Below are 72,089 nucleotides of genomic sequence, written 5' to 3'. Positions count from 1 at the left end.
GAGGTCACTTGGAGTAATGGAGAATTCAGACCAAACTGACTTAACGGTTTTTTGATGGCTGAGTGTCTGTGTAATGCTAAATGAAGCACTTACCACTTTTAAGTCTCAGTTTCTGCATCTGTAGGAGGGGAATGTTAACAGCCCCTCTGACTTAGGGCTGCAATGACAAGGTATTCAAAGCTTCCAATTCAATGCCTGCTCCCTAGTCGGGGGGACTCAATAAATATAAATTTCCTGCCTCAAGATTGAAAAGCCAAGTGGGGGAGCCATGGACTATATAGGGGAAGGTTGGTATGAAATTTTGTAAGTTGCTGCCTCTCACTCAGCTGGCACCAAGCCCTGCCCATCACACCTTGTGTCCTAATAGCAAGTCTCTGGCAAGACTGTTCTACCATTTATTTTACCACTATAAAGGCAATATGTGCTTTCTAAATAAACTTAGAAAGGAGTAAAAGGTAGAAAACAATCACCTGAAGTCTTCCCACTTGAATAAGGTGGTTGTTAACTTTTTCATATATATATGAATATATTTCATATATTTGCTTCCAGATTTTCCCTGTGCATAGATTTTGACAAAATTTTAAATACAATTGTAATCATGCTGTACATACAATTTTGCCTGCTGAATTTTTCATTTCAATGTAGCAGAAAAGCTGCTTCATGCCATCTCATAGTTTTCAGGGCCATCATTTTTAATGGCTGTATAACATTCCAGTTTGGCAAACTTTCAAAGCAATACACATGCTTTCTCCTTGCCTGTGCCAACATCTTGTATTGAATGACATCTTTCATTTCCAGGTGGCCCCAGATCACACAAAGACACACAAAGGAAAGGCTGGAGAAAGGATGCAGAAAGGGGAAGTGGAAAAAGGAATGAATGGTGAGAGAAAAACAGAGAAAGAGAAGGGAGAGAAAGACAAAGGGGAAGGAAATAAGGGAGGGATGAAATAAGAAAGAGAGAGAAGGTGACACAGAGGGGAAGAAACATAAAGGAGAAGGAAAGGGAAGGGGAAGAGAAGGAATGAAAATGAGAAGAACACAGAGAGGAAGGAAGGAGGAGTGGGGTGAGAAGAGGAAGAGGCAAATAATGGGTATTTTCAGATTTAACATGGTTTACCCTAGATTCTCAGGTGATAGATGCTTTCTAAGGAAGATAAAAATGTCCTTGGTTTCTTGTCGCATTGACGGCTTCTAACACCTTGCCGGTCTCTGACACTGTTGTTCTCAGTCATTCATAGTTAATGTCATGGCCACTGGACTTCTTGGCGCTCATTAATTCTTTATGCTAGCCACAAATGCATTTACCTGACATCCTCCTTTCTAAAAACTCATCATTACTCCACTAAGTGGATGAAGGTCTTTGGTGATTGACTCCCTGGGTTTCAAAAGGCTGAGTTCCTTATGAGGCACCCTTGAAATCTTCATCAAGGGATTTCATTTGGTTCCTCTTTGACTTCCTGTTTTCGGCTGGGATCAACTTTCTCTTCCCAGTATTTTGCTCCTGTCGCCAAACTTGAATTTCAAGACAATTTGGCACATGCTGGCATTTTACAATCTTTATAGATTCTGGGCCCATCTCCTGTTTTGAGGAAAATATGGTAGATGGGAGACTCTGAAAGCCCCTCATGGTTATCAGTTGACCAGTGCCACTGAAACAAGGGACCTGAGTCTAGCTCCCCTGAGGGACTGCCTGCATGTTGTGAGTCTGGGAACTGCCATCACCCACAGGAGGACTGCAAACATGAGGGGCAGGGGCAGGGCTTCCAGTGAAGGCTGGAGGTGGATGTGATCAGCTTGCCCACAATGCCAGCACATTTCATCATCCCAAGAAGCCAAATGCTCTCCCATGGTGCCTTGACAGGGAGCCCCTTCTACTTAGTGGGTCCACCAGGCCCTTTGTCTTCACAGCAGCCCAGGTCCAGGAAGCAGGCAGACCTCCTCACCCCTCACAATGGGGTGAGGGTGGGAGTGGGGTGTGGATGGACATGGGAGCTTCTCTGTTAGGGGGGAGGTATGCTCATAGCGTCTGGGGTTGAAACCTGACTCTCCCACTTAGGTGCTCTATGGTTGGAGTCAATACAATACTTTTTGGACTCAGTATGCTCATCTGTAAAAAGGGACTAAGAATTCCTGTCCTGCTTACTTAACAGAGTTGTTATTAGAATTATCAAGCAGATAACAGAGGATAAAGTACAATGGTAAGCAAAATGTCCGTCACAGGTCAAAGGAGAGGGAGAGAGAGTGCTGCAATGGTGGAAAGAACACTGCTTCCGAACCACGAGCCCTGAGTTCAAACAACACTGAACCCTGTGTACCACTTGCCTTCATCAAGTCCCCTCATTCTCTAAATAGGCTCACATGCCTGCTCATCCCTCCACACAGACTTTCTGTGATGATTAGATGAGACCATGGAAGTGAAGCTGGGACATGCTTTAAGACATTATTGATATCCCCGTGGTTGGTGGGGCACTGCTGTCAAGAGCAATGCTCACCCTTGGTATTAGGGAAGAATGTCTGTGCTTCTCTAAAATTCCTGTGTTGTGATGGAGCATGATAAAGATAACGTGAGAAAAAGAACATATATACATGATTTGGTCACCTTGCTGTAGAGTAGAAAACTGAAAGAACACTGTAAACCAACTATAATGTAAAAAAATAAAAATCATTAAAAATAAAATTCCTATGTTGAAGCCCTAGCCCCCAAAGGGATACTATTTGGAGATGGGCCTTTGGAACATCACTGGGATTAGATGAGGTCTTGAAGGTGGCACCCCCCAATGGGATTAGTATCTTTATAAGAAGATATACCAGAGTGTTTCTCTCTCTGTGCACACCATGAAGGACACAGGGAGAGGGTGGCTGACTGCAAGCCAGGAAGAGAGCCCTCACCAAAAACTTGACCATGCTGGTACCTAGACCTCAGACTTCAAGGCCTGAGAACTACAAGAAAGAAATTTCTGTGGCTTAAGCCCCCCAGTCTGTGGTTTACTGTTATGGCAGCTCCAGTAGACCAAGACACTCAGTGTTTGGCCAGGAAAATCCCTTCTCCCGCCCCAGAGTGTGGACTTGTTCCCATACCCCACCTCCATGGCTGGAAATCACCCAGTGCTGGGACAAGGGAGAGGGAAGTAAGGCATGTACCTTAGGGCAAAATTTAAGGTGGTGGCGAAAACTCCATCATCAAGATAAATATTTCCATGTAGTCTTAAAATATTAAATTTAATGCAAAAAAAAAAACAAAACAAAAACAACCCAGGATGAAAAAAATACCAGATTTTTAAGGAAAGGCATGATCAGTGGCAGGAGCATTCATGAGGTGTACTGGCCCCTCATCCTTGGCCTGTGCCTCCTCATTGACAAGCCCAATTTACTGTCTGCCACCTTGCTTCTCTAGACCCTGTTCAGTCACTCCATATTGAATATTAATTGCTGACAAAGAGTTTATTCTCCTATTAGAAATTAGCATTTGAACAAGTATCCTGAAAAGGCAATGTTCAAAGCCAAAAGGAAGAGCCTCTCATCGTGGATTCTTAATCTTTTACTCAAGAAGTATTTATTAAGTGTCCAAAAGCTGTGTGTCTTGGGCTGGCACTGAGAATATATAGATGAAGAGATACTGTCCCTGATCGGAGAGCTCATGCCTTGTGAGGAAGCCAGGTAATTACTGGAGAAAAGGGAAGGAGTTCTCAGGTCTTGCTTCTGGAATCAGCAAAGTCTTCACAGATGAAGAGATGCTTGAAGTCTCAAAAACTGTTAACTGCGCTATTCTGATTCTGAGTCATACAGGTGCGATGCAGCAAAATTGGAAAAGAGAAAAATACTAAAAAGTTAAAATACTGACTCTCACATCCCCAGGATGAAGACTGTTAACATTTAGGTTATTTCCAATTAATATCCATCTTTAGAGTTATATTTATGTTTGTAATGGGTCACAAAAAATAAGATGTGCTCAAATTCAGAACTTCTCAAACTTACTCTAAATGTCTTCACCTTGTTCTGGAGCCCCTATTCCAAGTGATAGAGTTAAAAACAAAAAAGAAAATAAGCATTTCCACATAAGCGATGATGACTTAAAATAGTTTTTTTGATAAATGTTCCATCAATTAAAATTTAAACATCCTAGTGGTAGTTTTCTTACCTCTCAAGTAGCAGCCCCCCTTCCATGATGCAAGCGCGCAGGAGGCAGTGTGTCTGTCTGCTGGGTCTGCCCTGGCCTCCCCTGCAAGGACAACAAATCCTTCTTGGTTACTGGGGATCCTGCTCTGGGGTTCACTGAGGCTGTCTGGTCTGGATGTGCTGATGGTACCACAACTAGGGGTCAGGAACTTGACCAGTGCTCAGGTGGCCATGTCCCCATCCCACATCTTGACCTCAAGCCTCTTCTGCTCGCTGGTCCTGTCAGCACAGCTATGTCCCCACACCTAAGTATGAAGCACCTTCTCTGACACAACCTAGTTTCATGCCAGGAGACAGTCTAGGGATGTGGACATGGGCCAGATCATACAGGGCCTTACGAGGAAGGAAAGGAATTTGGATTCTACCCTAAATGCAGATGACTCAAGGGCTGCAGTGCTCAGTATTAACAGATCATGTTCATTGTTCTGTGTGAATGGACCGGAAGGGACAGACATGGAGGCAGGGTAACAGCAGTCAAGGCCAGATATGACAGCCTGAACTTGGAGGCTAGAGATAAAGGTTGGAGTTTGAATATCAGTAAGCTGATGGGCTGGATAAGGGAAGAATGAAAGCTGATATTCAGGAGGACAAAGGGAAGGGTGGGTAGTTGTACTATTACTGAGGTGGAGGAATCATCAAGAGTTCTATATGGACAAAAGCTCCAGATGTTCCTGAGATCTCCAAGGAGAGAAGGTACGTGGATGGGTGAGTATATGGGCGTCATTAGCACATAGTGGGCATGGGAATGAATTCGATTGCATGGTGAGAAAGCTGTAGGGAAAGAAACTGGATTCATCAGGGGCCCTGTGTAGCCTCAACATTTAGAGCTCCAGTAGGAGAGGAAGAGATGGCAAAAGACTCTAATGAGGAAGGAGCAGTAAGCACAGGGAGGATGACTAAGGTAAGGCCCTTCTGGAAAGCACTACCAACTTCCAAAGCAGAGTCAGGGCTCCTCTCCTCCACACCATCCCCAACCTCAATCCTCTTTAGACACTCATCACATTGAATTAGTTATTGTTAACAGGTGTGCCTCCCTCTCCAGCCTGAGAGTGATCCTAGTTCATTCCCTGAAGGGGCAGTCCAGTGTCTGGTCTCGTGTAAGTTCTCAGGAAATGTTAAGAGAATTAAAAAGATTGATCACAATCCTGAGCAAGGAGACTGTGCTTGAAGAGATACTCGGGAAGATTAGGATGGGGCCATGACTCGTTTTGGCAAGAAACAAGCAGGCAGACATCATTATTATAGAGACGTGGACACTGCTGGCAACTCCAGCCCCAGGGCTGGCTCCTCTGAGCTCCACTGGAAAAGCTCTTTACATCAGAGAAAAGGGATGGGGCTGATAAGGGACAGAGGGTCACAAAGCAGTGTCCATATGAAGCTGCTCTTTCCTCCTCCACAGTGGAAAAGGCCATCGTCTGCTTGGCAATTGTAGCTCTACAATGCACGTGAATTCAAGCTTTGTTTTCCAACTAAATTGAACTCACTGACTACTTTCCTGAGGATTTTTTTTTCTTTACACAGTGTTAAAACTTCCCTCACTTGCTCTTTGATATTCTCCTAGATGCTCTTCTCACAGTCAGTAGCCAGAAACTTAAAACCAAATTTCACTTCCACACTGATGTGTTTTTTTCTCTGTGGTGCTTAGAGGTTACAGAAAGAACAGGTAGGGATGGAAATTCATTAAGAGTTCAGACCAGTGGGGATACATTCCTCCCCTTCGCTATCTCCTTTTCTATTTACTACCTTCTTGGTTGGATTTTTATATGCATCTTCCAGAAGAGGAAATGGAAGCCCAGAGAATTACGTATGTTGGCCAGCATCACACAGGAGGGGTGGAGCTGGGAATCAAAGAATTGGACATGACCGTAGCTGTGACTTTCTATCCTGGGATCTCGGTGACCCTGGAGTGGCGCTCAGTCCCTGGTACAGCCTCCTGATTGTGGCGGAGAAGGTGGCTCCCTTGGGGGTCAGTTCCACAGTGTTCTGGGAGTCATTTTGAAGCAAGGTCAGCCTAGAGCCCACTTCTCCCAGCCCTCTGCATGACCTGATAAATCCTTCTCTATATTAAATGTTATTCTATCTGAAATACACAGAGTTCCTGTTTGCTGTTTCCAACCCAACAGCTCTGTTTCCTAACCAGCCTTCTAACTTATAGCCAATAAGGATGGAAGCAAGCACTTAACACTGAATTGATTCCCATTCCCTATGTCTGCACCCCCAACTTCTTTTGGGCCCATGACCCAGGAGAGTCTTCCCTTGGAGTAGCTCCTCTCAAATGAAAAACCATGAAGGGTATGGGACTGGGTAATATATGCTGATGTAAGGGTCAAACAGGAACTCGGAGATGAAGGTGAACAAGACAGCCAGCCATTCTGTGTGGGACATTCTGTGCAGGCCTCCAAATTAAATGGAAACAGTGGGGATTAATGGAAGGTTCAGAGCAGGAATTGTGAAATGGCTTCTGGCAGCAGCCTCAGTGTGCTCTGCTCTCTGTCACAATGCCATCGTTTGGGATTTATGAATTTTGCTTGTACTAGGTTTATTTATTTATTTTTTTAAGCGCTACAGAATTCCAAAAGACAAGACAAAGCAGGGTTCAAGGTTTTCTGAAGAAGCAGTAACGGAGAGAAAGGGAAGGGTTCATAATGAATGACATGCTGTGGGTGCCAGGACTTACCTGGTGAAGGATCTGTTAATAAAGAGCTTCCTATCATTTGGTTGCAAGCTCCCGTCCCCATCATTTCTTCTGCTATTGCCCTTTGTCAGTCTCCCCTGCCACTGACACTGTTTCCTTGCTGTCTGACTCCTAATGAGAGCCTGCCTCTGCTCCCAGTCCTTTCCCAGCTGGAATAGCTTCTTCCCTGCTTTCTTCCTACCTGCAGAGTCCACACCTGGCAAGGCTTGCATCAAATCCTACAATCTTTTTTAAGCCTCTGATTTTCTGAGCTTCTCCTCGACTCTGGTCTCACCTTCTCAGAGCTGGCGACACCCTGGGCTTGGCCATCCTTGAGATAGTTTCATCCTGCCGAGTCATGGATCTAGGCTGAGTAATGCTTACCTTGCAGCTAAACACCTGGAAAGGAAACCAGCTCCCTGAGTACTTTTCACCTGCCCAAAGCTTTACAGGCTTAACTCCTTTAATCACCCTATTGACTCTCTGAAGGACACAAGAGCCCTTGGAGTTAAAGCAGCTTTTCCAAGGGCACCTGGCCATTCTGGGAATCACACTGGGTTTGGACATAGGTCTTTTTGACTCCCAGACCTTGGGGTGTCCAGTATTTCATACTGCCTCCATTGACATTAGGGTGCTTTTCCCAATGAGATGATAAACCTTCTGTGGTCAGGAATCAACTTCTTTCACACTGGTGTCCTGCCTCTGCTTGCAAGTGTCCTGCACACAATGATTGCTCAAGAAATATTACTTGGCTACTTGGGATTATAAGCCAACTACCTTATAGTCACACAGTGACTGAACCTTTGAATCTTTTTACAATACAATTACATTTGGTAATTAATTCCCTGTGATCAGGATGCTGATGCTGATGAAAAACTCCTCATCACACACATTAAAAAACCATCCAGAAACAACATCAAGGGTAAATGAATTGTCTGAAATCCCATAATAACAAATCCTGGGCCTCTGACACCTAAATTAGTTCTTGTATTAAAGTACCAGCAATGAGATATTTCTGAGACAACTGGGGAAATTTAACTACTGATTGTCTATTAGATGATACTGAGGAATTGCATCAGTTTCCTCTTTCTGCTATAGTAAATGAACACAAACTTAGTGGCATAAAACAACACTCATTTATTATCTTACACCTCTGCAAGTCTGAAGTCTGAAATAGCTTTTGCTGGCCTAAAAGCAAGGGGTGAGCAGGGCTGAACCCCATCTGGAGGCTCTAGGTAAGAACCTGCTTCCCTGATTTTTCCAGCTTCAGGGGGCCACCTGCAGTCTTTCATTCTCGTGCCCTTCCTCGACCTCCAAAGCCAGCAGTGTAGCAGCTCCAAAGCTCACCCTGTGTCCCTCCTCACATCACCATCTCTGTCCCTTCTGCCTCCCTCTTAGAGTTACCCTGGTGACTACATCAAACTAACCTGGATAGTTGAGGATACACTCCCCATCACTAGAGGCTTAACATCCTCCACCTGCAAAGTCCCTTTGACTATGTAAGGTAACGTGTCAACAGATTTCAAGGATTAAGCTATGGATGTCTTGAGGGGACCATTATTCATCTTACTACAGAAGTGATCATAATATTTGATAAATATGACCATGGTATAATGACTGTGTTTTTTAAATGTTCTCATGTGCTATAGGTGCTTACTAAAATATTTATGAGTAAAACAGCATGATGTCTTATATTTTCTTAAAAAGTTCCGGAAAAATAACTAGATGTGTGTGCAGGGAAAATGGATGAAATAAGGTTGTCAAAGTGTTTGTTAATTAGTTGATAATTATTGAAGCTGGGTGTTAGGTACCTGGGGGTATGTTTCACTCTTTGTTCCTACTTTTGTGTATGTTTGAAATTTTCCACAATATCTTTTTAAACTACAGACATGATTGAAGTTACCTGTCTAACATTCTCAAATACCATTCTCTTCCTCCCTTCCTCCCCAGAAGACACTGCCATTGTGAATTTGGTGTTTTTTATCCCCTTTCATAATTTTATAGTTTTGCTACACATACATGTCTTAAACAATATACAGAATTGGTTTGCGCATTTTTTTTCCAAATTTATATATTGCACATTTCAACAGTTTTTAGATTTATTCGTGTGGAAACATGGATAATTGTAGTTTATTCTTTTTTAAGTGTTATAAAGTATTCAACAGTATGGCTATATCTAAATTTATCCCTTATGTTGATGTGTATTAAAGTTGTTTTCAATTTTTAGTTACCACAAACAATGCTGCAATAGGCCTCCTTATAAATATCTCCTTGTGCACATGTGAGAAATTCCCCCTAGGATGCTAACTCGTGAAATTGCTAGTTTCTTGGGTATATGCATCTTCATCTTTACTAGATCTTGCTAAATATTTAATTATGGGGTGGTGCCAAGTTATACTCTTCAGCAGTATATGAGATTTCCCATTTCTATTCACATCTTTACCCACACTTAGCATTTTAAGACTTTGAATATTTTGCCAAATGAATGGTTGTGAAATAGAATCCACCATTTCAATTTGCAAATCCCTGATAACAAGTGAGGCTGAACATATTTTTTATCTATTTAGTACTCTTTCATTTTTCTCTTTTGTTAATTTTTCCTTAAACTGTGTCTAAAATTTATCTCTTCTGAGATTTTAATTTTTTTTCACACCTGCAGCATATAAAGGTTCCCAGGTTAGGGATCTAATTGGAGTTGCAGCTGCCAGCCTAAACCACAGCCACAACAACGAGGGATCCGAGCAGCATCTGCGACCTATACCATAGCACACGGCAATGCCCGATCCTTAACCCACTGAGCAAGGCCAAGGATCAAACCCATGTCCTCATGGATACTAGTTGGGTTCTTAACCCGCTGAGCCACAACAGGAACTCCCACAATATTTTCTAATAGCTCTTTAAAAATTTGTTGGCAAAGATACATTGTGTATATGTGTGTGTGTGTGTTATATATACATATATACATATATACACATATATGTATTTTTTCTTGCTTTCCATAAATTCTCTCTTGTTCTTTGCTTCTTTTCATAGTGGTCCATTTTTGCTTTATAGGGAAAATATACTCAAGCCTCTCTGGGCATACTAATATGAATGTTTTAAAAGCTTGCTTCTCTTCCTGAGTTCTCTCTGGACCTCCTGGATAATTGGTTGAGGGTGTCCACCTTCTTACTGTTAGGATGCCTTAGCTGTTTGGTTGTTCCCTTGTTCATCCTTCCATGTGTGTAAAAATGAGGGACCATGTTGAGCATCTGACCCAGACTTGTTAGGACTGCTCCCCCTCTGGGTCCCTGGCCTCAGTGGGAATTCTATCTGCCACTTCCTGTCCCAGAGGGGCTCCAAGGCTCTGCACAGAGAGCACTCCCCTCCCCTACCTTCCCACAGCCTTTCTGACTTGGGTCTCCTTTCTCCCCGGTTTATCAGTTAACATCAGATTCCATCCCCCTAACAGTTCTTCAGAAATTTATCAAAATCCTCTATGGATCTACCTCCCCCCTTTCCTATTCTCAACACTTGGAAAAGTGTGTTTCATTCTAAGCTTCCTAAGCCTGATGGGATTTAGGAAGGGGGTGGCTGAGGGGTTGCACTCACTCCACCATCTTGAACGAGAATATCAGTTGAACAGCAGCTGATGTTTTGAGAAATTCATTGGCTGCCACGTGGAGAAGGCTTGAGTAGGGGAGGCCAAATAAGAACTGAGGGAGTAAGAGAAAAAGAGAGAGAGAGAAAGGAAGAGAGGGAGGGAGAGAAGCAGAGATGAGGATATATTTTGGAAATAGGATGGACAGAGGTCTCCTTTCCCTTCTTGTGAATACTTCTGGACTTGAGATCCTGGGATAAGAGGGTCCCAGATGTTGAATCTAGGTAAGGAGCATGGCATGGTGAATAGAGCACTGGGTTAGGACAAAGGCAGGCCTGAATCTGAATTATGGGAGTGATTTGTATAGACTACGTCTTAGCCTCAGTGTCCTCATCTATAAAATGGGCCTGCTAATACTACTTCTGTTAGTGAGGCAACAGAATTCCCTTGGACTTCCTTAAAAAGGAGAGACTGCAAAAGTACAAGCAGATTAGCCTGAAAGTGGAAAGCTGTTTAGAATCAGGCCCACACATCTCTTCACTCCTCTCTACTGGCCCAAATGTCTTCTCTTGCAAAGCATTTCCACCACTGTGTCTTCTGCAGCTGTTTTATGAACACCAATGTGAGGAAGGAGATAGTCTGATTGAATTAGATTATTATCAGCCCAGCAGATCACTGGGTGCAACCACGGCCTGAGAGGCCCTATCTTCTGTGCAAAGAGGAGCACAGCCACGCTTCCCTGGCCAGGGAAGGCCCCAAGTATGAAGATCAAAAGGGACCCAGGGGGGCCTAAATACCATGACTAACATGCCAACACCTTATCTATTAAGGTTGATGTGACTAGCAAATAAAACAAGACACGTCAAATGCGGAGGGAGTAATAATTTTAGATGAATCCCACCTCATTAAAAAATAAAACAAAACTTGTATTACACAGTAAAGTGTTCAGTAATGGTTAGACTCCATATTATGGGGCATCCTAATTAGCAAAAATTAGCTTAATTGTGGAAGTGGAAGTTGGCTTTGAAATGTATCTAGAAATAAGACTGGAGAAATAAAAGAGCTCAGGAATTTGGGGGAATTACTTTGTTTTCTTGGTTGTTTCTTTGTGGGAATCTCTGTTGTAGATACAGTGAATTGAATTAATTAGGCCTGATACCAGCTTTCCTTTCTTTATTTTTCTTGAGACTCTGAGTCAAAAAATGATTCATATTTTCAGGACCATAACTGTTCAATATCTATTTCTAAATTTGTCAGGTTAAAAATGTATATGAAAACAGAACCTGTAATACTGTCATTTAATTAATAAAGGCACAGTTCTCAGTTTTTCCACCATATGCATTCTTTTGTTCAGTTGCAAAGTAAGTGCTATTTTCTGTGTTCCTTTTTAACTTTTAATAAGCTTCCTCTCTGCAGAGTGTGGATAATGTTGTGAAAAAGTAGCTAAAACATATTTTCAAAAGGAAAACAATTCTTAACCAGAAAATGGTCCAAAGGAAGGGGAACAAAGCGAGATGCCATGATACGTGTCTGTAAATGCAACAATCGCTATGTGTTACTGCTTATTTGACAGGAAGAGGAGGAAGAGAAACAGGCCTTACTTTTTTTGGCTTTGCATTTTGTTACTCAGTTCTTTTGACACTGGCTTGTTAACGTTGGTACTTTTGTGGGAAATTGGATGTGTATAGGAGACAAAGCACAGACTGAGGGTCTGAAGACCTGGAACTGGGTACCAGCACTGCTGTTAACCTGGGGATGCTGTGAAGGTTATTTCCCCATCATCCTTTAACTAATCATCTGAAGAATAAAGGAAAAGCTTGGATTAGGCTAGGGCTTCCCAAGGGAGCAGAGGCCTAACACTCCAAGTTTGAGATTTGGGGACATTTGATAATATCAAACCACATGATAAAAACATTAATTCCTTTTTTACCTTTCATTCAGTATTTTCTCGCATATGTATCATAGAGGAAACCTCAGCTTGGTGCTAGTAGGTCTTTAACATCCCTCAAATCCCTTTCTGATTTTCCTTTTTTAACAGAGCAAACTTCAGGCTTGGAGCCTTTGGCAGGCAGAAGTATCTGCTGGAATTGAAATACCATCTCCCCACCCCAATCCCCACCAGTGGCTTTTGATTTTAAGGTCACCTTCTAATTATGGCAAGTGATCCTACTCTTCCATTGATAGCAGTAGTACAATGTTTTCTTTGAAAATAAATTGAACTTTAAGTTTTAAATGTATGTCTATTGAGCACTATTATTTGTACAAGAAGCAAAGGAATATGGCTGGAATGGTCAATTGATACGACTGAAGGTAGAAAACAATGGTCCGGATGATCACCAAGAGTCCTTACACTACTGCAGCCTAAACTTTCTCACCTTTCATGCCCTCTGACTGCTGTTTCTATTGATAATGCAAACAGATTTACAAAGAACAAGACACCCTTTTCCATTCTCCTTATATGACAAATTCGCTCTGTGGCTCCCAGAATCTTTATACAATAAATGTTGGAACGACTTGTAGTTCAGGACACAGAACTGTAAAAAGAAAGTGGGAAAACAGTTCTTTAAGAGTTTTGGGGAAGGCTGTAGACTCCAGTTAAACAGGACAGATTGAAGAAACATTTATTTTAGCTCTCTCTCAAAACTCAACTAAACAGATAGTACAGGGAATCAAACAAGTTTAAGATTATGAGGACAAGGAAAATGGTATAGAAGACACCAGAGGACCAGAGATGCTAAAAAGTACTTTGGAAGGTGGAACACCTGGAGGTGAGGGATCACTGGAGCATAAGTACCTGCACAGAGAGGTGCCAGTGAAAAGCCAGCTGACTCATTCTTAAAGGTCTTGGAAAAGCTCAGAAATTAGAGATGCCAAGTCCTTCTGGAGATATCAGAGGGGCCGCAAACAGGGTGGCTGCTAGAAATTCTGTCTAAAGCAGGTTCTCAACTTGGATCTGTTGGTATTTGGGGTAAGAGAATTCTCTGTTTGGGGGCTTTCATTATAGGGTGTTCAGCACCATCCCTGAACTCTGTCAGAGGTAGGCAGCACCCCCACTCCAGATGAGACAATCAAAAAAGTCTGCAGACACTATCTAATATCCCTTCAGGTGCAAAATTTCCCCCAGTTGGGAACTACTAATTTAAATGACCATGCAGACAAATCTTTATTGCTTTTACACCCCAAAAAGGAAGCAGAGGTTTATTCTATGAATACACTGGACCAGAGAAGCTCCAAACCTGGGAACAACGGGCACAGAGAAGGAAGGGTAAGGAACTGACTGAAAGCCAGGGGTCGGCAGAGTAGGTGCTCTCCTCTGTCAAAATTTTGGTGTCTGGCATTGTGTCATATGATTTAGTGATGAGACAAAGAGACCTAAAGACAGTTATTAATTCTATGAAAAACAAAGATGATTGAGAAACTAAATGTAATCATAGTACACTACTTGGCTAAGCTGCAAGATTATATATACACACGATATATATGTATATGTACATTATATATAAGCTAGACATATATTCATTATCTATATACACATATTTAATTCCCTGTTCATAATGACAGGGATTAGAAAAACATTACTTTTTCAAAACTGTGATATAATTAAAATACAAGGATGTGTAGACAATTGTGTGAGTGGCTGGGAATGGTGGTGGTGGTTGTTAAACCCTTCTCTTCCATGCTAAGATGTCAATACATGTGATTTTTAAATAAAATTTAAAAATAAAGATATAAAGTATATATATTAAAATAAAGTGTAATCTTTGCTTTCAATGGAAAAAAAATAAAACATAAAAAAACTCTAGATGAAAAGACTAAAGAAGTTGAAAGTAGCTGCTTCTTAGGAGCAGAACTTTAGTGCAGGATAGAGTGGGCAGGGTACCGATATTTTTCAGGATAAATCCTTTAGTCCTGTTTTCCCTTTTGAACTACATACACGCTCACACTGATGCAAATAATTTTTGTTGAATAATGGCTGTGGAATGGCAGTTTGGAGACTTGATGATGAGAGAATAGAGAAGAGAGAATATTTATAAAAGGAAAAGCACAATACATTTTTTTATATCTATGTGGAACAAAGAATAGGTAGAATACAGTGAGTATATGACAGCAAAATGAAGACATGTAACACCTCAGAATGTATTCTTTTTTTAATAAAAGAGGGAGTCAGAACTGATAGTTGTAAATGGCAGGCAGAGCATTAGAGATTTGATACATATTATCTTATTTAACTCTCATGAAAATGAAGTAATATATTATCAGTCTCATTTTATAGGTGAGAAAAGTGAGAAGTATAATTGGAAACAGGGAGGTGCCAGAGTGCATGGATGTGGAGCAAGAAGCCCAAGTTTAAATTAAGCCTCCGACTTTCACAAGCTGATGCAACCTGGGGAACACACTGCATTTTCCTGTGCTTTGTGTTCTCTTATGTGAAATGGGAATAGAGCTGAGAATGAGAATTACTATTTCATCTCACAGGAATATTGTGAAGAATTTATGAGTGAATATCTGTAAGACATTTATAAAAAGTGCCAAGCACATCTTAAGTGCTATTATTATAAAAGGCATTCAGTCAATCAAGACTGAATGAAAACAGTAAGAAACATTTTTTTTCTGAAACTCAGTTTCCTCATCTTACTTGACCTCTGGGCCTTTGGAATTAGGGACCTTAACCCAAGATCACATAATAGTTAATTAGTGAAGCTAGACTTTACATTCAAGTCTGTCTGTCTTCAACGCTCAGGCTCTTTCTCCACAATCTGCTGCCTTCTGTTAGCTAACGTGGCCAGGGGTGGAAAGGCCAGCTATGTAAGCAGAAAATATTAACACCAAAAAACAGAGAGAAATAAGAGACGTGGCCCACGAAGGAATTAAACAATATGATGCTGAGTCAGATAGAGAGGGAAGTGTGATCTGTGAGGATAAAAATAAGATGGCACAGAGTGGGATGGATTGGGAACTTGGGGTTAATAGATGCAAACTATTGCCTTCGGAATGGATAGGCAATGAGATCCTGCTGTATAGCACTGGGAACTATGTTTGGTCACTTATGATGGAGCATGATAATGTGAGAAAAAAGAATGTATACATGTATGTATAACTGGGTCACCATGCTGTACAGTAGAAAACTGACAGAACACTGTAAAATAGCTATAATGAAAAAAATAAAAATAAAATAAAATAAAATAAAACACAATCATCTGTAAAAAAAATAATAAAATAAGATGGCAGCACAGGGAAGAGGGGGTAGAAGATTATGTTACTGAGACAGCTAATACCAGAGCAAGCTCACACAAGTAGGACATTATGATTGGCAGAGGGGAATTTAAGTGGGGGTGGTCTCGGGAGAAACACTTCATTAGTCTAGGACACGGCTTACTTTAACCCGAGGAATGGTGACAGATAGATCCCAGCTGGACTTGGAGAGGGTTCTACCTTAGGAAGCATGCATTTTCCCTCTGTCTCATGTACTGTTTCCTACTATCCACAATTGTGATCAGTTTTCTGCTTTGTGATTATCTGTTTAATATCTGTCTCCTTAACTAGACTGGAATGTTTTTGAAGGCAGGGACTATGTCTGTCCTGTTCAATCATACTTAACTCAGTATCTGTTACAGACTAAAGGAAGGAATAAAGGGAAAGAGACAGGATATGCATTGATATTTAATAAATTACACTGTAATACTGTCTCCCAAGACCAGGAGACCACCGCCAGAAGTAATGGAAACAGTAAACTAGCCAACATTTTGGTAAGGAGTCAGACTGTGCAAGCTGGAAGGATCTTAGCAACCATTTATCCATCATTCATTCATTCACTCGATTAAGTTGATTAAGTGTTTATAATGTTCAGAGTCAGACACCAGTCACTAAGAACATAGACAAGAATAAGATATAACCCCTTCCCCAAAAGAAGGTGCTTTTGGTTAGGGGGAGAAAGAGGAGATGGATCAACACTGTAGGAGATGATGAAGGATACGGTGCCAGGTGAAAAGAGAAAGAAAAAATGGAAAGCGATAATTCATTCTCGTGGCTTTTCAACAAACATTTTGTATTTGTTTGCTTTGTTCTCAGGCAATGATAATTCTGCAACACACTCAGGAAGCTAGACTTTCCTAGTGAGTAACGGCAGTGGGGGAGCCCCCCAAAGTCTTTCCCTTCGGTGGGCTTGGGGAGGGGGCAGGGGCTCAGTTACCAGACAGCCATCTGTGAGGGACTCCTGCTAGCCCACCTCTTATCTAGAGCAGTGGTTTTCAGACTGGAATTTTAGAAGCACCAATGTGTAGTGAGAGAGAGCTGCTACCTTGAATTCTGCCTCCAAATGGGCATCAAAACAAACAATCCCTAAATAACCTGTCAACTCCTCCCACCATCTCTGTTTTGTTTTAGAAATTAAAAATAACATTTTTTAACATAAAAAATGCAGAAAGGAAGTATTTTGGTACTTGGAACAGTCTTTAAACAGAGGATCTCTTCTTTAGTGCACAGAGGCGGCCCCCGGGAGCTAAGGGACTAAAAAGACTCACTCAAGGCCACAGTGAGTCAGTGGCAGAGGTGGGGACAGAACCTGGCAACTCCCAGGCCAGTGTTTCATCTCCCACAGCAACAGTGTCTAACATGTAATAAGCAAACTACAAACAAGGTTTTTAGTTCAGAATGCATCCTATGACAGCAGGTGTCCAGTCTTGCCTTTGGATGCTGCAGCCAGTTATAGCACAGGCAGAGAGACAGGGAAAAGCAAGTCCTCTCAAATGGAAAACCAGCATAAATAAACTAGGTGACAGGAAATAGCTTCTGAGACGGGGAAGGGCTGCTGTCCATTGACAGTATTTAAGTGTTTCTTTGGCTTGGCCTCACGCTGAACATGAAAGAAGGGGCTCTTCTGAAATGCTGGGCACACACAAAATGCATTGTAATAAAAAGAATTAACCTTTACATACCAAGTCTTTCATTCATTATCTTATTCATTTGTTCTTCGTAACACCCCTACGAAGGTGAGGCAGTTGTCATTTCCATTTTAGAAAAGAGAAACTGTGCACAGAGAGGTTAAATCACTTGCCCTTGATCACTGATCTAGTAAGAGGATCTGAACTCAAGAAGTGTGACTGTATGTAATTCATGACCTTTCCCATTATGTTTGAATGTGTTACGATATGGAGCACTGTCAGACACACATCACTGCCCAGAGATATGACTGATTCATGTCAATCTAAAAAGAATGCAAGCTCTCTCACCTAATGACAGTAACTATAATTTATCTGAAGCGCTGAAGAGTTTACAAAGAATTTTCCACTTGCATTATCTTATTTAATATTCACCCTAACCTATGAAGCAGGTGTTTGATTCCTATGAGGAGCTAATGAAGCCCAGGTCAACCAGCTGTGGCCTAACTGAGCCAGGATCCAAACTTCATGTGCCTGCCCACCCCTGTCCCCCACTCCCCCAGCCAGAGCTCTTAGTATGGGACATGCTTTCTCAGTCCTTTTTTCCCTCTGACTTCAAAGGTGGGAGGGATATAAATGCATCATCTCTTGCTAAAATTTTCCACTTTAGTGGGGGTCTTGGAGTACATAACAAACTAACCACACACAGTGAAAATTTACATATCTAGAAAAACTCAGGTAAATGACAATTTCTTTCTTCCAATAATGTATAAGACTCATGATAACCTGTCTATAAAAATGGCACTGATGAATTTTAAAGCTGAAAATGTCAACAAAGAATCATCCCATTATGTTCAGGAGTATCTAAGGTTACCCCTGAAATTAACAGTACCTTACTCAAATGTGTACAGCTCTTTGCAGTTTACAGAGACTTCAGGTTCACTATCTCATCAGACTTTCACACGAAGATGGGTATGACCAATTTTTATTCTGCCCATTTAAAAGAAAAGGATACTGAGATTTAGAGAAGTTAAAGCTAACCTGCAAAAGCCAGAATGGAAGCCTAATACAAATCACCTGATTCCTGGGTTAAAGCTCTTTCTACAACCCAGCTGTGGCATGCTCACTGTATGCTTGTATAAAAAGGAGACTGTGGGGAAGATTCCAGGTGCAGCATGTATGCACCCCTTCTGGCACATCCCACTGCCTGCTCTTCCAGGAAACCAGGCTTACAGAACCTTTGGCAACTGTCCCTGGGGGTTAGGCGGTGCCCTCCAGGCAGGAATTTCTCTGCTCGCTGTGGATTGACTGTGCCGATATATTTGGTAGCACACATGGGAACCTGAGGCTTCTGGGGAGGTCGTGCTCTCTGCAGAAACACCCACAGCAGAGAAGCATTTGAGAGGAGAGGAGGTATCTGGAAATGACTGAAAGAGATATGACGAGTATGAACAGATACAGCTTGGGGAGTGACTCATCTGCAGATACTAATCAAAAGAAACTTAACACTTGAACAAAGAATAGAATCACCCAGAACTACTGCAAACGTGAACATAAATACCATTGCCTTGACTAAATTTAGCACTCAGGACTGTCAGCACACAACATCAAGTGTACTCCTTCTCAGAGCCCTAGCTGGTTCTCGCCGCCTAGCCCCCAAAATCCAGGGGGAGAGAAGTAAAATGACCAGTTATTGGTCTGGGAATATACTGCTGAGAAGTTAATGATCTTTTTAAAAAAATTCTGTGATGCCCTCTCTGCTCTTCGGCAGAAGGATAGCCTGATCCTTTTCAGAGAAAAGAGTCTTTTGTTTCCTTTCTGATCCAGATGAATATCACCTCCTTGGTTAGGCTTTCTCTGATCTCTCCCCTGAGGCAGAATTTAAATCCCACCTTTTGAGTTTTAACTCATCACGCTGTATTATAATATTTATATACTTTGATATCAACCAGTGGACAGGGAGCTCATTGAGGCCAAAGTCCAACAGAGTACCTAGCCCAAGCTAAGGGTCCTGAGAGATTTCAGCTGAATGCGTGGATGGAGTGGCACTGATAAGGAGATAATTGTCAGTTAATTAGGACATGATGAATGAGAGCGGCACTTTCTACTCAAGGGACATTTTTCAGAGATGTCTGCATTTCTTATATAGTTGTAAATAACCTATCTTAATTTTACCTTCCCTCGCTCCTTCTTTACTAGAGAAAATCAGTGACTATCAAGAATCTGTCCTTGTGTCTGAAAGCAGAGTAAGGAGTAATTGACTTTACTCAATGAGATTACAGCAGGTTTCAAAGCCAACATTTCCCCTCTCCTAGCACTGGTGTCACTTGGAATGGCTTGTTTGATACCTGCCTCCAGTATTAGCCCCCGTACGCTGCGCCAGGATAGGGGCAACTCTGCACTCCTGTATTTATAAGGTCAAGCACAATACCTGCCACAGTGCAGATTTCAGTAGAATTTGTTTAATGAGCACATAAGTAAAATAATCAATTGAGGACTTCGCAGGAAAGGTGGCACACCTGAACCTTCCATCATTAATACCAACTGCAGGGCTACCCTTTACAGAACATCTATGGAGATCAGCCACTGAGCTCAATACCTTGAAATCCATGTAGGGTAAGGATTACTGCCTATGTTTTACAGATAAAGAAACTAAGGTTCAGAGAGTTAAGTAGCGCACTTAGATTTGTATAACTAATTTTTTGACAGGACTATCCATTATTCAAATCAAGTTCTGGTTGCCTCTGAAAGCCAGCACACGGATAAAGGGAAAAAGCAACTCTTAGTGAAGGAAAGAGCATGGATAAAGCAAGATGTGGAAGCACCTGGGTTCAGAAACTGGTTCAGAAACTGGAGAGTAGGCTACACAGAGACATAGAGGCTAGACAGGGAGGTAGCTGGGGCTCACTTCAAGATCCAGGACTACAGACTATCCTGGAGCTATACTAACTCCAGGATTTCCCTTGAAATTGCCAAATAAATCCTAGGTAACAGCTTATTTGCCAGGTTTATTGCTAAACACAGAAGTTAAAGAGAAAAAAATTTCAGATACTTTAAGGTTCCAATTAGTTGAGTAGCAATTAATCAAATTTCACTGTGAGAGAAAATGTCCTAGATGGATGCTTGCTTACCATTTACATTTTTGTATTTTGAAATAATTATATATTTTCAGAACAGTTGTAAAAATAGTACAGGGAGCTCCTATATACACTTCACCCAGTTTCATAATGTTAACGTCTTAAATAACTACTATACAATGATTGAAACTAGAAAATTAACATTGGCACAGTACTTTTAACTAACTCCAGACTTTTTTGGACAGTATTTCCTCTAACAGCCTTTTTCTGTTTCATAATCCAACCCAGGATTCCACGATGCTTGCGTTTAGTTGTCATGCCTCCTTAGCCTCCTTCAAATCTTGTAACAGTTCCTCAAACTCTCTTTGTTTTTTATGACCTTGACACTTTTAAAGAGTATTAGTCAGTTAGTCTGTAAACTGCCCCTCAATCGGGGTTTGTCTGATGTGCAATTGTGATTAGATTGAAGTCATACATTTTGGCAAAATATGCTAAATCTTGCCATCTTGGCAAGTGTATCATGGTGCATCATACTAGGAGGTACATGACGTCAAAGTTGACCTTGATCACTAGGGGAAAATATTGCCTTCAGGACACCACCACTGTAAATTTACTATTTCTCCTTTGTAATAAATAAAAATCTTGGGAGAGATACTTTAGAATATATAAACATGCCATTTCTTCTCATACTTTTACCTACTAACTCTCGCATCCAGTGGTAGATCTTGCCAAAAACAATTACTATGTTTATTACGATGATGTTTTAATGTTAATTTCATATTTGGCACCTGGTTTTTACAATGATAAACTGGAAATTTTCAAAAATTGTCCCTTCTTTCTTGTGTATTTACTTTTGCAATTACTTATTTATATTAACTGACTAATGAATATTTGTTTTATGAGCTCTAATCCAATAGTATCATTTTTTTTGTTGTCGTTGTTTGAATTGTTTGAGCTTTATGGGCATTCCCACTGTGGCTCAGTGGTAACAAACCTGACTACTATCCATGAGGATGTGGGTTCAATCCCTGGCCTTGCTCAGTTGGTTAAAGATCCAGAGTTGCTGTGGCTGTGGTATAGGCCATCAACAGCAGCTCCACTTCAGCCCCTAGCCTGGGAACTTCCATATGCCATGGGTGCACCCTTAAAAAAAAAATTGTTCTGGCTTTGGCCTTTGAGAGCTTTGTGTCCTTATTCTTCTTACTTTGTGGCACCACAGACACTCCAGTGCCATCTTGTGTTTTCTCTGCCCCACCCTGGAATCAACCACTTCTCCAAGAAGTCCAGGTTCCTTTCATTGGAGGATGGTATTTAGAAACCAAAATCTGGGTACTAAGGACGTTCATTGCTGCTAGAGTAGCATTTCCTCTAAGTCCTCTCACTGGACAGAGATAGGAAATATGTATACATACATTATATTAACCCATGTACACACATATCTGTAAATATTTTTGTATCTATCACTTTGAATCTACATTACAGAACTATGAGTTCATACTGATACCTCTGATTCCAATCCAACACCACTGGGTGTCGTCAGCCTTTCCCCTTTTCTTTTCTTTTTTTTTCTGTCTTTTTGTCTTTTAGGGCCACACCCGTGGCATATGGAGGTTCCCAGGCTAGGGGTCCAATGGGTGCTGTAGCTGCCAGCCTTTGCCAGAGCCACAGCATCATGGGATCTGAGCCGCATCTGCGACCTACACCACAGCTCATGGCAATGCTGGATCCTTAACCCACTGAGCAAGGCCAGGGATCAAACCCACATCCTCATGGATTTTAGTCAGGTTCATAAACCTCTGAGCCACGATGCGAACTCCCTTTCCCCTTTCCCCTTTTCTAAATGGGTGTTTACTTTGAGAGACAAATCTCTACCTCTCCCTATATTCAAACACTGCGGCACATAACACGTCATCAGAATGCAGAAATTCTTGTATGCTTACTGAATTGAGAAGAAATATCACCTAGGGCAGACAAGAGTAAAAGCATCCCTTTAAATTTTCATTGGCCAGACAGTTTTATATCACCCATAACTAACACAAAGAGACACTAGCCAGAACCTGTGGCAACTTTAGAGGCTTGCAAAGGTAAAATATTTAACAACCACTTGCAGTTTAAAAGATTCTTCCCTCCACTTTCTTATATACCACCTTTCCACATCATCCTGGATTCAGGGTCATGCTATTAAAGGGCAAAGAGAGATTAGGTATCCCTATTTGTTATCAGAGAAAGTTTCTTGGCTGAGGCCAGAAAAAACAAACAAACAAACAAACGAAAAAAACCAGGATCTTTGCAGATCCTTAGGTTAATGCGGCCTAACAGCTTCTCTGGATTATAAAGGGGCTTCTGGAGAAGAAATGAAACATTTTCCAGTTGCACTTATGGTGACCCTTCTAGAACAAAGTAGCCTGTTTGGAAATGAGAAGAGGCACAAAAAAGAGGGACTATGAATGAAAACTAAAGTTTTTTTACTAAAACACATGAGAAAAATGAGACACCAACATAGAAAATGCTCATTATGGCAGTTTCAGCAGGACTAGGCATTAAATAACAACCTATTATATTCCAGTCTTATTGGAGATATAAACAGAATACTACTTTTATTAAAAAGTTAAATATATAGGTGAGAGGATTAAGATGGCTGAATAGAAGGACTGGAGTTCAACTTCTAAAAACAACAGAATTCACAACTAAAGGCTGAGCAATCTCCACCCAAATGGATCAGAAACCTTAAAAAAGACACCCTACTCCAGAATAAAAAGAGGAGGCCACATCAAGAGGTAGGAGGGGCGATTGCACAATATAAACAACCCCATACCTCCCAGGTGGGAAGCTCCACAGACTGAAACTAACTGGTTCACAGAGATTCACCTACAGGAGTGAGAGTTCTGAGCCTCACATCAAACCCTCACATGTGGGGATCTGGCACTGGGAGAAAAAGCCCCTGGAGCATCTGGCATTGAAGGCCAGTGGGGCTTGTGCAGAGGAGCTCCACAGGACTGGGGGAAATGGAGACTCCATTCTTAAAAGGCGCACACGGACTTTCACGTGCACTGGGTCCAAGGGCAGAGCGAAGTCTCCATAGGAATCTGGGTCAAACCTGACTGCAGTTCTTGGAGGACATCCTGGGAAAACAGGGGTGAATGCGGCTTGTTGTGAGGGACAGACGTTGAAAGCAAAGCTCTTGGGAATATTCAGCAGCCCTGCCTTTCTCTGGAGGTGGCCATTTTTGGAAAATATAGCCCCACCTATCAGTCAGTGCTGAGAAGCCCCAGGGCAAACAATAATCCAGGTGGGATCACAGCCCCACCCCTCAGTAAACAGGCTGCCTAAAGACCCCTCAGGCACACAGCTGCCTCTAACCCCATCCAGAGACTAAGCCCAACCCACCACAGGGATTAGAATCAGCTCCAGCTACCAGCCCCCCCCCCAATCAGGAAGCCTACAGCAAGCCCCCACAGTGACTTCAGCCACAAGGGGGGCAGACACCAGAAGTAAGAGAGGCTACAACTCTATTATCTGTAAAAAGGTCACCACACCAAAAACCTATAAAAATGAAAAGACAGAGAACTATAACTCAGATGAGGGAAAAAGGAAAAACCCCAGAAAATCAGCTAAGTGATGAGGAGATTCTCAGCCTCCAGGAAAAAGACTTTAGATTGTTGATGATAAAGATGATGCAAGACATTGGAAATAAACTGGAGGCAAAGATGGATAACTTACAGGAAACACTGACCAAAGAGATACAAGATATAAAACTTAAACAAGAAGAGATGCAAAATACAATCACTGAAATAAAAGATTAACTAGAAGCAGCTAACAGCAGAATACAGGAGGCAGAAGAACAAATAAGCGAGGTGGAGGACAGATTAGTGGAAATTATGGATGTGGAACAGAAAAGAGAAAAAAGATTGAAAAGAAATGAAGAAAGTCTCAGAGAACTCTGGGACAATGTGAAACGCACCAACATTCGTATTATAGGGGTGCCAGAAGGAGAAGAGAGAGAGAAGGGGACAGAAAAAATACTCCAAGAGATAATAGCTGAAAACTTCCCTCACATGGGAAAGGAACCACTCACTCAAATCCAGGAAGCCCAACGAGTACCATATAAAATAAACCCAAGGAGGAATACACCGAGACACATATTAATCAAACCAACCAAAATTAAAGACAAAGAGAAAATCTTGAAAGCAGCTAGGGAAAAGAAACAAGTAACATACAAGGGAACCCTAATAAGGTTATCAGCTGAAACTCTGCAGGCCAGAAGGGAGTGGCATGATATACTTAATGTGATGAAAGGAAAAAACCTCCAACCAAGATTACTCTACCCAGCAAGGCTCGCATTCAGATTTGAAGGAGAAATCAAAAGATTCACAGATAAGCAAAAGTTGAGAGAATTCAGCAACACTAAACCAGCCTTACAACAAATACTAAAGGAACTTCTCTAGGCAGAAAAGAAAACACAGCAACAGGAAACAAAAATTCCACAAATGACAAGGCTCACCAGTAAAGGTATGAAATCATCCAGGCACAATTATACCACCAAAAACAGAAATCATGAGAAGAGGTGGGTGCAAATGCAGGACACTGGAGATGAACTTGCAATGAAGAGAACGACAACTTAAAACAATCTCATATACATACAGACTCTTATATCAAAACTTCAGAATAACTGCAAACCAAAAGTCTACAATTGATACACAAACAAGGAATCTCTGGAGGAGAAATATATCTCATAGTAAATAAGTGCATAATCCACCATGAAGGGGGTCATTTGACATCATTCTTGGAATGCTGAAGTCTTCTTAGATCTGATTCTGATTTTCTCTCCATCAAAGAATTTATGATAATTATAATTAAATAATGCAACTGTATGATTAAATAATACAGTTTTACAATCATATTATTAATAACCATTTCTCTCCATGGTACAATGTAAGGTCTATAATGTCTTGTTTATCATATCACCTAGAATGGTGTAATGCCTATATTGAAGAATCAATAAGATGTAATAAATGATGAGGACATATTTATACAGATACACTATTTTTTAACCAATTTATGCATTTTATATTTTACTTATTTCCAGAAGGTGTATTATTTTTGTTATTCTTACCGGTTAAGTTATTCTTTTTATTATGCTATATAAAATATTTAATGGTATATAAGGCTTTCTTCTTTATAAATTTTAGTTGCATAATATACACAATTTTAATATAATGCTAATTTTTAAAGAAAAATTGAAATGTAATAGATAATACTAAATAGTAAAGATGAAAGCCATACAAAATGGGATAAAGTATAGACTAAATTTTCTATTTGTCTCAGCGTATTTTCCATTCCACTTCTCCAGAGGGAATCAATCTGTTTCTAAAGATCCATGATATAATAATCTGTGTGAATGTAATTGTGTTTAAATACATGTATTTTATTATGTAAAAAAAATAAAAATAAACTGGTAAAAAATAAAAGTTAAATATACAAATTTCTTATATAAAATAAGACCACATGACATATTAAGGCAAATCAGTTTTCACCAAATCCCTAATTTCACCATCACCCGCATCATGATGGTAACCAGCATTTAATGTGTTTATGATTAGAGGTCTGCCACAAACATCATGAAAGTGGCTCAAATAAATACTCTTAATGTTTTAGCTCCAACAGCTCCCGATTCTTCTGAGACAGTGTGGTCCAGTGGAACGAACAGGCACTTTAGAATACAACCCCACCCCTGCTAGCTGGCATGGCTAAAGCAAATCATGTGAATTTTATTTTGAATTAAATTTTATTTTGAAAGAGAAATAAAATGATGCCTGTTCTCCAAGTTTGTTAAGAGACTTCTATGAGATGAAGTAGGTATACGCCTGTTAGAAAGAAGGTGTTTAGTTCTCAAACTAACTGTGTCATGGTGGAAGGGACATCCAGTCTGCCTGCATCTTAGTTTGGTTGGCTATAAAATGTGGAAACTAAATTAAATTTGTGTCTTCAAACTTTTCTTTAGCTAGAGAATTCTTTCAAATCCAAATAATGTCTTACATAGCCCTTCTCCATTAAAAAAAAAAAGGATCAAAGTAGGATGACCAAATGAACAAGGGCGGCTGGCTTAGAAGCTGTTCTGCTGATATCCTCTCTCACCATACTCATCCACATCACACCTTCTCAGGATAGGTTAAGAAATCAGGAAACAGATGGTGCCTAAGCTTTATCTAGCTCCAAAGCATCCCAGACTGCCACGTGTTCATCCCACGTCTTAGCCCTCTGGGGACAGAGAATGAACTGTGAGACCTGTTGCAAATGGTGACGGGCAGTATAGAGCTAAGTGCAAACTTGTGGTGTGAAAGATGTAGGTCCCATGAGAGCTGGAGAATGAAAACAGCAAAGGTGGATAGTTGTCCAGAAGCTTCTAAGAAACTGTGGACTGTGCAAATTATTTTCTGGAATGGATAGGATGTGGAAGGGTAAGCAGAGTACACAGTATCTGAGGATGGGAAGAAACAAAAGAAGTCAAGCCCTAGAAGTGAAAATGAATATGGTGGATCTTGGGCAAAGGAGAGTATATAGTCTTACCCAGGAACTTTACGCTCCCCTTGACCATAGTTCCCTCCAGTTGTTATGCCTCTGGAGTTCTTGAATAAACCTTCCTCTCAGATAGATGCTCTCCTCAGGATTCAGCCTTTTCCTACTTGTTTGTATTGCCAGACTGAGGCTACATATTAGAGGGCTTGGAATTTAAAGCTAGCTTGGTTGGATGTGGTCACTTTAAGAAGATGTTATGGGTTGAAAGTGCCCCCTCTAACTTCTGGTACCTATGAATGTGACCTTACTTAGAAATAGAGTCATTGCAGATGTAATTAAAGATGGGGTCCTCCTGGAGAAGGGTGGGCCCTAATCCAACATGACTGGTGTCCCTATAAGAAGATGGCCATATCTGATGTCCCTATAAGAAGAGACACACAAGGAGAGTGTTATGGGATGAGGATGGCAGAGATTGGAATTATGCATCTGTAAGCCACAGGAAGCCAAAGATTGCCAGAAAAACCCCCAAAAGAAGAGCCAAGGAAAGATTTAGAGGGAGCATGGCCCCATCAACACCTTGTTTTTGGACTTCTAGCCTCCAGAACTATGAGACGATACATTTCTGTTATCTTAAACCACCCAGTTTGTGGTTCTTTGTTATAGCAGCCACAGGAAATGAATATAGAAGGGCAAAGGTTGCAGGGATTTTGATTGGCATTGAGAAAGAGGCAGTCCAGGGGGAGCAGGCAAGCCTCGGTATAACATGGTGAGAGCCATGTTTCCGAAGGTCAGAGTTCAGGGCGTTGAGGATGGGAGGAGGTCAGAGTGAAGTGCCTTAGACCTACAGTGCTGAGAGGCTTGGTGAACATGGAAACAGCAGGAATTATTCAAAAACACTTAGTTTCTTGCTCAGACAGCCTCCAGCTGTGTAATCTTGGGTAAACCATTTAGTCTATGCTTCTCCTGACCTATCCGTTAATGGAGCTTAAGAGGATGACTTTGGGAGACTAAGAAATTGAGAGTGAGTGTGCTATAGAAGTGCTCTTGGTCCAAAATTCTGATCCAACTTTGACTTAATTCTCCTTACCCTAAAATTTGGTTGGATAATATATGATTTAATAATAATAATTAATAATAATAGAAGACCTAGAGCTAAGCTGATCATTTCATGTTCTGTTTTTGCCTGCATATTTGGTTTTCTGATTTGGTAAGATAATGTGTCCCTTTTATCTTCTGTCAAAAAATGGGCATGTGCTGTATTCTGCCCAAAGAGATATTCTTCCTTCCCCACCCCCACCCCGTACCCTCTTGATAGTTTAATTTTGCAGAACTTTCTCAGTCCCTAGCACACTTCCTGCCGTGATCCCGATTACACACTCCCCACTCTGTCTACATTGCCAACAGGAATGCAAAACGGGGCCCTTTTCTGCATTAAACACTGAAAAAAAAATAAAGTGACCTAAAAATCCTTTTGAAAAATATGCATTTAATATTTCCAAGTCTTTAGAGGCTTGATAAGTTTTCTTTTGGGGGGGGGGGAGTAAGATATTGGAGATAGAAAAGAGAAGGGATGGAAGAAAGGAAGGAGCTCATGAAAATTCAGAACTCTGGTATAGATTTCCTCATGTAAACACAATTGCCCTGACACCCTGGTAAGCATATTGTCAAATAAGACTCAAAATATCCAGCCACTTTTACAACTTTATTTTTCTTAAATGATCCCATATCCATAAAAGCCCTATAATAAGGGAGACATTTATCAGCAGTGCTGTTTTTCAAGTACCTTTATGAAGGTTTAAGAAAAGAAAGTAAACTTTAATGTATGTATCAATGAAAACTGCTTACAAGGCAGAAGATTGCACCTGGCATTAGCTTTCTGACACATTTATCACTTCATTCCAAAGCTGGGTGGGAAGGGGCAACCTTCCCCTGACAGCTGATGCCTGGCAAAAAGGATGAAGAAAGTGTCAGAAATTTTATGAATCTTCTGCAGGCAATTGTAATAGTGAAAATGATCATGATTCTTTTCTCCATCCCCATTCATAAATCTCCGTCAGCACTTGAAGATAACACCGACAATCTATTGTAGTCTTTCAACAGAAGGTACCATTGTGGAAGCTTAACTTGGAGCCCAGGAGTGGTACCTGAAATTGGAAGCCTTCCCAGTACAGTATGTACTGATAAGATGCTGAAAAGAGAGAGTAATGGGAAAAGAAGCAGAAAGGGAGTTGGAGCAGGGGCGGGGGAGGCTCGCAGCCCTAGCTGTGTGACAGTGAGCAAATCACTTCACACTACCATGATCTCCTCATCTCTGTCAAACAATAATAATATTATTTGCCTTTCCTAACGTACAGGAGAAATGTAAAGAGAAAAACAAGATAATGGATGTAAAACCACTTGAAAAGTGTAAAGCACCATACAAATGGAAAGAAAATTACTATTCATATTATTGTGCTTTTGTGGTAGGAAAATGTTCAAAAGAGAAGGATCTGACTAATTAGCAGTGAATGTATAGCTTGGAAAAGATAATATGTGGGTTAGGAAGAAGCCCACACGTGGATTTGCAAAGCTGAAATTTGACATGAGCTCAATAATCCACATTGCCAAGCTCAATATGTATGTGCTCAATAAATACTGATTCACTGAGTGATTACTTTTAGTACACTGTGTAATAATTGTTTCTGTAAGTTTCTCCCTTGCTAAGGTAGTTCCTTCAGACAAGAATGACATTTACTTAATTTATTGCTGTTCCCCAGTACTAACCAGCATATGCCATATGGCTGGCATCCAATAAATATGTATTGAATAAGTGAAAAAACAAATGAATAAAAGAAGAAAATAATGGCACACATCTCCATAATTATCGTGAGTCAAGTGAACCAACTGGTTACTTGAAAACTGATTAACTAGGGCGTTCCCGTCCTGGCGCAGCGGAAATGAATCCAACTAGGAACCTTGAGTTTGTGGGTTCAATCCCTGGCCTCACTCAGTGGGTTAAGGATCCAGCATTACCATGAGCTGTGGTGTAGGTTGCAGATGCGGCTCAGATTCTGTGTGGCTGTGGCTGTGGTATAGGCCAGCGGCTACAGCTCCAATTAGACCCCTAGCCTGGGAATCTCCATATGCCTCAGGTGTGGCCCTTAAAAAAAAGACAAAAGACAAAAAAAGAAAAGAAAAGAAAACTGATTAACTGTAACCAAGCTGATATGCTAATCAATAGAATAGGGCATTAACAAATGGGTAAACTGATAAATTAATGAGATAAGACATAGAGGGTAGAAACAAACTCACACGTATGTAGTCAAATTTTGACAAGGGATCAGAGCAATTCAATGAGGAAATAAAGTATTTTCAAAAATGATGCTGGAATCACTGTGTATTCATAGAAAAAGATAAGCTTCAATTCCTACCTCACACTATACACAAAAATTGACAATGGGTCAGAAATTTAAACATAGAGTGAAAACCATAAAACTTCTAGAAGTAAATATAGAAGATCTTCATGACCTTGTATCCAGGCAAAGATTTCATTGAGAGATCACAGAGCATGGTAACCATGAAGGAAAAAAAATAGATTAATTGGACTCCATTAAAATTAAAAACCTCAACCTCATCCAAAGACATGATTAAGAAAATAAACCAATAAGCCTGAGACAGGATGAAAATATTCACAACACATATATCTGATTCTTCTTTAGATACTGTCCTATGTCAGTTCTTTCTTCCACAGACAAGCTTCTTGAAAGAATGGTTACTGTTGCCTACTCCTCACACTGTCCTGCGACCCTCTGGGTTGTGACTAATGCCTCCATCCTGATGTTACCCCTTCCAGAGTCACCTGGCTGTGAAATCCACAGAACAATTTTCTGCCCCTGTTTCAAGTGTCTTCTCTGACTTTTGAGAGGAGTTCCTAGCCCCTCTTGGGCTTGATGTCCATGCAACCTTCCCCCTTCCTTCCTACTTTTCCTTCTCCTCTGCTGTATCCCTCTCAAATTCATTTTGGGCCCTTCCTTTTCTTGTCTCTTACATTCAGTGTTCTTTGGGGCTGTAGCCTTGGATCTCCACTCCTATCTCCTGGGGATCTCATCCTAATTCATGATTAAAATTCCACCTATAGATTGATAATTCCCAAATCAACATTTCTTGAGTAGATTTCTCTCAAGAGCTCCAGGCCAACATACTCAACTAAACGTCCTCTGATGTCTTCAGGTAGGTCTCAAGTTTAATGTGGTCACCACCAAATGTAACAAGCCACTCCCCTCCTCCAAATCCTCCACTCTCACTATCTTCAACTTCATTAAAAGAGAATACTACCACCATGTCATCTTCAAATTCAGTCATTCCCAAAACCTATAGATTCTTTGTCCCTAAGTTTTGCTTAAGCTAGTCTGTTGTCATCCATTTCCACCGGTACTGCTTTCGCCTCACTTCTTACAACATCTTTTGTGTTATTATTATAGGAGCTTCATAATTCTTTTCCTTGTTTAGAGTCTATGCCTTCTTCACTCACACCCCATACACAGCTGGCTCTAAGAGTGATATTTTCCAAACATAAATTTCCTATCACAATTCTGCTCAAAATTTTCCAATGGTTTCCTATTACCTTCTGGACAAAATTCAAACTCTTAAGCTTGATGCACAAAATTTTTCTTACTTCTTTAGCTATACTGCACCACACACCCTCTTTAATTTCATCTCTCTTGACAGTTCTCTCAGTAGAAAAACCATCTATCTATTCGCTTTTTCATTCTTTATGAATTATGGAATATTCATCATTTCCAAGGACCTGTGATATCTCCTTTTCCTTTTTTATGCATATTATCTTGTGTTATTATGTATAGTATAACCCCTTCCTTTAAAGTATTTTTTTTCCTTTTTGTATATGACTAACTTTCAAATATCTCTAAATATGTCCTGTATCAAAGGTTCATCAAAGAACTTTGGTCCATCACCTGGCTTTATCCCTTACTAACTATGTGATCCTGGGCAAATCTCTGAAACTCAACTTCCTCAGTTGTAAAATGAAGATAATCTTAATAAATGACTTCCTTAATTTGAATAATAAGTGAGATAATGTATGAAAGGATCTCATTATAAACAAAGCGTTATAGAAATATAACAATTATTATTGATGCCCTCTTCTTAAGAAATTTAATCTAGTAAGGAGGACAAGACATCACTAAATATAGAGAATACTGGCCACTGGGTGAGGGAGTCTGGAAGGGGTGACCCATACAAGTGCCCTTTCTTAAATTTGATTCTGCTCACTTGAGTGAAAGGCGCTTTGTTTTTTGCATTTTGCCTTGTGTTTTTCTTTGTTCTGTCTCCCTTCCCTCTTTGCTGCCTCACTTTCATGTTCTTCCCTTTGTTCTTCCTGTCCTGCTGAGGACACAAACAAACCTCCAAGCCATGTGGTCTTTTCACCCAGTCTCACTTTTCCAAACTTTCTGATCACAAATTTTTCTGGCCCTGACTTCAGAAATGAGCCACTACAAGGTATTGCTGGCAACTGTGGCCAGAAGAGAAAAATGTGAGTTACAGAAATCAATCCCTGTGTGCATCTGTGACCAGCTTTTTACTCCATTACATTTTCATCTGTTCTAACACACCTGGGAAAAGTGTGAACCAGAAACTATCAGGGAAGATGTGCTTAATTCAGCTGTCTTTGAACATGATAGGGTTTGTGGATATAATAAATATAATTTTTTAAAGCCTGGAGTGCTTGATTAATGAAACAGAGCTTCTTTCTTCCATATCTCATTTACAATCTAATTTACAGTGTTCCATTTTTTTTGGCTTAATGTTTTATTAAGAGATAATATTTTATTATAAATGATTGGGTTTTTTTCCAATTAATATGTACTTATAATAGATTTTCTGCATTCTTATAAGGTAATTTTGGGTCCTGGAGCCATACTATTTTTCCCATGATATTACAATGAAAGTAAGTGGGAATGTAGGATTTGGTTTACATTAAAATGTTCATTCATATAGCTATTTCAGAGATCAAGGTAACTCTGTATTAAACTTATTAGAACCATATAAATATAAATACATTAACCCTAAGTTTAGGTATAAGCCCCACTTGTGTTGATAAGCAAGAAGGAATGCCTCAATGGAGAGATGCTTCCTGAATTTATCTTTATAACTCATGTCAGTCTGTGGCATGGACTCATTCTAAGACAGAAGGCCTTCACTGCCTGTGCAGACCTACAGACCCAAGCAGGTACCCTGGATGCTGCCATGAAGAGTAAGGAAAACCCCAAAGAGGTGGAGTTCTGGACTTGGCCAGCTAGAGCGAGATAAATTTTGCTTTTATTCAGCTTATTTTACTTTTAACATATTGAGGTTCTACAAATCATTTGAAATAAGAGTTGTGTTATGATAAGGAACAGATTGACTGAGGTTAATCTTAGAATTCATACCAGGGAGTTATCAAGAACTAAATATCAGAGTTCCTGCCGTGGCGCATTGGAAATGCAGTGGATTGCTGTGGCTCCAATTTGACCCCTAGCCTGGGAACCTCCATATGCCACAGGTACAGCCCTAAAAAGAAAAAAGAAGAAAAAAAAAACTAAATATCTTGAAAAGTTCTCCTGTTTCCTTTTTTATTTTTAAATTTTGTATAATTATTTATTTTTGTCTTTTTTTGGTCTTTTTAGGGCCACACCCATGGCATATGGAGGTTCTCAGGCTAGGGATTGAATTGGAGCTACAGCTGCCAGCCTACACCACAGCCACAGCAATGTGAGATCTGAGCTGCATCTGTGACCTACACCACGCTCATGGCAATGCTGGATCTTCAACCCACTGAGCAAGGCCAGGGATTGAACCTGTGTCCTCATAGATGCTAGTTGGGTTCGTTAATCACCAAGCCTCAATAGGAATTCCTCCTGTTTCCTTTTTAAAAATTTTTTAATTAAAGTATAGTTGATTTACAATGTTTCTTCAATTTCTGCTGCAATGTGACCAAGTCTTACACACACACACACACACACACACATACTTTTTTTATACTGTCTTCCACCATGTTCTAAACCAAGAGATTGGACATAGCTCCCTGTGCTGTACAGAAGGACCCTATTGCAATCCATCCTAAACATAATAGTTTGCATCCACCAACCCTAAACTCCCTATCTATCTCACTCCCACCTTCCTTCCGCTTGGCAACCACAAGTCTGCTCTCCCTGCCTCTGGTATGTTTCCGTTTTTTAGATAGGATCATTTGTGCCATATTTTAGAGTCCACATATAAGTGATATTATATGGTATTTATCTTTCTCTTTTCGACTTACTTCAATTAGTATGAGAATCTCTAGTAGCATTCACGTCGCTGCAAATGGCATTACTGTATCTTTTATATGGCTGAGTATATTTCATTGTGTATATGTACCACACCTTTTTTTTTTTTTTTTGCTATTTCTTGGGCTGCTCCCACGGCATATGGAGGTTCCCAGGCTAGGGGTCCAATCGGAGCTGCAGCCACCAGCCTACACCAGAGCCACAGCAACGCAGGATCTGAGCCGCATCTGCAACCTACACCACAGCTCATGGCAACGCCAGATCGTTAACCCACTGAGCAAGGGCAGGGACCGAACCTGCAACCTCATGGTTCCTAGTCTGATTCGTTAACCACTGCGCCACGACGGGAACTCCAATGTACCACATCTTAATCCATTCATCTTTGATGGACATTTAGGTTGTTTCCATGTCTTGGCTATTGTGAGTAGTGCTGCTATGAACATAGGATGCATGTATCTTTTTGAATGAATGTTCTGAAACACTTAGAGACACAGGAGAAAATATAACAAAGACATTTAAAGGTTTGGTTAAGTTTACAACCAAGCAAGAGAAATCCTTAGGGGCCAAAGACTAAGAAGGAATGGGAATCAAGACTGTTAGACTCCTACTGAAGCTTGGGCTGCTCTCAGGGCCTTTTCTCATCCCTGGGACTCAGTGTGATTTAATGGTTGCCTATGAGGACAAGAGACAAACCTTGGGGCTGTGCAATATACAGAGGTGAAATGAGGACTTCTATACTGAGGCAAGAACTTTAAAGGAGTTTAACTTCAGTCAAAGAGTGTGTAGCCTACTGGCAAGGGGAGAAACTTGCTATCCTGGATATAAGCTCCAGCAAAGAAAAGTCTCTTTTGAGAATTTGTGAACATAGGTCCATGCTTACATGGATTTGGGGTTTATTTCCATAGGTGACTTAGGGGACTTCAGCCAAAAATATTAACTCATAATGATCATGAAAAAAAGGACCTGGCAGAAACAAAAGCAAACTATTCCTATGAAGAAATCACACTAAAGAGGACTTTGTAGAATTCAAATTGAAATGAATATAGATTATAATTTCAGTATAATTGAAATGAATAAGAGTTAAGAAACCAAAATTATAAAACTCAGAGTTTCCGTCATGGCGCAGCAGAAACAAATCCAACTAGGAACCACGAGGTTGAGGGTTTGATCCCTGGCCTCACTCAGTGGGTTAAGGATCTGGCATTGTCATGAGCTGTGGTGTAGGTGATAGACATAGCTTGGATCTGGTGTTGCTGTGGCTGTGGTTTTGGCTGGAAGCTGTAGCCCCGATTAGACCCATAACCTGGGAACCTCCATGTGCCGCAGGTGAGGCCCTAAAAAGAAAAAAAAAAAAAAAAGAGGAAAATTGCACAACTGAGAAAAAAAAAATGAGTAAGATCTGACAAAACTACAAAATATCCATGGGCTTCAGGAAGGAATTGCTGGAAAAAGAATTGGCAGTAAAGAAATAAAAGAGAAAACTGAAAATATGACTAAAGAACAATAGATTAAGAAAAAAATACAAGCACATTTTGAGGAAAAAAAAACAGATGGCTAGGAATATAAAAAGTCATATAACTCTCAAAATTAAAAATCAATGGATGGACTGAATAACAGAATGGGCAGAGTTAAAGGGAGAATTAGTGAAATGAAAACAATAGCTCTAAGGAAATTGCTTACTGCATACTGAAGCAATTACTTAGTATTCAGAGGAACAAATGAAAATGTAATAGAATATTGAAGATTGAAAGAGAAAGTTAGAAAACATCTAATCAAAATTCCAGAAAAAAAGGCCATATAAAGCAAGAAGAATAACATATGAAAAATAAAGAAAATCTTCAGAAATGATAAAAATCACAAAGTCTCAGAGTCAAGAACCACAACAAGTCTGAAACAAAATAAATTCCTATCCATAAATAAAATTATAGGATAAAATGGATAAATAAAACAGAAATTTTTTTTTAAAAAAATAAAAGATTATCTCCAAAGAAATAAAAATTGGTTCCACATTAGATTCCTTATAGCAATACAAAAATCAAATACAGTGAAATAATATTTTCAAGATTCTAAGGAAAAATAACTACATATATATATATACCCAGGAAAAGGATCTTCCTTTTCTTCTTTCAAAATGAAAATGAAACAAAAATAAGAATTTATGGTGTATTACTGTCAATTTGCTTTGAATTGAGAAAATATACTGCCAAAAAAAAAGAGAAAATGAAACAAAAAGATTTTAAGATGATCAAAGTTGGAGTTTACCACGCAGAGAATATCTAAATAGGAAAAATATGACTCTAGAATGGAACTATGTTATCAAAAAGGGAATGATGAGTAAAAAGATTGCTTCCAGCCCAGAAATGCTGTGACTCTGTGAAGTGTGCCTGTACCTAAGCAGAAGAGACTATGTGGGGGTGAGAGGAAAAGGGAAAACAAAACCTCTACTCTTACAGGTTTAGCAGTGATACATCACTATAGGAGGCTTGCCACAAATCTTATCCATAGACTCCAATATAACAGAAATGAAGAGAATCTGCGATTCACAGGTACACAACCCTCTCCAGCTACAACCACTATGTCCCAGTAGATGCCCCTCTCTCACAATGGACATAAAAATTAATTATATACAATATTCTTAATATGTCCCCATATATTTCCTTCTGTGTATTCTTATCCCTTCAAATTAGGGGGCACATCAAGGAGATGTCATCTCTCTATAGAATTTCTGCATTGGGGCTGCCTTCAGTATCATCAGAAACTGTCAGTTTGAATGTAGCCTGCAGCAGTTGTTGATAAGAGCTCTGTAGGACCCTGCACTGAGAGACCACTGATTCACACCTCTGTTTACACCTTTTCAACAGCTTTAACTGAGCCAGCTAGTAATAAAAAATAGCTTATTTAAAAGATGGAAATAAAACGTTATAAACTCATTATTATGTACAGTATCAGCCCAGGTTTGTACACTTTTTTTTTTTTTGTCTTTTTAGGGCTGCACTCACAGCATATGGAGGTTCCCTGGCTGGGGGTCTAATAGGAGCTGTACCTGCCAGCCTGCACCACAGTCACAGCAATGCCAGATCCGAGCCTCGTCTGCAACCTACACCACAGCTCACGCAACGCCAGATACTTAACCCGCTGAGCGAGGCCAGGGATCAAACCTGCAACCTCATGGTTCCTAGTCAGATTCATTTCAACTGCGCCACGACAGGAACTCCTGTACACTCTTTATTAGAAATTATAAAAGTATGGTCAAGGGTACAGTGTCAGTCAATTGTCACACTGCCCAGTTAGCGCTGTGTATGATGAGCTGCTTCTTATTCTGGCCAGTTCCTAAGCAAATCCTGGAAGTGGGAGATAGGATTTTTTAAAAAATAAGTGCAGACTCACCAGCTTGTGGATTCTGGAAGTTGCTTTATGACAACTGGCTGCATACCCTGTATAGGAGTGGATGTACCTACCTCAGCTCTCTGGACAGAGACCTAGCTCTACTCCCTCTGCCAGCCCACACCTACTTTCCTAGCTACTCCCACTTAGGTAGGGAAATACACTACACACATGACTGGGGAGCAACCTGGGGCAGTCACTGGGCCACATCTACTAGGTGTATCATCATTCCCATTTTGCTGTCCTCTCTTCACTGCTACTGTTGAATAAGCTGACTCTTCTTCTCTCACACATTCCCAAGCACAATGGCCATTCCTTTAGTTTCTTTTCTTTTCTTTGGTCTTTTTTTTGGCTCTACCCACAGAATATGGAGGCTCCGAGGCTAGGGGCTGAATTAGAGCTATAGCCACTGGCCTACACCACAGCCACAGCAATGCCAGATCTGACCCATGTCTGTGACCTACATCACAACTCATGGCAATGCTGGATCCTTAACCCATTGATCGAGATCAGGGATCAAGCTCATGGATACTAGTTAGATTAATTTCCTCTGAGCCATGAAGGGAACTCCCCTTTAGAGTCTAATAATAAGCCAGGCCAGACATTGTTAAGATCAAATTTTTGGATGTAAGCTTTAGGAAGTAGCAAAGATCACTTAGACTTTAAACTCAAATCATTAGCTCTGCACTGGGCTTCTTAGATGCACGCTCTGCCAAGCTAAAAGCAAAGTGGTCCTTTGCTTCCCATTTTCTTCCTGTTCCTACGTATTTCTCTCTTGAGAGATAGTAATAATTGCTAACATTATGTGAATGCTTAATACTTGTTAAATACAGTTCTAAGTGTTTAATGTGTATTAATGTTATTACAATAATCCTATGTAGTAGTACTAAAGCATTCTCCTTTTTACAGATGAAGAAATTAAGAAACAGGAAAAGCCAATCAACCAATGGAAAAATGGGCAAAAGACCTGAATAGACTGTTCTCCAAGGAAGATATGCAGATAGCCAGCAAATACCTGAAAAAATGCTCAACATCTCTGATTATAAGAGAAATGCAAATCAAAACTACCATGAGATACCACCTCACACCAGTCAGAATGGCCATCATTCATAAGTCCACAAATAACAAGTGCTGGAGGGGCTGTGGAGAAAAGGGAGCCCTTCTGCACTGTTGGTGGGAATGTAAACTGATGCAGCCACTATGGAGAACAGTTTGGAGATACCTTAGAAATCAATACATAGAACTTCCATATGACCCCGCAATCTCACTCTTGGGTGTATATCCAGACAAAACTCTACTTAAAAGAGACACATGCACCCGCATGCTCATTGCAGCACTATTCACAATAGCCAGGACATGGAAACAACCCAAATGTCCATCGACAGATGATTGGATTCGGAAGAGGTGGTATATATACACAATGGAATACTACTCAGCCATAAAAAAGAACTACATAATGCCATTTGCAGCAACATGGATGGAACTAGAGAATCTCATACTGAGTGAAACGAGTCAGAAAGACAAAGACAAATACCATATGATACCACTTATAACTGGAATCTAATATACAGCACAAATGAACATCTCCACAGAAAAGAAAATCATGGACTTGGAGAACAGACTTGTGGCTGCCCGATGGGAGAGGGAGGGAGTGGGAGGGATCAGGAGCTTGGGCTTATCAGATACAACTTAGAATAGATTTACAAGGAGATCCTGCTGAGTAGCATTGAGAACTATGTCTAAATACTCATATTGCAACAGAACAAAGGGTGGGGGAAAAATGTATACATGTAAGAGTAACTTGATCCCCACGCTGTACAGTGGGAGAAAAAAAAAGAAAAGAAAAGAAACAGGGGTTAAGTAACTGGTTCAAGGTCACAGAGATAGTTAACAATGAACCTATCATTTGAACCCAGGCAGTCTGCTCATATCCATTAGAACACTCTCCTCTGTTGGAGTGAATAGGGTGGATGACAGAACAGGATTTTGCCATTCATGAGACATGACTGAGTCCAGTAAACAGTGGCACTACCCCTCCCCACTGAATGCTGCCTTTCCCAGAACCCACTATTTGCCCATCATGTGTCAGTGGCCTCTGCCTTTGCTTCCCCTATTACCTGATATCTACCAGCTGCCACATCCTAATTACTCATCCTCTTAAAAAAACAAGGTGGAAGAACTGAAACCCCCTTTGTGTAATTTTCTTAGAAGCATTCACTTTTTGCTCATCACAAACATGTCCTCTCTTGACTTCTACTTTGTTCCTTTGTTTCTTTAGTCTTGAACCACTTTATCTGGTCTTTCATTTCCAGTCCTGGATTCCTCACAAACCCTTGGATGTGAATGCTCTACTCTGGTTTCTGGCTTGTCGATGGACCCTTTCCAGGACTGTAGCTCACACTCATCATCTGACTCCCCTCTCTGGGCTATTTTGGCTGAAGCGCAGAGCCGACTGTGAATTCTGAGCTCTGGGTTCTCACACCAACCTTGAGGCTCATAAGTGTCTTGTCAAGACGCTCTCAAGGCACTCATAGGTGTCTCATTCAAGCAGAAAAGGCAAACCAGATCTCCAAAGGACTGTGACTTATTAGGCTGGAACTCTGCTGGATGTTGGCCAATATAACTTGGTACCATTTCCCATGCTTCCAGCCACAGCCTGACACTATCCCTCCGATAACTCTCCTTCCTCTTGTGACTCACAGAACATCCACTTCTGTTCCTTTGTCTCACTCTCATATTGGATCTCCTTTGATTCTGAGGCTGGCCTAAATCTAGCACTCTTAGCTGGTCTCCTGACTGCTCATCTTAAGAGTCATCACTGTAGTTCCATAAATTACCCTGGATTTACATCTTGTCATAATTTCCTTCTCCCACTTATCTAGGCTTCTGAGACCCAATGGGCCTTGCTCCTAAGACCATCTGAGTTCAACCAATAGTTAAGCACAACTCAATGGAAAAACTACCCAGAGGTTTACTAAACAGTGGGGGACCTCTTAGAATCTCAACAGCTGTTATGGAATGTTCTTTGATTCCAACTCTCAGAAGACTGGGTTCATGGCAGTTTTTTCTTCTTTATAGTACTTAATATGGTGTCAAGAAACATCTGACAAAGAGACAAACAGCATTTTTGTAAGATGAGTCTGTTGGTCAGGACTCTCTTTGCTGCAAGCAGCTAGAAACAACCCACAGAACTAGGAAGTCTAGGGGAAGGATTAGTCTTGGAGGCTCCCAGGCTTTCAGACAGCACTACCTGGCTTTTCTCATTCTGTCTCTGTTCATACTGGGTTTTTGCCTCATTTGATTTTGCTGCACACAGACTTCCTCCACTGACAAGAAGCAGGGCACATGGACACTAACAAAGTCAGATTTATGCCATGCCAGTTTGGGATACTCAGGAGAAAGTGAGGATTTATCTCTTTTAGTCTCTACATGAAATCTATAGAAAGATCCTCCACATTAGGGCATGAGCTCATTCCTAAGCCAATCATCATGGCTAAGGGTTCTTGGTATTATGATCAGCCAAGCAAGGGTCATATGTTTACCCATCACCAAAAGAATATATTGCATATTTACCAAACCCTTCAGAACCCAATGGACTGGAGAATCTAAAGGAACTGAACCCCTATGTCTATATTTGCACTTGGACAGACTTGAGTGATACCTAAACTGTCATATCCTCTTTTCCCTCTTCTAACTTCCAATGGCTTTAAACCAACATGTCCAAACAGAGCTTTTCCTCTTTTGTTGCTTTGGCTGCTTATTGGGAGTGTAGCTTTGTGGTTCTGCAAAAGAGATATCTAGCCATTTCTTTCTTCTGCAGTTACCCATTTAGCAACTAATGTTAGAGAAAGTATTTTTTTTCTTGAGAAAACACCATGAGTTGCCAAACATGTAGCTGGTTCTTTCAATGTTACTTTTTGCTTCTTCTTGATCTCCAGATGTGACATCTATCTTCCTGCCATGCCCCACCCCCCATTTTTTCTCCCTTACACTGGCAAATTTCTTAGGAGTTCATGTGAACACTCTCTTCCAGCCTATAGATGATTGTGTGAGGATAAAGACAGAGGATGCATGGGACCTGAAGCCCTAGCTACTCCTAGAACTGAGAAAACCATGCCCTCAAGGTAAACTCATTCAGCAGATGCCACCATGTCTAACTCAAAGGTCTAGTCTATCTTTTTTCTTTCTTTTCTTTTTTTTTTTCCTTTTAACTTTTTTGGCTGTACCATGGCACATGTAATTCCCAGGCTAGGGATTAGGTCAGAGCCACATTGTATTAGCTTCAACAATGCCAGAACCTTAACCCACTGTGCCAGGCTGGGGATGGAACCTGCATTCCAGCACTGCAGAGACACTGCTGATCCTATTGCACCACAGTGGGAACTCCTGGCCTGGTCTAGTTTCATTGACCCAAATAAGCATTCAGAATAGGACTCTGAGTACAGCCCTTGAGTATGGCCTCTGAATGGGCCTAACCTTAGCCTAGGCTGAATCAGGGATCAAGCAAAGTTTATCTTCAGTGCCACAGTGGATATAGTGCTTACAATGCAGAGTCACATTTGGATTCACATCACAGGTCTTTCATCTTATGAAGGCATTTTTGTGTAATGAATCCTGCAGTTAATACAGGATGGGGTTACATCCCACCTCTGTTATTTACTGGCCATGGATTTAAACCTCATTTCTGGCCATGTGGTCGGACATTCACTTACTCAACAAGCATTTACTGAGTACTTAGGATATGCCAGACCCTGTTCTAGGTGCTAGAGAATCAACAATGAACCCCAAATCCTTGCCCTCCAGAATTTCACTTCTTAGCAGGGAGTAAGAAAATATATTAATTAGTTTGTTAATTAATTATACAGCATGTTAGAAAGTGACAGAAAAAGCACTGTGGACAAAAATCAAGGATGGTGGATGAGAAAAGTAGACAGGGGTAAGGCTGCAACTTTACGTAGGATAGATGATCTTAAGCATCATTGAGAAGACATTTAAGAAAATACCTGAAAGATGTAGGGGGATGAGCTAGGTGGGTATATGAGAGAAAAGTATTTGGGCAGAAATTAAGATCTGTGGACCACATACCTTTATTCTTACTGCTGTCTAACTGCCCCTGGAAGCTCTGAGCAAACAGAGCTGGATAATATGTGTCAATATCTAGGAGATATATATAGGTATTGTGTTATATGTAAATATATTTCATTCTCTTTCTTTCGTCTATCCAACTATCCATGACTTCACATTGCTTATCTCCAATTCCAACCCAGATGCACAGGGCACATTCTTGCCTCTTCCTTCCCCTAATTATAATCCTCCTCCCGATAGTGAAAAAACTGACTTCCTTTATCCTCAACATATTTGCTCATCTGTGTAAGCCTGGGACACACAGAATACACAGAACGTACTGAAAAGAAAACCTACTAATTTGAGTTCAGTATCAGTTTATGAGTTTCTTCATCTAAAATTTACATATAGTCAAATGCATAAATCTAAACTATACAAATTGTTGATTTGGCAAAACAATACACCTGTGTACATAAAACCCCTGTGGAGACATTTCCATCACCCTAGAAGGTTTCCCTTATCTTTTCTCAGTCATCCAGAGGCAACCACTGTTCCAATTTTTTTCCCCCATAATTGATTTACTTTGTCTGTATGAATGGAATCATTTGTGTCTCTGTTTGTCTGGCTGCTTTCACTCAGCATGGTATCTGTGGAACCCAGACAGCATTATATTTTGTGTAAGTCTGCTTTCATCCACCCATGTTGTTGGATCGTTCATTCATTTTCCACTTTATTGCTAAATAGTATTCCATGGCATAAATATACGAATATACCACATTTTATTGTGTTTCTTTGTGTATCATCATTCTATTGCTGAACAACTGGGCTGATTGTAGTTTGAAGCTATTACAAATAAAGATTCTGTGAACATTCTTATACAAGCCTCTGTGAAAATATGCTTTTATTTCTTGGGTAAATACTAGAAGTGGAATTACTGGGTCATGGGGTCATAGATGTTTAAAGAAACTATCCAACTTTAAAAAAACAAGAGGTTATATCATTTTACACTCCCCTCAACAAGCATACCGGTGTCTTTAACCTTCACCATTTCAAAGGTAAGTCATGTATACCTCACAGTGAACTCAATTTGTGTTTTCTTAATGAATAATGATGTTATCACTTTTTCATGTGTTTCTTAACCATTCCTGTATTTTCTTTAGTTAAATACCTATTCAAGTCTTTGCCTGTATTTTATGTTTCCTTGCCTTTTGATTGCAGAGCCCCTTTTCTCAGATACATTTTTGCAAACATTTCCTCTCAATCTGTGGCTTACTTACTAATTCCCTTAACCCTCCTTTATGATGAACAAAGTTTTTAGTTTTGATTAGATCTAATTTATTTTCATTGTTGTTGTTTTATGATAATTGCTTTCCTTGTCTTTTCTAAGAAATCTTTGACCAACCATAGGTAACAAAGATACTCTCTTAAGATTTCTTCTAAGATCTTAAAGCTTTAGCTTTCATACTTTATGATTCTTTTTAAGTGCATCTCTGAATTTGAGATGAGGTGATGGTTGAGGTGTTCTTTCTCTTCTTTATAGGTATATTTGTCTTTCCATGCCTAACATCACATTGCCTTGACTACTATAGCTTTATAAAACATCTGAGGTCAGAGAATAGAAGTCTTCAAACTTTATTCTTCCTTTTCTTCAGCTTATCTAGATTCTTTGCATTTCTACATAAAATTTAAGATTGGCATTTAAATTATCTTTTTTTTTTTTTGTTCGTTTTTTTGCCTTATCTAGGGCCGCTCCTATGGCATATGGAGGTTTTCAGGTTAGGGGTCTAATTGGAGCTGTAGCAGCCAGCCTATGTCAGAGCCACAGCAATGCTGGGATCCGAGCCACGTCTGCGACCTACACCACAGCTTGCCGCAATGCCAGATCCCCAACCCACTGAGCAAGGCCAGGGATCGAACCCGCAACCTCATGGTTCCCAGTTGGATTCGTTAACCACTGTGCCACGACGAGAACTCCTGGTTTTAAATTCTTATAAGGAGTTCTGATAGGATTATGATTGAGATTTTATTATATTGATAGATCAATTTGAGGAGAATGGATATTTTTATAACATTGTCTTCTAATTCATGAACATAGTATATCCCTCCATTTGTTTAAGACTTTAACAATATCTCTCAGCCATGTTTGTGGTCTTCAGGATATGGGTCTTTCACATAAAAATTATTCCTACATCTGTAGTTTTGGGAGGGTATTATAAAAGAATAATGTTAATTTGTTGGTAGTATGTAGAAACAATTGATTTTAAATTCTTTCTCTATTTACAAATTCACTGATTTCTGTTATTCATTATTTCTTTCATTCTACTATATGGGTTTAACGTGCTCTTATTTGCTCTTATTTTTCTAGCTTACTAGAAAGTGGAAACTCAGATCATTAATTTTAAACCTTTTAAAAATATGTGTTTAATAAAGGGACAGGTTGCTCTCTAATAACTGTTTTAATTGTAGCTCATAAATTTCACATGCTGTATTTTTATTATCATTTAATTCAAAGTATTTTCTTATTTCTATTGTTACTAAGCTTATTGGGTCTGAACTTTTTTTGTTCTTCCACCAAATTTTGGAAAATTTCTTGAAATTTTTTTTCTGCACCACTCTGTTTCCTTTTGGAGACTCTGATTACATGTATATTAGACTGCTCGATAAATTCTCATAGGCTGATGAAGTAAATTGCTTAAGTAATTTTTCTCTCTTTTTAAAACTGGTTAACTTGTATTGATCCATCATCAAATTCAGTGACTTTTTTTCTTCCACCTGCAATGTGCCTTTATTTTCTTTTCCTTTTTCTTTTTAGGACTGCAATTGTGGGATATGAAAGTTCCTGGGCTAGGGGTCAAAATGGAGTTGCAGCTGCCGACCTACACCACAACCACAGCAATGTGGGATCTGAGCCATATCTGTGATCACAGCTCAGGGCAATGCCGGATCCTTAACCCATTTGAGTGCGATTAGGGATCAAACCCACATTCTCATGAATACTAGTCAGGTTCTTAACCTGCTGAGCCACAATGGGACCTCCTGCAATATGCTTTTAAATTCACAGAATTTTAATTTCAATTTTTGTATTTTAAAATTTCAATTACTCTGTCAGATTTTTCATGTTTATTCATCATGAATTTGGCTTCCTTTAATTCCTTGAATTATATGTCAGCTTTAAAGGTCTCATCTATTAATTCCAACATGTAAAAAAAAATCTCTATTGGTTGTTTTTCTGAGTTGCATCTCAATTCTCTGTTTCTTTAACTGTTAGGTAACTTTTTATTGAATGCCAGCCATTGTTACTAAGTTGTAGAGACTCTGGATTCCTTTACCTCCCTATGAAGAACACTGACTCAAACTCAAAACTCTGTCTTTCCTGCAGAGGGAAGCAGCTGAGATTTCCTCTCAGTTTGTTTAGCTATCATGTGTTCTTTCTGTGGAGCCCTTGGGATACTCTCTCACAAACAATTTAATGATTACTCGACTGTTTTAAGAGTTATATTTATTTTTTGGAGTTTGACCCCTCTGCAGACCCTCCTTTCTGGTATTCCCCTCACCTTTAATTTTCAAGTCATTTTGCCAGCCCCAAATTCTATCCTCAGACACCTCAACTCAGCAAGTCTGTGACTTTATCTAGCCCTGCCTCATGTGGATCAGAGAGTGCTTTTAGGCAAATAGGCACAAAAATGTCCATAGTATCATATACAATTTTTGTTTTTCAAGGGACTGTACTTCCCTGTCTTTCTACATTTGTTTGCTCTACAGTGCTGTCAAATGTATTCTTTTATAAAGATTTTGTCCAGAGTTTTAAATTGCTATTTGTAGGATGTATAGTCCAACCAAGTTGTTCTACTATTATCAGAAGCTATAATCTACAAATTTGACTTTAAACTTGTTAATTTTGAGATGATTATTAAATATTTCTGCAAAAATACTGAAGATGCAGTTAAATATACAAGTGTGGACTTCAGAGTAGAGATATGGGCTGGTGTTATAAATTAGGTAGTCATCAGGATATAGATGTACTTAAAGCCCTAAGACTAGAAGAGATGACCAAAGGAGTGAGTGTAGACAAAGAAAAATAGTAATATAAGTGCTGAGACTTGGGGCTCTCCAAAAAATTAGAAAATCTGGAACAGAGCTGACAAAGGAGACTGAGATGGAGTAGCAAATGAGATAAAAGAAAAACTATGACATCTGGCACATTGGAGTCGAAGTTGAAAAAGTTTTACTAGAAGAACTGATCAACTGTGTTAAATTCTGCTGATCAGCCAAGATGAGAAATGAAACTGATGACTGGAGTTAGCAATATGGAGGTCACTGATGACCTTGGTAAGAGCAGATGTAGTGGTGCCAAGTGTCAGAGTCTGACTTGACTGAGTATTATAGAGAGCACTTTGCTCCATTTCTATTCATTTCTCTCCCCCATCCTTACATTTTAAATTAATATTTAGACTTATTTTTGATCAAGTCTTAAAGTTAGTCATTATCTTTACTATTCTCCAAAACTGGAAAAAAGATTTATGATGTGTTTAATTCCCCATCGCCTCATCTCCCATAAGATACTATCTAGGAGTTAAATTCTAGTGTGTCACCAGCATTTTATTTATTTATTTATTTTAAATTTATTTTTTATTGTTATTTCCCCCAACACACTTTTTTTTTCCCCCACTGTACAGCATGGGGACACAGTTACACATACATGTATACATAATTTTTTCTCCCATTGTCGTGCTGCATTGTAAGTATCTAGACATAGTTCTCAGTGCTACACATCAGGATCTCATTGTTAGTCCATTCCAAAAGCAATAGTTTGCATCCATTAACCCCAAGCTCCCAATTCCTCCCACTCCTTCCCTCTCCCTCCCTCTCCCTTCCTCTCCTCCCCCACCCTGACCCAGGCAACCACAAGTCTATTCTCCAAGTCCATGATTTTCTTTTCTGTGAAAAGGTTCATTTGTACTGTATATTAGATACCATATGAGTGATATCATATGGTATTTGTCTTTTTCTTCCTGACTTACTTCAGCATTTTAAAAACATCAACTATAGCCTACCTACATTTAATAATGAGTTTCCTGGATCAGTCTTGCTTCTTATATGGCATGTCTTTCTTTCGGAGCCTATAGTAACATGTGGTATTCTTTTCAGCTTCCCAGCATCCAACCTTCCTCCCTCTATTTTGGAAGAGGAGTGGTTGTTTGGAGGTGGTGGAAAGAGGGTCCACTCCATGTTTTTCTAAGATGCTGCCACGTTTATGTGTTCATAACTTGTGTCCACAGTCTGTTGTAGTGCTGTAGAGAATTTCCATTGTATAACACAGTATAAAATAGTACAGTCTATTCCTTCATTTTGCTGCTTAGGAACATTTGGGTTGTTTAATTTTTTAATTACAAAAGGAATACTATTCTCAACAGTCCTGAAAAGCATTTCCTGGTGCCCATTTTCTGTCCTGGACACTAAAAAAACCATACTCTATTCCAGAAAATTAATTCAGAATATCTAGGGATGAGGTCATAAAATGTATAAAAATCAGATTATTTGTATAAATATCTGACAGTATTACCATTTGTATTATTCACCTTCTAGGTTAATCAACTGAAATCTAGTCCCAGTACTATTAATGCCCTTGCAGTATGGAAGAAATACGTATCCTGTATTCATTTTAGCAATAGGAGTAGTCTCTCCCTATTTGGAGGACTTGAGAGGTTTCTGTTGTGATCCTCTGGACCAGTTTTTTCTAGTGACCTTCACTGAAGACAGTCTAATGACCTTCTTCATACTCAGGAGTTCGTATACCATTGTGAATTGCCTTTGCTCAGGCTAAGAGGCAACTGGACAATACACAAATAACACCTTAGTGCAAAGGGAGAAGATTCTAGTAGTTGAATTTTATAACTCATTATCTGGATAGCTAAAGAGGAGGAGGTGTGTTCTCTTTCTTTCCTCTTCTTCTTATAATGATGCCATCTATGCAGCTGCCTCCTACAGATCAGCCATGCATTCCCTGAGAGCATTCTGAGAAATCTGAGGTTTGGGGTTCATTTGCATTTCTAATGGAAAAGGGGCAAGACATTCCTTGAGCTGAATCCTAGTACAAGTTGGGCTTGGGAAACTGCTTCAGGCAATCGTATTTTTTCAATTCTGTATTGGGAAAAACCTAAAAAGTACTTAGCCAAACACCCTGAGCCCTGAGGCACTTGAGGCAAAATGTAATCCATATGTTTCTGATTCATTTCACTCACCTCAAAGGCTCTTCAGAGTCAAGTTTCATGGCTAAGAAGTCTTCAAACTGTTCAAGTTTCCTCTTTTTCCACAATAAGGAGGACTCATTTACTGAACCCATTTCCCAAAAGACAGTAACATTCAGGCTTAGCATTCAGAACTCTTATTTATAGGGTCCTGCAGGCTATTGAATATATCCTGTGTCTTTTAAAATCTGTCCTTTATCAGAAAAAAAAAGCACCATAGCATCTTAATAAAACACTGCAAAATAAGGAGGAATGATTATACTAAAGAATGATTTTGTTTTAAAGACCCAGGGGTTCTTAGGGTTAGAGGCTGATTCCATACTTTAATTTGGTTCAATTTACTACTCATCTTATATGATGCTTATTCCACTTAATATTTTTTCTCTCATGTGCAATGACTTTTTCCTTTTCCCTTCCTTCCTCCCTCTCTCCCTTCCAACATTCCTTCCTCCCTCTTTCTTTTCTTCTTGTGACACACAAAAAAATTGGCAGTTATACATCCCAGGCAGAACATATTTTGGTCTGTTGTTTAGTATTATTAGAGCATGTTACAGATGATCTGAGCTCCTGTTTTTTCCTCTTAACTGGAAAATGTCATCTTTGAATGCATAAAGAACAAAGTATAAAGGTGTGTATAGAACACAGAAGATCCTCAAAACATTTTGGTTCTCCAGAGAATGACCAGAAATATCCTAGGGGGATATAGTCAGGGAGACCCAAGATGGGATGTGAGTTTAAGCAATAAACTGGCAAATGTATTCAAAGGATCCAGACTCTGTGAGTAAGACTGCTGAGTGCTAATGCCAGGGCAGAAATGGCTTGCTTTCTGGTCCATTTTATATCATCTACTATTCATATTATATTTTATAAAATTCCTTTACACTTTTTATTTTGTTTAATCGAGAATAGCCAGGAGAGCATGTTCAAGCATCTGCTTTTACCTCTGCATGCACAGGCAGTTGAAACATTTTGATTAAATGGACTAGTTACTTCTTACTGAGAGTCAATTTAGTCAAATAACTAGTTAATGCCATCAGCCTGCCTGAGTGTATTTTAAGACCAAAATGAATTTCAACTCAATTCAAGTCAGCCAAGTTAACTGAACTAGTCATAACTTAAGTAAAATAATTATTCTAGTGAGTACTGTCCTTGAGTGTTTCTGCATTGACAACATTTATATTACTGGCCTGGATCTTCACACAACTCAGGTCCAATAGTTTTCCATTCTATCTAGAGCCATTATGACATATGGTAAATGAAATGCAGTTTTCCCCAGTAGCTTATAAAAAAAGCTAAAAATAACTTTTACTTCACCTGCAAAACTTTGCTACCCACATTTTCCCTTATGAGGAAGAAACTCGTCAATAAAGAACAGGACAAAAAAGCCACAGAATGGAAAAATCCAAAGCGAAAGCCTGTGGATTGTCTCTTAAACTGGAGCCCAAACCATGTTCTGGAATAATCCATTTCCCGTGCTGGTAGTTTACGGGAAAGCAGCCTTGAAAGAAAAGTGTCTTCTAGCTCAGATTCCATATTCAATATTTCAAAAGTGTGTGGTGCTTATATAATATTTCTAATGAAGTGGAACAATTACTGTTTGGAGACATACTGTTTTCTGTATAACGTTCTCTGATTATATTAAAAATGCATACTTAGTTTAAAACTAGTTGACCACTCCAGATAGCGTTACATAAAAATATTTTGCTATATTCCTGAAAAATTACTACATTTACCAAAACTTGTTTGTAGGTTGCAAGATGTTTAATGGAACAGCAATCTTGGCTACATGTTACTTTAATGGAAACAAGAAATATGGAGTCTGATTAAGTTCAATGCCCCTTTTCCCATATTAAATAGTGCCTAGTTACTATCTATCCTACTCCCTATTCAAAACATTTAGTTACAGAAAGATACTTAGATTCCTCACTGAGTATTCAAGGCCTGTCTGGCCCCGTCTCCCACTATGAAGACCCTACCCCAGCTGCATGAGGATTTCTTTTCTGGGCATAAGCACTTCACCCTATGCCTTATTCACCCCAACCCTTTGCTGTAGTCCTCCTTCATCTGGCCTTTCCTTCCTCTCTCTCCTTTACTCATATGACTCTTACCAATCTTCATGATTCTGTCATGCTTCCGTTCACCAAGCTGGAAGTCTTTTCTTATCCTTAGGATCTGCAAACTTCTCCCTTCCCTGAAATATTTTAGCACTTCATGCTTATTCCCCACATCTGGGAATGACATGCCAATTATTGCTAGATATGATCTCAAATTTTCACACATTTCCCTCCAACTAGACTGCAAGATCATTGGGGGAACAAGCCATGTCTGGATTATCCATGGTTGGATAAATACATGGTAAAAAACTACAGTATTTATCATCATCAAAACCTATGGAACACAGCAAAAGTAGTTACAAGAGGGAAGTTTAGAGCAATCTCACCTCAGGAGACAAGAAAAATCTCAAATAAACAACCTTTATTACACATAAAGCAACTAGAGAAAGAAGAATAAACAAAACCAAAGTTAGTAGAAGGAAAGAAATCATAAAGACCAGAGCAGAAATAAATGAAATAGACACAGAGAAAACAATGGAAAAGATCAGTGAAACTAAAAGCTGTTTATTGAGAAGATAAAGAAAATTAATAAATCTTTAGCCAGAATCACCAAGAAAAAAAGGGAGAGGACTTAAATCAATAAAATTAGAAATGAAAAAGGAGAATTTACTACTAACACCATAAAAATACGAAGCATCAGAAGAGACCACTATCAGCAAATATATTCCAATAAAATGGGAAACCTAGAAGAAATGGACAGATTCTTACAAAGGTAGGACCTTCTAAGATGGAACCAGAAGAACTAGAAAATAGAACAGATTAATCACAAGTACTGAAATTGAATCTGTGATTAAAAATCTCCCAGCAGTAGTATCAACGTGGCTCAGCAGAAATCAATCTGACTAGCATCCATGAGGACACAGGTTTGCTCCCTGGCCATGCTTAGTAGTTAAAGATCCGGTGCTGCCATGAGCTGTGGTATAGGTTTCAGAAGCAGCTCAGATATGGTGTTGCTGTGGCTGTGGCATAGGCCAGTGGCTACAGCTCTGATTTGGTCCCTAGCCTGGGAACCACCAGATGCCACAGGTGCGGCCCTAAAAAAGACACACACACACACACACACACACACACACAAACCAAAACCCCAAATCCTCCCAACAAACAAAAGTACAGGACCAGATGGCTTCGCGTGTGAGTTCTATAAAACATTTAGAGAAGAGTTAACATCTATTCCTCTGAAACTGTTCCAAGCAACTGCTGAGAAAGGAACACTCCCAATCTCATTCTCTGAGGCTACCATCACCCTGATACCAAAACCAGACAAAGATACTACCAAAAAGAAAATTACAGGCCAATATCACTGATGAACATTTACACAAGAATTCTCAACAAAATACCAGCAAACTGAATCCAACAATATATTCAAAAGATCATACACAATGACCAAGTGGGCTTTATATCAGGGATGCAAGAATTTTTCACTATCTGCTATCAACCAGTGTGATACACCAGAACAACAAAATTGAAGAATAAAAACCATAAGATCATAGCAATATATGCAAAAAAAGCTTTTGACAAAATTCAATACCCTTTTCTAATAAAAACTCTCCAGAGAGGGGGCATAGAGGGAACCTACCTCAACATAATAAAGGCCATATATGACAAACCCACAGCTAACATCATACTCAATGGCAAAACCTAAAAGCATTTCCTCTAAGATTAGGAACAAGACAAGGATGTCTACTCTCATCACTTTTATTCAACATAGTTTTGGAAGTCCTAGCCATAGCAATCAAAGAAGAAAAGGAAATTAAAGGAATCCAGATTGGAAAAGAAGAAGTAAACTGTCACTGTTTGCAGATGACATGATACTATATATAGACAATCCTAAAGATACTATCAGAAAACTATTAGAGCTTATCAATGAATTCAGTAATGTTGGAGGATACAAAATTAATACACAGAAATCTCTTGCATTTCTACACACTAACAATGGAAGATTAGAAAGAGAAATTAAGGAAACAATCTCATTTTCCATCACATCAAAAAGAATAAAATACCTACAAATAAACCTGCCTAAGGAGGCAAAAGACCTGTACTCCAAAAATTATAAGATGCTGATGAAATAAATTGAAGATGACACAAACAGATGTAAAGATATACCATGTTCTTGGACTGTAACCAATATTAACAAAATGACAATACTACACAAGGCAATCTACAAATCAATGTAATCCCTATCAAATTACCAATGACATTATTCACAGAACTAGAACAAAAAAATTTAAATGTGTATGGAAACAACAAATATCCTAAATAGCCAAAGCAAACTTAAGAAAGAAAAAGAGCTGGAATATTCAGGCTCCCTGACTTGAGACTATTATACAAAGCAACAGTCATCAAAATATTATGGTACTGGGACAAAACCAGACACTTATATCAATGGAACAGGATAGAAAGCCCAGAGATAAACCCATGCACCTATAGTCAATCCACAACAAAAAAAAAGGCAAAAATATACAATGGTAAAAAGAGTCTGTTCAGTAAGCAGTGTTGGGAAAACTGAACAGATATACCTGTAAAAGAATGAGATTAGAACATTCTCTAACACTACATACAAAAATAATTCAAAATGAATTAAAACCTATGGAGTTCCCGTCGTGGCGCAGTGGTTAACGAATCCGACTAGGAACCATGAGGTTGCAGGTTCGGTCCCTGCCCTTGCTCAGTGGGTTAACGATCTGGCGTTGCCGTGAGCTGTGGTGTAGGTTGCAGACGCGGCTCGGATCCCGCGTTGCTGTGGCTCTGGTGTAGGCTGGTGGCTGCAGCTCCGATTGGACCCCTAGCCTGGGAACCTCCATATGCCGTGGGAGTGGCCCAAAGAAATAGCAAAAAGACAAAAAACAAAAAACAAAAAAAACCCTACATGTAAGGCCAAATACTATAAAACTCCTAGAGGAAAACACAGGCAGAATACTCTTTGACATAAATCACAGCATTACCTTTTGGATGTGTCTCCAAGGGTAAAAGAAACAACAAAAATATGCAAATGGGATCTAATTAACTTAAAATCTTTTGCATAGCAAAGGAAAAAATAAACAAAATAAAAATACAACCTACTGACAAGAAATTAATCTCCAAAATATACAAACAGCTCATAAAGCTCAATATAAAAAAGCCCACAAACACAAAAACCAGACAATCCAATCGAATAATGGGCAGAAGATCAAAATAGACATTTCTTTCATGTAGACATACAGATGTCCTAAAGGCACATGAAAAGATGCTCAACAGTGCTAATAATTAGATAAATGCAAATCAAAACAACAGTCAAGTATTATCTCTCAAGGATCAGATTGGTCATCATCAAAAAGTATACAAATTATAAATGTTGGAGAGAGTATGGAGAAAAAGGAACCCTTCTATGCTGCTGGTGGGAATGTAATTTGGTAGAGTCACCATGGAGAACAGTATGGAGGTTCCTTAAAAAACTGAAAACAGAGCTACAATAAAAATTGTATGATCCATCAATCCCACTCTTGGACATATACCCAGAGAAAAAATCATCATTTGAAAAGTTACATGCACCCCAGTGTTCATTGAGCACTACTTTCAATAGTCAAAACATAAAAGCAACCTAAATGTCCATTGACAGATGAAGAGATAAAGAAGATGTGGTACACACATACAATAGAATATTACTCAGCCATAACAAAGAATGAAATAATCCCATTTGCAGCATCACAGATGGACCTAGAGATTATCATACTAGGTGAAGTAAGTCAGAGAAAGACAATCACATGATATCACTTATATGTGGAATCTTTAAAAAAGAGCAACACAAATGAACTTATTTACAAAACAAAAACAGACTCACAGACTTCAAAAACAAACTTCAGTTACCAAAGGGGACAGGTTGTGGGAAGGGATGGATTACAGCTTTGAGATTAACATATGAACACTACTGTATATGAACAATGGTCAACAGGGACCTACTGTGTAGCACAGGAAATTCTACCCAGTATTTTGTGATAACCTGTATGGGAAAAGCATCTGTTAAAGAATGGATATGTGCATATGTATAACTTAATCACTTTATTGCAGAGGAGAAATTATCACAACATTGTAAATCAACTACACTTCAATAAAACTTTAAAAAATGAAAAAAAAAAGATGTGGTACATACATACAACGGAATATTACTCAACCATAAAAAAGAATGAAATACTACCGTTTGCAGCAACATGGATGCAACATGGATGGACCTAGAGATTTTCATACTAAGTGAAGTAAGCCAGACAGAGAAAGACAAATATCATATTATATTGCCTAAATGTGGAACCTTAGATAATAAAAGTGAACTTATTTATAAACCAGAAAGAGAATCACAGATTTTGAAATCAACTTACAGTTACTAAAGGGTAAACGTGGGGCAAGAGATAAACTAGGAGTTTGGCATTAAAATATACACACTACTGTATATAAAGCAGAAAATCAACAAGGACCTATTATATAGCGCAGGAAACTGTATTCAGTATTTTGAAATAAACTACAAGGAAAAAGAAAATGAAAAAGAATATATATATATGCCTAACTGAATCACTCTGATGTAGACTTGAAACTAACACGAAATTGTAAATCAAGTATATTTAAGTTAAACAATACATAAAATAAATGCTTAATTTTTTTTTAAATTGCTAAATGAAGATTTACACATCTTCCTGGTTGAAATACACTATCACTCATTAAGTATGTGCTCTCAACTAAAGCCTTTACACACAGGATAGCATTTAATCCTCATCAAGTTCCTCAAGGATATTATTACCCCCTTTTTCACAGAAGAGTTTCATCTATTTTAAGTAATTTGTCTCAAGTCACAACAGAAACTGGTGGCCCAGAATATCTAACCTTAGCTAGCTTGATTCCAAAGTTCATTCTTTTTTTTTTTTTTATTACATTGTGCTACTTCTCTAGATCCCTAGAACAAAAGGAAAAGGATGGAAAGTCTTACAATAAAATCTATTCTGATACTGCTACAATGAAAAGCGGGTCTAAACTCTCTCACATTTTCATTGATTGTATTTTTGTTTGTCATGTCTCACTCATTACTTCCAATCAACTTATATACAATGCTCCAAAAATCATTACACTTATACTTCCTGCTACAATGAAGTATGAAGTAGACTGTGATATGTATATATAAGTAAAAATGCATACTGTAAATCCTAGAGCAACCAATCAAATAAAAAAAAAAGAAAAGAAAAAGAGGTATATAGGAGCAGAGCAAGATGACAGAGAAATAAGAGGTCGCACACTCCTTCTCCCACAAACACATCAAAAAAAAAATCTACATGTAAAACTACGTGCACAGAACATCAAGTGAATGCTGGCAGAAGAACTTAAACCTCCAAAAAGGGCAAGACACTCTTGACATAACTGGGTAGAACAAAAGAAAAAAAGAGAGAGAAAAGGAATCAGGATGGGACTAGCATTCCCAAGAGGGAGCCATGAAGGAGAAAGGGAACCCACCTCCTGGGAAGCCACCTAACTGACAAAAGATCAGCTGAGTTGGTGGGACCTCAAAGCCGCCGAGAAAAGCAAAGCGCAGCAGACTGAGAACAGCAAAACAGAGTGAGAGCCGCACAGACCATCTGAACCACCAGCCTGACGCGACAGCCTGAGACACTAGGGTGGGGGCTGGGCACTAAGACTCAGGCTCCAGAGGTCAGTCCCGGGGAGAGAACTGGGGATGGCATGAAGGGCTAAGAGCAGTGCACCATGGGCTAAGGAGGGGAACACCATGGCAGAGGGAACCCAGGAGAAGGTCGGTCCTGACCGCAGAAGAGGTAAGGCGCCATTGTTGAGGAGGGAAGAGGGAGAGGGGAGGACTGCCAAAGGAAACTGTGCACCAGAGCATGCGCATGCCCGCGGGCTTAGAGAGTGGGATGGCTGGGCAGAGGCTGGGGTGGCAAGAAGCCTCTTGCTTATTTAGGGGAGATTAGGCGCTTCTTGTGCCAGCTACTGGTGGCCAGGCACCTATTATGTGGGCTAAGGGCAACAGGAAGCTAAGGGCAATGTGGTGCCTCTTGAAGGATCTACAGGTGGCAGGGACAGACTGTGGCAGTCATCTCAGAGGCCAGAGGGAGGTGTGGCTTGCCACCGCTGGGAGCCTGTGAGTGGGTTCCACCAGCAACCCCAATCACCTCAGGGGTTGGCAAAAAAGAAAAAAAAGAGGGCATTGCAACGAAGCACCACACGCTATTGCTCTGATTCCCCTGGGAACACACCCACCATGCAGCTACCACTGCCAAATGCTCTGGGTGACGCCCAGACACTTGGTCACTATCCCTTCCCAAGATCCTACAACTAGGAGCAACTGGTGCAGCACCTCCTGCATGGGCAAAGTGGGACAGGGTGCTTCTTGCATGGTCTGCAGGTGGCAGGGGCAAGCTGCCGCATTATCCCTGATTCCACTGCAATTGGAGATATCTGAACAAAAATCACCTGCAGCCCCATTCACCTAAAGGGCACCACAGAGGAGGGCATTGTGGTCGAACACCAACCGTTGGTGCTCTTGCATCTCCAGGAACACACCTGCCCTGCTGCTGCCACTGCCAAACGTTCTGGGCAGTACCCACATGCCTGATCTCTGTCACTTCCTAGGATCATGCAACTAGGAGCACCCTTTACAATATATCATATGTGGGCTAGGTTAGACGGGTTACTTTATGCATGGTCTACAGGTGGCAGGAGAAAACCACTGCAGTTATCACTGACTCTAGAGATGGTCATGGCCTGTCCCAACAAGGGTCCCTGAACAGACACCACTTGCAGTTCCAATCACCTCAGAGGAGGGCAATGCAATCAAACACAAGGTGTTGCTACTCTCACTCCCCTGGGAACTCATGCACCCTGCTGGTGCTACTGCCAAATGCTCTGGTCTCCTTGAAGATCTTCCTTGAGCTTATTACCACTTCCCAGGACCCTGCAACTGGGAGTAACCTGTGCCACCTTCCTTCAGGTCCTTGCTGCTATTGAGAGCCCAATGACCAGACACTGACTGCTGGCCCTACCCACTGCCTCCGTCTCCCAGAAAACACACTGAGCATCCTGGGAATAACAGCCTGCTCACACCGAAGGAAGAGACAGAAAATATTCAAACTCCCACACCAAAAATAAATAGTAACCCCCCCAAAAAAATACAAAGGGGTATTCTTGCATAGAAGTAGCCTTAAGAGACTACAGTTTGGCTTCCCCGAACTCACAGAAAAAGAAAAACACAAGCAAGATGAAGAAGCTCAGAAACCATTCCCAGTTAAAGCAACAGGAGAATTCACCTAAAGCAGTCAACAATGAAGCAGACCTCTGCAGTCTGACAGATGTTGAGTTCAAAAGGGAGGTAACTGAAAATATTGAAGGAATTAAGAGAGGATATGAACAGTAATGCAGATTCCTTTATAAAGGAACTAGAAAATATAAGGAGGAGCCAAGGAAAACTATAAAATTCATTTGCAGAGATACCAACTGAGCTTAAGGCAATAAAGAGCAGAATGAATAATGCAGAGGAATGAATTGGTGAAGTGGAAGATAAAATAATGGAAATCACCCAATCAGGACAGCAGACAGAAAACCAAATGAAAAAACATGAAAGCAATATAAGAGACCTATGGGATAATATAAAGTGGGCCAATCTATGCATAATATGAATTCCAGAAGGAAAAGAAAAAGAAAAGGGGATTGAAAATATATTTGAAGAAATTATGGCTGAAAACTTTCCAAATTTAAAGGATACTGATATCAAGATATAGGAAGAACAGAGGGCCCCAAACAAGCTGAACCCAAACAGGCCCACACCAAGATATATTATAATAAAAATGGCAAAACTTAAAGATAAAGAGAGGATTCTAAAGGCAGTAAGGGAAAAGCAAAGCATTAGTTATAAGGGAACCCCCATAAGGCTATCAGCTTATTTCTCTACAGAAACACTGCGGGCCAGAAGGGAGTAGCAAAACATATTTAAAGTGCTGAAAGGAAAAAATTTGCAACCTAGAATACTCTATCCAGCAAGAATATCATTTAAATTAGAAGGAGGCATAAAGAATTTCTCCAACAAACAAAAGCTAAAAGAATACAGCAATACCAAACCCATTCTAAAAAAAATACTAAAAGGGCTTCTCTAAATTTAAAAGAGAGAGAGAGAGAGAGAGAGAGAAAAGAGAGAAAAAGTAGAATTAGGACGGAGTTCCCATCGTGGTGCAGTGGTTAACAAATCCGACTAGGAACCACGAGGTTGTGGGTTTGATCCCTAGCCTTGCTCAGTGGCTTAAGGATCTGGCATTGGTGTGAGCTGTGGTGTAGGTTGCAGACATGGCTCAGATGCCATGTTGCTGTGGCTCTGGCATAGGCCAGTGGCTACAGCTTCAATTCAACCCCTAGCCTGGGAACCTCCATATGCTGTGGGAGTCGCCCAAAAAATGGCAAGAAGAAGAAGAAGGATTAGGATGGAGGAAACCACAATTGGAAAGCAATCACTTAAATAAGCCAGCATACAGATCCAAACATGAAGATGTAAAAAAAAAAAAAAAAAGACATCAAATCATACAATGTGGGGAAGGAAAATAAGAAAATATAGATTGTATTTTTATTTTAATGATGTGTCTGAGCCTATATGACTATCAGGCAAAAGCATGAAGATATAGGAAGGGCTTAACATGTTTAAAAAACAGGACAACCACAAATCAAAACCGAAAGTTACATTCGCAAAAACTAAAAAGTACTCAAGCATAAAATAAATGGAAATCATCCATCCCAAAAAAGAAGAAAAGAAAAGAGAAACATAGAATCAACTGGAAAACAAAGGTTAAAATGGCAATAAATACCTATCAATAATCACCTTAAATGTCAATGGACTAAATGCTCCAATCAAAAGACACAGAGTGGCAGAGTGGATAAAAAAGCAAAAACCTTCAATCTGCTGTCTACAAGAAACTCCCCTTAGAGCAAAGGACACATATAGATTTAAAGTGAGGGGATGGGAAAAATTATTTCATGGCAATAGATAAGACAGGAAAGTAAGAGCTGCAATACTCATATCAGACAAAATAGACTTTAAAATGAAGGCCATTAAGAAAGACAAAGAAGGACACTACCTAATGGTTAAAGGATCCTTTCAAGAATAAGATATTATAATCATCAATATATATGCCCCTAAAATAGGAGCACCCAGGTACCCAAAACAAATACTAACAGACATAAAAGGAGAAATCGATGGGAAGACAATCATAGTAGGAGATTTTAACACCCCACTCACAACAATGGACAGATCCTCTAGACAGAAAATCAATAAGGCAACAAAGATCCTAAAGGACACAATAGAAAAGTTAGACTTAATTGACATTTTCAGGACATTACATCCAAAAAAATCAGAATATACATTCTTCTCAAGTACACATGGAACATTCTCAAGAATTGATCACATACTGGGGCACAAAGCTAACCTGAACAAATTTAAGAGTATAGAAATTATTTCAAGTATCTTCTCTGACAACAATGGCATGAAACTAGAAATCAACCACAGGAAAAGAAATGAAAAAATCTTACTACATGCAGACTAAAAAACATGCTACTAAAAAACCCATGGGTCAATGAGGAAATCAAGAAGAAAATTAAAAAAATACCTTGAGACAAATGATGATGAAGACACAACCTCTCAAAATCTATGGGATGCTGCAAAAGCAGTACTCAGAGGGAAATTCATAGCAATACAGGCCTTCCTCAAAAAAGAAGAAAAATCTCAAATTGACAACTTAACCCAACACCTAAATGAATTAGAAAAAGAAGAATAAAAAAGACCTAAAGTCAGCAGAAGGAAGGAAATCATAAAGATCAAAGAGAATATCAATAAAATAGATTCAAAAAACAATGGAGAAAATTAATAAAAGCAAGAGCTGGTTCTTTGAAAAGGTGAAATTGACAAACCTCTGGCCATATTCACCAAGAAGATGAGAGAAAAAAAAACAAATAAAATCAGAAATGAGAAAGGAGAAATCACAATGGATACTACAGAAATACAAAAAAAAAACATGAGAAAATACTATGAACAATTGTATGCCAACAAATTTGACAACTTAGAAAAAATGGACAACTTTCTAGAGACTTACAGCCTGCCAAAACTGAATCAAGAAGAAATAGATCAACTGAACAGACTGATCACTAGAAATGAAATTGAATATGTCATAAAAACACTCCCCAAATAAAAGTCCAGGAACAGCTGGCTTCACAGGTGAATTCTACCAAACATATAAAGAGGATCTGGTGCCCATTCTCCTTAAACTTTTTCAAAAAGCTGAAGAAGAAGGAACACTCCCAAAGACATTCTATGATGCCACCATCACCCTAATTCCAAAACCAGACAAAGATAGCACCAAAAAAGAAAACTATAGGCCAATATCTTTTATGAATATAGACACAAAAATTCTCAACAAAATTTTAGCCATCCAAATCCAACAACATATAAAAAAGATCATACACCACGACCAGGTGGGATTCACCAGGTGCACAAGGATGGTTCAACATATGCAAATCAATCAATGTCATACACCACATTAACAAAAGAAAAGTCAAAAACCACATGATCATCTCAATAGATGCAGAAAAAGCATATGACAAAGTCTGACATCATTCATGATCAAAACTCTTACCAAAGTGGGTATAGAGAAAACATACCTTAACATAATCAAAGCCATTTATGACAAACCCACAGCAAATATAATACTCAATGGAGAAAAGCTGAAAACCTTCCCACTAAAATCTGGAACAAGACAAGGATGTCCACTCTTACCACTCTTATTCAGCATAGTATTGAAAGTCCTAGTCACAGCAATCAGATAAACAATACAAATAAAAGGCATCCAAACAGGAAGAGAAGAGGTAAAACTGTCACTGTATGCAAATGACATGATACTATATATAGAAAACCCTAAGGACTCAACCCAAAAACTACTTGAACTGATCAACAAATTCAGAAAAGTAGCAGGATATAAGATTAACATTCAGAAATGGGTCGCATTTCTGTATACTAATGATGAAATATTAGAAAAGGAATACAAAAATACAATACCTTTTAAAATTGCACCCCCCAAAAATCAAATACCTGGGATACACCTGACCAAGGAGGTAAAAGACTTATATGCTGAGAACTATAAAACATTAATCAAGGAAATTAAAGAAGATATAAAGAAATGGAAAGATATTCCATGCTCCTGGGTTGGAAAAATTAATACTGTAAAAAATGGCTATACTACCCAAAGCAATATATAGATTCAATGAAGTCCCTATCAAATTACCCATGACATTTTTCAAAGAACTAGAACAAACAAATCCAAAAAGGTATATGGAACCACAAAAGACCCAGATTTGCCAAAGCAATTCTGAGCAACAAAAACCAAGCAGGAAGCATAACTCTCCCAGACCTCAGGCAAAATTACAAAGCCACAGTCATCAAGACACAATGTGGTACTGGTACCAAAACAGGCAGAGACCAATGGAACAGAATAGAGAACCCAGAAATAAACCCAGACACCTATGGTCACTTAATCTTTTTTTTTTTTGGCTTTTTGGCTTTTTGACATTTCTTGGGCCTCTCTCGGGGCATATGGAGGTTCCCAGGGTAGGGGTTGAATCAGAGCTGTAGCCACTGGCCTATGCCAGAGCCACAGCAGCGTGGGATCTGGAGCCACGTCTGCAACCTACACCATAGATCACAGCAATGCTGGATCCTTAACCCACTGAGCAAGGCCAGGGATCGAATCCGCAACCTCATGGTTCCTAGTTAGATTTGTTAACCACTGAGCCACGACGGGAACTCAATTAATCTTTGACAAAGGAAGGAAGTACATAAAATGGGAAAAAGACAGTCTTGTCAGCAAGTATTACGGGGAAACCTGGACAGCTGCATGCAAATCAATGAAACTAGAACACACCCTCACATCATGCATGAAAATAAACTCAAAATGGCTTAAAAACTTAAATATAAGACAAGACACCATCGAACTCCTGGAAGAGAACATAGGCAAAACATTCTCTGACATCAACCTCATGAATATTTTCTCAGGTCAGTCTCCCAAAGCAACAGAAGAGCAAAAATAAATCAATGGAACCTAATCAAACTGAAAAGCTTTTGTACAGCAAGGAAACCAAAGAGAAAACATAAAGACAACTTACAGAATGGGAGAAAATAGTTTCAAATGATACACATGACAAGGGCTTAATCTCTAGAATATACAAGCAATTTATACAATTCAACAGCAAAAAAGCCAATCACCCAATTGAAAAATGGACAAAAGACCTGCATAGACATTCTTCCAAGGAAGATGTACAGATGGAAAACAAGCACGTGAGAAAATGCTCAACATCAATGATTACTAGAGAAATGCAAATCAAAGCTACTATGAGGTATTACCTCACACCAGTCAGAATGGCCATCATTAATAAGTCCACAAATAACAAATGCTGGAGGTGGTGTGGAGAAAGGGGAACCCTCCTGCACTATTGGTGGGAATGTAAGTTGCTACAAGCACTATGGAGATCAGTATGGAGGTACCTTAGAAATCTATACATAGAACTACCATGTGACCCCGCAATCTCACTCTTGGGTGTATATCCAGACAAAACTTTCCTTGAAAAAGACACATGCATCTGCATGTTCACTGCAGCACTATTCACAATAGCCAAGACATGGAAACAACGTTAATGTCCATTGACAGATAATTGGATTGGGAAGATGTGGTATATATACACAATGGAATACTAGTCAGCCATAAAAAAGAACGAAATAGTGCCATTTGCAGCAACATGGATGCAATGAGAGACTCTCATCCTGAGTAAAGTAAGTCAGAAAGAGAAACACAAATACCATATGATATCACTTATATCTGGAATCTAATATAAGGCACAAATGAACATTTCCACACAAAAGAAAATCATGGACTTGGAGAATAGACTTGTGGTGGCCAAGGGGGAGGGGGGAAAGGGGTGGTTGGAGAGCTCGGGGTTAACAGATACAAACTATTGCCTTTGGAATGGATTAGCAATGAGATCCTGCTGTGTAGCACTAGGAACTATGTCTAGTCACTTATGATGGAGCATGATAATGTGAGAAAATAGAATGAGTACAAGTATGTGTAAGTGGGTCACCATACTGTACAGTATAAAAAAATTATATTTGGGAAATAACTATTAAAAAGAATAATAAAGGAGTTCCCGTCGTGGCGCAGTGGTTAACGAATCCGACTAGGAACCATGAGGTTGCGGGTTCGGTCCCTGCCCTTGCTCAGTGGGTTAACAATCCGGCGTTGCCGTGAGCTGTGGTGTAGGTTGCAGACACGGCTCAGATCCCGCATTGCTGTGGCTCTGGCGTAGGCCAGCAGCTCCAGCTCCGATTCGACCCCTAGCCTGGGAACCTCCATATGCCACAGAAGCAGCCCAAAGAAATAGCAAAAAGACAAAAAAAATAGAATAAAAAGCAAAAAAAGAAAAAATAATAATAATAAAAAAAGAAAAAATCAATATGTATAGCAAGCATTTAAAGAAAATGTATATAGCTAATTAGCCAACAGTAGAAACAAAATAGAATTGTTAAACAATTCAATTAGTACAAAAGAAGGCAGGAAAAAAGAAAGGAACAAGGAATAAATAGGATAAATAGGAAACAAACAGCAAGATGATAAACCTCTACCTCAGTATACTAATATTTTTATTAAATGTAAATATTCTAAACACTAACTAAAAGACAGATTGCCACACTGGATGAAAGAGCAATTATTTCTTTTAAAATCTACTTTAAATATGAAAATATGTTTAAAATAAAAAATAAACAAAATTTTCTTACTTTTTCTAGCTACAATTCCCATTCTCTGGGCCTGCTCTGTTTTTTAGCCATGCAGGTTCATGGGGAGTATAGGATTCAATATATTTTCCAAGCATTCTGTCTAGGTATTAACAAATCTCCTATTCAGCAAAACAAACAAGGTAAAGACTTGCCAAAAACTTCTCTTGTTGAACCATAGAACAAATATTAATTTTTCTTCTAGGCAAACAAGGAGAGAAATATTTATACAGGTGTGCTTTCTTTTGAAATTTAAATAAATTATTTTTAATAACAAAAATGACACAAATTCACAGTAGAAAAACTTGGATATCTTTACAAGCAAAACAAAGAAATTAAAATGACACTATATCATGCCATCCATAAAGAAATACCTATAACATTTCAGATATTATTTATAATCAAAACTGAGCATTATATTTATATACATTTCCAAAATAAGATACAACCTTTTTTTTTTTACTCAAAAATAAATTGTGATTATGTTTTTATGTCAATATATCTTCTATAAATGTCTAATGACCATTATTTTATCATATGGGATACTTTAATTTATTGCAATAATAATTATGGCTAATGTGTACTGAACTATGTACCAGTCCCTAAGCTAAGAGCTTTGCACGATTCATTTAGTCCCCTTCATCACTGTATAGCACTACTAATTGCCATGGAATATTCTTTTGTATTGCCAATAGGCCAGTATTCTTTTATATAGCCAAGTTGCCTTATTTTTCAGTAAATGCTAAATCTTTCTTCGTTACGGGATTGGCATTATGCTCCTCCTTCTACCTCTAAAATGCTGTTTCTTTGTATTCTGAGTCTCCATGTCCACCTAAAATCATATTCCACTTGTTGAATGTATCCATGACAATGTCCCTCAATTGTAATAAAAAAATAATCTCACTCATTGATCCAAATTTACTCTTGTGAATGTTTTGGGCACTTCAGCATTGCACTGTAGTATCTCCTAATCCCCTAGGTTTTGTTTCTGAGTTGTATCCAAGTTTTTTGTTATCCTGAGCAATGCTGTGATGAACCTCCTTGCAGGCATTTAAGTAAACTGTATCATGATCATACTGTGATTTGCCCGATGTCCAAATGTTCCCACTCACTCTGAAGACCTAAACTACATACTCAGTACATACCTGGTGTTGACTGTGAGAATGAGTTTCTCCCAGTGGCATACTGGAGCTGCCTTTTGTCATCTTGGAGGACTTGATTGTGTGTATCTCTTTCAATTCAGTATGTGGCTACTTCACCCTAAAATCAGCCATAGAGGAGTATTTACAGCAAAGAAATCAGCAAACACTACCAGTTCAGGATTGCTTTTCCCCTTGAGGGATATACTCATTTATCAGTATATCCCCATACTGTATTAACTTATTGATGAGTTAATACACGTATCTTGTATGCAGTACCACACAGTGACTCAGTTGGCATAATTCCTAATCAATATAGTGTTGTCTACCAGCCAAGCTGTCTGCAACATAGCAATGCTGAATATATAGTGTGCCCCAAGGTCACACAGGCTATAAGTGGTAGAGTCAGAACTCTAATCCAAAATGTTCTCTGTCTCCAAGACCATGTTCCTCTGCTCCATCCTGCTGTTTCTAGACACAGACTCCATGGCTTTATCACCTGACCAGCTATGGGACTGTTAGGCAAGTTACCTACCTTTTCTATTCCTAACTTTCTTCATCTGCTAAAAAGGAGTAAGAATAGTATCTACTGCATTGTGGTAATGTGAGGATTAAATGAAATAACAAATCCAAGAAACTCAACACTAGTGCCTGACACATTAACAAGTGCTCAATAATTAATTATTATTAATACACATATTTAAAGCATATAATGTGATAAACCAGAATATTTTATCTAGCAATTATTTATCTTTTATCTCACAGTGTTCTTTTAAGGTAAAGAATGTTCAACAGTTTCATCTTTTAAAAAATTTTAAAATATAATTGAGCACAGAAATTCTACTTTTTAATAGCTTATACATATTTCAGCATATAAGTTATAGTTCCATTAAAGAAGAGCTATTTACCAGTTCATTTAGTAGATCAAGTTCCCTTAAAAGCATAGGAGCCTTAAATATCTGAAGTGGTTTCTTTTTTATAAATTACAGTACCATAATCTGAATACTTTAATTTTAGCTAGTCAGTAGGAATCTGGTTGATGCTACCTTGAACAGAGTCCCCTTTGATTTCTCCTTATGAGAAAGCATGTACTGCGGACATAATATTTTTAGCATTTTAAGGAACCTATCTTGATAAATGGAACTACTGGCTTTCATTGGAGACTCTATTTTGACCAAATTTGCTTAAAATTAGTTTAAATTCTCTCTTAATTCCTCTGTAGTTGATAGTGTGGAAGAAGTTTTAGGGACATGATTATAAAACAAAGACATGGAGTTCCTGTTGTGGCTCAGCAATAACCAAACCTGACTAGCATCCATGAGGATGAGGGTTCAATCCCTGGCCTCGCTCAGTGGGTTAAGGATACAGCGTTGCTGTGAACTGTGGTGTAGGTCACAGACATGGCTGAGATCCCGAGTTGCTGTGGCTCTGGCATAGGCCAATGGCTACAGCTCTGATTGGACCCCTAGCCTGGGAACATCAAGACAAAACAACAAACAACCCCCCCCCAAAAAAAAAACAAAGACAGCAACAGACTGAAAAGAAGAGTGCCTGGCATATAGTAAGCCCTCAACACATATTTACTGAATGAATATTTACTCGATCTGCAGTGATCACTGGGGTAATACATGCATACACACCCAGACATAAGCACATAACTGATATATTTGATATACACAGAGTAAAATAATAATCAATAAAACAGTATAAATCTGAAATAAAGTTGTACAGTGTATCATCATTGTATTTCTTGTATTTCATGGGAACAACATTGTGACATATAAAGGGCTTAATCATTTTCTTGATGTTGTCTGGCATCCCCGACACTGAATGTTAAGTAATGGGAAATTGACCTGAGAGGTCATTCATGGGAAGACAGAATTGCTTCCTGGTAATCCATGGTGCCCTTTCTTTGCAATTCATCTGGATGGCAAAGAGCTAGTCCTTCCAGTCAGGAACATTTTACTCCATTGGTACCCAGGCTCTAATGAGATAGTCTGAGAACAAACCCAAAATGTGAAATTTCAGTAGTATTCTTTTTGTTGTTTTCTAGAATTTATATTTCAATGGCCTTTCCTCTGATACTTTAGTGACACTTTAAGACATTTTCTAGTTTTTTGTCAAGTTTTGGCAACTGTAGGCAATTCCTCCCAGCACATATTCAACTTGCCTCTCAGGTCTGTCCCAGGTTGAAAAATCTTACCTACTGAAGGTCTTAGCCAGACTGCTAAAGGTCAGGGGCCAGTAAGTCTTTCCTCTTTTCCCAAAGTTCCCTCAGAGACTTCGCAGCCTAGTTTGCTACAGGAAACAAAAGTACCAAAATAAACAACAACAATAAAACAAACCAGGATAAAATCATAACTTGAAGTCCCACAAAGCACCTAGGGTGACCTGACCCAGCCTAACAGAGACCTCCAACAGCTCAAAGACACTCAGGGCTATCCTGTTCTTCTCACCCTCCTTTATGCTCATCCTGGGCCAGATGAACTAGACAAGAAAGGATGCTGGGAGGTTCTCTAGCTAGTTGTGTCAAGAAACAGGGGGAAGTTTTACGTGCCAAGAAACCTAAGTTCTTCCCTCTCTCTGCATCACTTGTGAAATGAAGTACTCATTTATTTCACTTGTCTGGGCCTCAGTCCCCCCAGCTAAAAAACCAAAAAGGACAATGTGGTTTACCAAAACATAGTGAACCGTATATGGTCCTTAAGGTTTGCAAACCTGCTATTTTAATGTTTAAAAAAATCCTACAATTTACAGAGCATTTATGGTGTTCTGGGAGTTGCTCTAACTCCTTCATATATGTTTTTTCATTTTGCTTTCACAATAGCCCATCCTGCTAATGTGATTCCTACTTTATAGATGAGAAAACTGAAATTCATGAATAGAAGGAAGAACTAGGATTCGACCCCAGGCTAGGCCAGCATGTTCCAAATCCCACATCCTTACCTACTACCCTGAGCTGTTCCTGACACACTCTTCATGTTTCTGTAGCACCTGACAGTATCTTAAAGCACAGATAGACCAATGTCTCAGGAGATCCTCTAGATATTCTTCTAAGTGTCCTTTTTACAATCTTGTGTCCTCTCATCCACTGGTATTAACAACCAGTTCTATATTATGTTCGATGGCAAACATCCCTGCACACAATGAAGTTGCAGGATCTTATCTGGTCATTTCATTTGTGCAAGCAAGGTTCTATGGAGTCCGGACATCTGTGACTCATCCGTCAGTTCTGGAATCTCTTTCAAAATTTACTGATCTCCTGACAGGAATGAGCAATGGCTTCACAGAAAATGGAAAGCTTTGAACCTTTGCCAAAATCTCAACCCCAAACGAAACCCAAGTGCTTATGCTGAGTTATGTTGGGTAATAACTTTCTTCTTCTGGCTCCTGCAGAGTAAAGATGGCCCTCCTTCCCTTCCTTTGGGCTTAATGAATGACAAATTAAAGTGAGCCAAACACGCACCTTGCAAGGAGGAGCTGCCAGCCACTGATTTCTGATCTAATAGCCTTAGGATTTTCTCTGACATGGTTAGGCCTGAGACAGTCCATTTAGAGGAAAAGCAGTTAAGGAAATCTGATAAAAATCTTCCATTACTGCTAAGGCAGAGGTTTTTAGGAGGCTGAGTGGGAAAGAAGGAAGAATGTGCTTTGGTTTCTATGGGACCCAGGCATGAATCTCACTTCTTCCATTTAGTAAATGTGTGTCTTTATAAAAGTTATTTGGCCTCTCTGAGCCCTATATTTTTCATCTATAAAATTGGAATAATGATTACTTATCAATAGACTTCTTGAGAGGATTAAGTGAATTTAATTGTTTAAGAACTTAATATATTTGTTATCCCAAAACTCTACAAAATTATAGGAATTTTAGAGATTAAAAAGACATATGATATTGAGTACAGATATCTGATTTTATAGACTAGAAAGGTAAAGCCCAGGGAATTAAAATTCAAAATCGTATAATTAGGTTCAATGGCAATCTGGTTCATTCTGTTTGTGGCCACCTAGACATTTTGCAAATCCTGCATATAAAGATACACTTGTGCATCAATCAATGCAATCTGTAGAGTACCCTTTATGTGCTTAGCCCTATGTGAAGAACTGTAGAGAATTTTTTAAAAGTCTCAGGCATTATCAAAAATAGGCATTAGGACCTTGATTTTTGCAGTGTTCTGAGCTTTCAGTTTAGGGATGATAAATTAAGTATAGACATGTTACATTACATCAGGGAAGTTACCATTTAGTTGAGACAACATTAGTCCATATAGAACAAGCAAAGAACCATGTAAGGTGGCTCCTATAAGTGCAAAGAGTGTGGTTTAGATGTGCAAATAGAAGAATAAAGTAAGTAGATATGAGAGGAATCGGAAGAGGCTTACTTAGCCTTGAAGGAGTCTTCTGTTATGAAGAGATAGGTATGGGACAGAAGTAGGTACAGGCTACTTTCCAATCAAAAGAGTCACTTTACCGGAAGCTTTGGTTGCCCTCTCTGATGATGGAAATGAATTAGCTCCTAAAAATTATGGGGGGATTATACTAGATGATAAAAATTATGCACTTAGTACAGGACCTGGAACATAGCAAGAACTTACTTAATACTGTTTCACGTTCACAAATATTGTCGAGGTACTTACAACTGTTCTCTCCATTTTCTCATTAAGGAACCTGAGTTAAGTGCAAGTATATATGCACTGTGGTGAATTTTGGTCACTAGCATTTGAGCAAAAGTGATATGGGTTACTTCTGATAAAAAGTGGAAAAGAGGAGTTGCCATTGTGGCTCAGCAGAAACAAATCCAACTAGTAGCCATGGGGTTATGAGTTTGATCCCTGGGCTTGCTCGGTGGGTTAAGGATCCAGCATTGCTGTGAGCAGAGGTGTGTTTTGCAGACGCAGCTTGGATCCTGCATGGCTGTGGCTGTGGCATAGGTCAGCAGCTGTAGCTCATATTAGACCCCTAGCCTGGGAACCTCCATATGCTGCGGATGTGGCCTTAAAAAGCACACACACACACACAAAAAGTGGAGAAGAAATGGGGGCATCTTCTCTCCTATTTGCTGGCTTAATGGAGAGTGATCAAAAGACTAAAAGGAGGATGGAGCCACAGGATGGAAGAAACCTGAATCCCTTAATGACCACATAGAAAGAAATCCAACCAGAAACAGCCCCTGGTGGACTGGAACACAAATATGAAATAAGCTTTTATAGTGCAACCACCAAGATTCCAGGATTTACTTGTTATAACCTCTAACATTAACTAACTAATACATTTACTAAGGTTTTGTTATGTTTTGTTTTGGTTCTTTTGTCTTTTTAGGGCCGCACCACTAGCATATGGAGGTTCCAGGTTTAGGGGTTGAATCAGAGCTGTAGCCACCAGTTTATGCCACAACCACAGTAATGCCAGATCTGAGCCACATCTGTGACCTACACTACAGCTTACTGCAACACCAGAACCCACTGAGTGAGGCCAGGGATCGAACTTGCGTCCTCATGGATACTAGTCAGATTCGTTTACACTGAGCCATGATGGGAACCCCTAAGGTTTTTGTTTTGTCTTGTTTTGTTTTTAAAAACGGAATTGGGACACACTACAATACTTGCAGCAATAGCATTTAAGTTGGGTAGTGGATAGATATGAAATTTAACTTCTAAATTTCTTAACTTTGGGGAAGACAAAGAATTAAATCTAGCCTCTGATATATTGCAAAGACATACTGTAATCACCCAGGTACCCCTAAAGAACAGAAACAAGATAAAAGATAAAAATTAGTAGAATTATTAGTAAGATAAAAATAATTAGTATAAAAACAAATTCATAAGGGAGGGTCTAAGAGAAAGCACAAAATATGATGGTAAATATAAATATATCAGCAATTGCATTAGATAGAAATGGATAAATATCCTAAATAAAAGACAAAAATATCAGAATGGATTTTAAAAAGCCAACCATATATTATTTATAAGATATATATCTATAACACATAACTATAGAATGGTTAAAAGTAAAAGGATGGAAAATGTCATACCAGGGAAATTCTAATCAAAAGACAGCCAGTGTAACTACATCGTCATCAGACCAAGGGGACCTAAAGTCAAAGGACAAAAATG

The sequence above is a fragment of the Phacochoerus africanus genome, chromosome 2 (genome assembly GCF_016906955.1).
Source record: "Phacochoerus africanus isolate WHEZ1 chromosome 2, ROS_Pafr_v1, whole genome shotgun sequence".
In the NCBI taxonomy this organism is placed as follows: Eukaryota; Metazoa; Chordata; class Mammalia; order Artiodactyla; family Suidae; genus Phacochoerus; species Phacochoerus africanus.
Note: the sequence above shows the minus strand (reverse complement) of the source record.